Below are 72,089 nucleotides of genomic sequence, written 5' to 3'. Positions count from 1 at the left end.
ATTTTGAGCGTCTCAATATATTATGCGCTTGAATCGGACATCCGAGTTAAAAGTTATGACCATTTGAATTTTTTGAGAGCATCTGTTGTTCAATTTCAAGTGTCTCGATATATCATGGGCACCAATCATACACCCGAGTCAAAAGTTACGGTCGTTTGAATTTTCCGAGAGCTTTCGTGTCAAATTTCAAGTGTCTCGATATATTATGCGCTTGAATCGGACATTTGAGTGAAAAGTTATGACTATTTGAATTTCTCGAGAGCATCCGTTGTGCAATTTCGAGCGTCTCGATATATCATGTTCCTTAATCATACACCCATGTCAAAAGTTATGACTGTTGGAATTTCCCGAGAGCTTTCGTGTTCAATTTCGAGTGTCTCGATATATTATGTGCTTGAACCGAACATCCTAGTGAAAAGTTATGACCATTTGGATTTCTTGGGAGCTTCCGTTTTTCATTTATGAGCATCTTGATTCATCATGGGCCTCACACGTACACCCGAGTTAAAAGTTACGACCGTTTGAATTTGCCGAGAGCTTTCGTGTTCAATTTCGAGTGTCTCGATATATTATGTGCTTGAACCGGACATCCTAGTGAAAAGTTATGACCATTTGGATTTCTTGGGAGCTTCCGTTTTTCATTTATGAGCATCTTGATTCATCATGGGCCTCACACGTACACCCGAGTTAAAAGTTACGACCGTTTGAATTTGCCGAGAGCTTTCGTGTTTAATTTCGAGCTTCCCGATATATTATGCGCTTGAATTGGACATCCGAATGAAAAGTAATGACCATTTGAATTTCTCAAGCTTCCCGATATTGAGCATCTCAATATATCATGGGCCTCAATCGTACACCCATGTTAATAGTTATCGCTGTTTGAATTGATCCAGAGCTTTCGTTGTTCAATTTCGAGTGTCTCAATATATTATGTGCGTCAATCATATAACCGAGTCAAAAGTTATGGCCGTTTGAATTTGCCGAGAGCTTTCGTGTTCAATTTCGAGTGAAAAGTTATAGTTGCTATGAACCCTCATGGCACAAGGGCTGACTTAGGATCGTCTAGGATTAAACCTTGTTGGAAAATTCAGAAAATTGATTAAGAAAGGGATGGGAAATTGGCAAGATTCAAGGGTTGGGCAGTGGCTAATTTCCTGGGACTTAATAAGGTGAATCTTGGCATAAAATGGATGAATGGGATGGTAAAAATGTAGGTTAAGTGGTGACTGGATAGAAATATAGAAATGACTATAACTCAAGCTATAGGGCTCAAAATGAGGTGATTCCAAAACTAGGTGAAAGCTTCGTTTTTATTTTCATTTTAGGCTTAAAAATCACTTAATTTGATCGAGTAAAACGAGAGTTATGGTCATGAGATAATTCTGGGCAGAATTGGATTTTCTGGAAATTGGGGTTTGAAAGAACAAGGTTGAAGATGAATGGTGGAAGGAAAGAATCACTCTTTCTAGCGAGGGCAACAACAAAGGATGTGAAAGACCTTTGATATAGCCAGGGTGTTCTTGAATCACTCAAGAACTTAGGAGAATCACTCTCACTAAGATGAAAGAGATAAACTCTAATTTTTTTTGAATAAAACTCAACTTCTATTTATTGATAAAATAGTTCAGCTTATATAAAAGATTTACATCAGATTTTAGTAATGACCCACTAACCTAGAATTAAAAGACCTTAATGCCAATAACCTAGGGAATTAAAAGAACTTAATGGCTGAGTGTAACTGAAATTGTGGCAACCAAAAGTCACCCCCAACAGCCATCAAGTCAGCCCCATTTGGTCTCCCAAAAGGCTGATGCCTAGGTTGCCAATTGAGCCCTTATTACAACTTGAACTGAACCTAACTAAAGCCCTTTTAGTTGATTAAGCCAAAACATATTTTTGGTCAGCCAACTTTACAAGGATTGGGTCATTATTTAGACAAACTAAATACTCTAAAATTGAGACAAAGTGGTGCCATTTAGTCCTCCTCCATTTGGGCCATGATACAACTCACAACCTTGGACTATTCTCCTTGAAACTTGGGCTTGTATTCAAATAGTATGGACAACACTTGTTGAAGAACTTCCTTGGCTTTCCTTGCTCTAGCCCTTGTCATAGGTCCTCCAAGTCCATAAAGTGGATCCTTGCCCTTGCTCTTGGTCATGTCCTTATCATATCACCATTAGAATTTCTCGGGAGCATCCGTTGTTCATTTTCGAGCATCTCAATATATCATGGGCGTCAATCATACAACCGAGTCAAAACTTACGGTCGTTTGAATTTGCGGAGAGCATTCGTGTTCAATTTTGACTGTCTCGATATAATATGCGCTTGAATCGGACATCCGAGAGAAAAGTTATGACCATTTGAATTTTTTGAGAACTTCTGTTGTTCATTTTGGAGTGTCTCGATACATCATGGGCCTCGCACATACACCCGAGTCAAAAGTTATGGCCGTTTGAATTTGCCTAGAGCTTTCGTGTCCAATTTCGACTGTCACGATATATTATGTGCCTGAATCGGACATCCGAGTGAAAAGTTATGACCTTTTGAATTTCTGGGGAGCTTCGGTTGTTCATTTTCGAGCGTCTTGATAAGTCATGGGCCTCAATCGTACAACCGAGTCAAAAGTTAGGGTCGTTTGAATTTGCCGAGAGCTTTCGTGTTATATTTCGAGCGTCTCGATATATTATGCGCCTAAATCGGACATCCGAGTGAAAAGTTATGTCCTTTTGAATTTCTTGAGAACTTCTGTTGTTCATTTTTTAAAGTCTCGATATATCATGGGCCTCAATTGTACACATGAGTCAATAGTTATGGCCGTTTTAATTGGACCAGAGCTTCCATGTTCAATTTCTAGCGTCTTGATATATTATGTTCCTGAATTAGGCATTTGAGTAAAAAGTTATGACCTTTTGAATATCAAGGGAGCTTCTGTTGTTCATTTTCGAGCGTCTCGATATATCATGGGCCTCAATCGTACACCCGAGTCAAAAGTTACGCCTGTTTGAATTTTCCAAGAGCTTTCGTGTTAAATTTCGAGCGTCTCGATATATTATGCCCTAGAATCATACATCTGAGTGAAAAGTTATGACCATTTGAATTTTTCGAGCATCTGTTGTTTAATTTCGAGCATCTCGATATATCATGGGTCTCAATCGTACACCCATGTCAATAGTTATGGCCGCTTGAATTGGACCCGAGCTTCCGTGTTCAATTTCAAGGGTTTCGATATATTATGTGCCTGAATCGAAAATCCGAGTGAAAATTTATGACCTTTTGAATTTCTTGAGAGCTTTCGTTGTTTATTTACGAGCGTCTCGATATATCATGGGTCTCTATCATAAAACCGACTCAAAAGTTACGGCCGTTTGAATTTGCCTAGAGCTTTCGTATTCAATTTCAAATGTCTCGATATATTATGCGCTTGAATCGGACATCCGAGTGAAATCTATGACCTTTTGAATTTCTTGGGAGCTTCCGTTATTCATTTTTGAGCATCTCGATACATCAAGGGCCTCACACATACACCCGAGTCAAAAGTTACGCCAATTTCAATATGCCGAGAGCTTTCGTGTTAAATTTTGAGCATCTGGATATATTATGCGCTTGAATCGAACAACTGAGTGAAATGTTATGATCATTTGAATTTCTCGAGCATCCGTTGTTTAATTTCGAGCATCTCGATATATCATGGGCCTCAATCGTACACCCATGTCAATAGTTATGGACGTTTGAATTGGACCAGAGCTTCCGTGTTCAATTTCGAGCGTTTCGATATATTATGTGCCTGAATCGAAAATCTGAGTGAAAATTTATGACCTTTTGAATTTCTTGACAGCTTTCGTTGTTCATTTTCGAGCGTCTCGATTTATCATGGGTCTTAATCATACAACCAAGTCAAAAGTTACGATCGTTTGAATTTTCCTAGAGCTTTCATATTCAATTTCGACTGTCTCGATATATTATGCGCCTGAATCAAACATCTAAGCGAAAAGTTATGACCTTTTGAATTTCTTAGGAGCTTCCGTTGTTCATTTTTTAGAATCCTGATATATCATGGGCCTCAAGTGTACACCCAAGTCAATAGTTATGGTTGTTTTAATGGGACAAGAGCTTCCATGTTCAATTTCTAGCGTCTCGATATATTATGTGCCTAAATCGAACATTCGAGTTAAAAGTTATGACCTTCTGAATTTCATGGGAGCTTTCGTTGTTCATTTTTTAGCATCTCGATACATCAAGGGCCTCACACATACACCCGAGTTAAAAGTTACGCCCATTTCAATATGCCGAGAGCTTTCGTGTTAAATTTCGAGCATCTGGATATATTATGCGCTTGAATCGAACAACTGAGTGAAATGTTATGATCATTTGAATTTCTCGAGCATCCGTTGTTTAATTTCGAGCATCTCGATATATCATGGGCCTCAATCGTACACCCATGTCAATAGTTATGGACGTTTGAATTGGACCAGAGCTTCCGTGTTCAATTTCGAGCGTTTCGATATATTATGTGCCTGAATCGAAAATCTGAGTGAAAATTTATGACCTTTTGAATTTCTAGACAGCTTTCGTTGTTCATTTTCGAGCGTCTCGATTTATCATGGGTCTTAATCATACAACCGAGTCAAAAGTTACGATCGTTTGAATTTTCCTAGAGCTTTCATATTCAATTTCGACTGTCTCGATATATTATGCGCCTGAATCAAACATCTGAGTGAAAAGTTATGACCTTTTGAATTTCTTAGGAGCTTCCGTTGTTCATTTTTTAGAATCCTGATATATCATGGGCCTCAAGTGTACACCCAAGTCAATAGTTATGGTTGTTTTAATGGGACAAGAGCTTCCATGTTCAATTTCTAGCGTCTCGATATATTATGTGCCTAAATCGGACATCCGAGTTAAAAGTTATGACCTTCTGAATTTCATGGGAGCTTCCGTTGTTCATTTTTTAGCGTCTCGATATATCGTGGGCCTCAATCGTACACCCTAGTCAAAAGTTACGCTCCTTTGAATTTGCCGAGAGCTTTCGTGTTAAATTTCGAGCGTCTCGATATATTATGCCCTTGAATCGTACATTTGAGTGAAAAGTTATGATCATTTGAATTTCTTGAGCATCCGTTGTTTAATTTTGAGCATCTCGATATATCATTGGTCTCAATCGTACACCCATGTCAATAGTTATGGACGTTTGAATTGGACCCGAGCTTCCGTGTTCAATTTCAAGCGTTTCGATATATTATGTGCCAGAATCGAAAATCTGAGTGAAAATTTATGACCTTTTGAATTTCTTGAGAGCTTTCGTTGTTCATTTTCGAGCATCTCGATATATCATGGGTCTCAATCATACAACTGAGTCAAAAGTTACGGCCGTTTGAATTTGTTGAGAGCTTTCATTTTCAATTTCGACTGTGTTAATATATTATGTGCCTGAATCGAACATCCGAGTGAAAAGTTATGACCTTTTGAATTTCTTAGGAGTTTCCGTTGTTCATTTTCAAGTGTCTCGATATATCATGGGCCTCAATCATACAACCGAGTCAAAAGTTATGGCCTTTTGATTTTGTTTAGAGTTTTCGTGTTCAATTTCGACTGTCTGGATATATTATTTGCTTGAATCAGACATTTGAGTGAAAGTTATGACTTTTTCAATTTCTTGGGAGCTTCCATTGTTCATTTTTTAGTGTCTCGATATATCATGGGCCTCAATTATACAACCGAATCAAAAGTTATGGCCGTTTGAATTTGCCTACAACTTTCATGTTCTATTTCGAGCGTCTCAATATATTATGTGCCTAAATCGGAAATCCGAGTTAAAAGTTATGACCATTTGAATTTCTTGCGAGCTTCCGTTGTTCATTTTCGAATGTCTCGATATATCATGGGTCTCAATCATACAACTGAGTCAAAACTTACGGCCATTTGAATTTTCCTAGAGCTTTCGTATTCAATTTCAAATGTCTCGATATATTATGCGCCTGAATCGGACATCTGAGTGAAAAGTTATGACCTTTTGAATTTCTTGGGAGCTTCCGTTGTTCATTTTCGAGCATCTCTATAAATCATGGGCCTCACACATTGATCGAGTTCGTACCCGAATCAAATAAACATTAAAAATGCAGTATCTAGGAAGTCATCCTAGGTCGTCTCCCAACGAGCAATGGTCAACCAAGCATTCATAACAGATAGTAATAAAACAGTAACGAATTGCGGGTGGGGGGGGGGGGTTGTTTGTTTTTGTAAATTAAACAACGAGCAAATTTTAATAAAAAAAATATCATAATTAAAACACGTTGCTTCCCCTTGATTCACAAGCAAATCTCTTATCCTAGGTTACGAGAATTTATCCTTTATCAGTTCAACCACTTAATCCAACCCTAAATTAAATTACTAAGCGAAATTTAACATAAGACATTCATTATGTGATTAAGCAACACATACACCAATTAATCATGAACGATCATTAAGCATGAACGTAAATTAAGCGCAAAGACAATTAATCAAGCACTAAGCATGCATGGATTAATAGCAACAAATGCAGAGTAATTGGTGAAGAGGAAAAACTGATCAGAATTTAATAGTAATAATAGAACCTCAAAGAGAGTTGTGCTTGATCTCAAGAGAAAACAACGCTGGAGACTTAGCCTTCCATTAATCAGTAGAGAACGAAATTGTAGATTGAAGCAAGAAACGAAATTTTATTGCTAAAATGAAAAGTGACTAAAACGAAAAAGAGAGTAGCACTCTAAAACTAAAACGAAAAAGGGAGAGAAGAGGAGAGAAGAAAAGAGAGAAGAGAAGAGAGGGAGAGAGAGAGCTTAAACTAGAACCTTGGAGCTGTTATATAGTTTTCAGCCCCAAAGCTTTACAAATTTGTTTTAAATCCAAGCCCATAAATAAAATAAAATCTAGATAAGATAAGATCTAGATGAAATAATATCTAGATGAGATCAAATCTAGATAACATTAGATAAGATAAGATCTAGATGAGATCAAATCTAGATAACATAAGATAAGATAAGATCTAGATGAGATCAAATCTAGATAACATAAGATAAGATAAAATCTAGATGAAATAATATCTAGATGAGATCAAATCTAGATAAGATAAGATCTAGATGAAAAAATATCTAGATGAGATCAAATCTAAATAATATCTAGATGAGATAAAATTTAGATAAGATAAGATTTGGTAGAATAAAATAGTATGCTCCCTTCAAGTCCAAGCCCAATTCTGGATTCAAGCTCAATTTCGGATTTAAGCCCAATTGCTTATAATTCTCCTGAAATTAAATTAAAAACACAAAATTAGTCCAATAGACCTAATTGATAAAACTGCATAATTAAATTGACAATTAAGGCTAATTAGTAATTAAAATGGTGACAAAAAGGGTTAAGAAATAGGAGAAAATGATGGCACAGCAAATCCCCTCACACTTAGCCTTTTGCACTCCTGTGCAAAATCAAAAAGCAAAGCAAGGGACAAATCCAGAGACATTAAAGAGGAACAAACAAACACAACAACAATTTCTGTCTCCTTCTTTACTTTTATTGCACTTGTCCAATTTTATTGATTGCTTTGATTGTTCTTGATCTTTTGATTGTGCTACATTGAGGACAATGTGTTGTTTAAGTGTGAGAGGGGGAGAAGATTGTTCTTTAATTTTGTTGGGTATTCTAGTTTAATTTTGTTGGATACTGATCATGCACTGCTGGAAGGTACCAGGGGCATTGCACAGGCCGAAAGGCATCCTCCTATAGGCAAAAGTGCCGAAGGGGCAGGTGAATGTGGTATTTTCTTGATCCTCAGGAGCAATAGTGATTTTCATATAACCAGAAAAACCATCAAGAAAATAGTAGTGAGATTTACCTGCCAGGCATTCAAGCATCTGGTCAATGAATGGCAGGGGAAAATGGTCCTTTTTGGTAACCTGGTTCAGCCTCCTATAGTCGATGCAAACTCTCCAACTGTTCTACACCCGAGTAGGAATCAGCTCCTCCTTCTCATTTTTTATCACGGTGAGGCCGGTTTTCTTTGGGACTACCTAGACGGGACTCACCCATTGGCTGTCGGAGATAGGATAAATGATTCCAGCTTGCAAAATCTTGGTTACCTCCTTCTTCACTACATCAAGAATTACCTGGTTGAGTCTTCTCTGTGGGTGTCTTACTGGTTTAGCCCCATCCTCTAAATTTATCCGATGCATACATGTGGATGGGCTAATACCAGAAATGTCCGCTAGGGTCCAGCCTATAGCCTTCTTATGCTTCTTGAGAACTGATAACAACTTCTCCTCTTGCTCATCAGCAAGGAAGGCAGATATAATTACTGGAAAACTTTTGCTCTCATCTAAGTAAGCATATTTTAAATTTGATGGCAGAGGCTTCAATTCTGGTGTGGGCGGCTGGATAATGGTAGAAAGAGATGGTTTCTCAGCCTGTACCTCATAAAGAAAGTCAGAGGTATGTGTACTTCCTAAAACATGGTTAGTTCTATCTGACTCTAGAAAATCAATCTCAAGAGGTAAAACATCACTAGACATGTAATCAATATAAATTTCAGATTCACTCTCAGCATCAAATTCAGACATATGATCAAGTACAAATTCAGATTCAATGCATGAAGAGTGACAGACATGCAGATTAGAATGAAGATCAGTCATGTATTCATCAACAATATGGTCAATTATTTCAACACGAAATACAGAAAGATCTTCAGATGGGTGTTTCATAGCATCAAGAATATTAAAATGAACAGTTATATCACTAAACTCCATAGATAGTGTGCCTGCATATACATCTATCTTAGTTCTAGCAATTTTCATAAAAGGTCTGCCAAGAATGATGGGAACTGATCCTTTAGAAAATCCTTCCTCCATATTCAAAATATAAAAATCAATAGGGAAAATCAGTTCACCAACTTTAACTAGGACATCCTCTATGAAACCAACAGGATAGGCAACACTTCTATTAGCTAAATGAATTACCACATCAGTTGTTTACAAAGGACCTAGAGATAGAGAATTAAAAATAGACAGAGGCATAACACTAACAGAAGCTCCTAAATCTAGCATGGCATTGTCAAACTTATTGTTCCCTATAATACAAGGTATGCTGAATGTACTTGGATCTTTACATTTTTCAGGGATTTGGGGAACAGATTTACCAATCAATGCGGAGACATTTCTGCCCATGCTAATTCTTTCACTTCCTTTAAGCTTCCGGTTATGAGTGCACAACTCTTTCAAGAATTTAGCATATCTTGAAATTTGCTTTATTGCATCCAAAAGAGGTATGTTTACCTCTACTTTTCTAAATGTTTCCAATATCTCCTTCTCTGTCTCTTCCATTTTTTTGTTGGAAATTGCTCTTGGAGGGAATGGAGGAGGGATATGCTGCTTCTCTTTAGATTCACCTGCATAGAAATTGTTAGGTAACTTACTCTTTAAATTTTTGTCATCATCTTTTTCTGGAGTAGAGTGAAGTTGGGCAGGTTCATTTGCGGATGAGGAAGATGTTGCTGGTTGAGGTCCTTGACACTGCTTTCCCGACCTCAATGCAATGGCACTCACATTTTTGGGATTCTGGACGGATTGCAAAGGTAATCTATCAGAATTCTGGGACTGTTGTTGATTTAACTGTGTAGCCAATTGTCCCATCTGATTAGTTAAGCTCTGAATAGAGGCTCTAGTCTCTTGTTGAAACTGCATGTTTTGCATAGTCATTTGCCTCACAAGTTCTTCAAGGGAAGGTTGCGGAGGGGCCTTAACTGTTTGTTGTTTCTGGGGCTGTTGTTGTTGCTGGATTGGTGGAGGAACGTATGGTCTGCTTGGGCTAGCAGCATTTTGAAAATAAGGCTGTTGTTGTTGCTGTTGTGAAGGATTCGACCATCTAAGGTTGGGATGATTCCTCCAACCGGGATTGTACCTGTTGCTGGAGAGGTCATAATTGTTCTGTTGTGGTTGATTTTGCTGCTGAGGTTGAGGAGGTCTATTGTAGATGTTTGCAGCATATGCTTTAGGCTGTTCAATTGCTCCAGATTGCTGCACAAAAGGGCAAAGGTTTGTGTGGTGGTCGGCAGAGGAGCATAAACCATAGAGTCTGGCGACAGGTGCAGATTTTTTATTCATGGCCAATTGGGTTACCAGGTTAACCAAGGCATCTAGTTTACCTTCAAGCTTCTTAGTCTCGGCTGATGAAGATGAATTCATGGCTACTTCATGCACTCCTCTAATGAAAATAGCATCACTTCTGGCACTAAATTGCTGGGAGTTTGAAGCCATCTTCTCAATTAAATTTCTGGCTTCAGTAGGGGTCATGTCTCCAAGGGCTCCACCACTGGCAGCATCTATCATACTTCTCTCCATGTTACTGAGTCCTTCATAAAAATATTGGAGGAGAAGCTGCTCAGAAATCTGGTGGTGAGGGCAACTGGCACATAGTTTTTTAAATCTCTCCCAGTATTCATATAAGCTCTCTCCACTGAGTTGTCTAATGCCTGAAATATCCTTTCTGATGACCGTGGTCTTGGAAGCAGGGAAAATTTTTTCTAAGAATAGTCTCTTGAGGTCATCCCAGCTCGTGATGGACCTTGGAGCAAGGTAATATAGCAAGTCCTTTGCCACTCCCTCTAAAGAATGAGGAAAAGCCTTCAGAAATATGTGATCCTCCTGGACATCTGGGGGTTTCATGGTGGAGCAGACAATATGGAATTCTTTCAGATGTTTGTGCGGGTCTTCACCTGCAAGGCCATGAAACTTTGGAAGCAAATGGATCAGTCCAGTTTTAAGAACATATGGGACATCCTCATCAGGGTATTGGATGCACAAGCTTTCGTAGGTGAAATCAGGTGCAGCCATTTCCCTTAGAGTCCTCTCACGGGGTGGAGGTTGTGCCATGTTCTCAGAATGTTCAAAATCAGAATGTTGAAAACTATAATGCTCAAAATCACCAATAACAGAATGCTCAGGATGCTCAAAAGGTACAAAATGATGTCTAACTAATCTATGAAATGTCCTATCTATCTCAGGATCAAAGGGTTGTAAGTCAAATGGATTGCCTCTAGTCATACACTATATTTAGCATGCACAACTAGTTGCCTTCTTATGCAAGTATCAGTGTAGGTTTGAACTACAACTACCCTCAAATGATATCCAAATGACTTGAAATTTTGTGAGCAACCTTATAAAATGATGAGAAGATAGCACAAAAAATTTCAAACGAAAATTCAAAGTCTAACTATAGAAGCTAAAAATGATAAGTTAAGAAAAATAAGAGAATAATACTTGGAAAATAAAAAACTTTTGACAGAATCACAATTTTTGGAAGAAGGAGACCTCAGCCGGCCTATGGTAGGCTCCACGGCATGGGAAGTATTTTTCTACCCTAAATACATATATAATAATAGCGATTCTGATAACCGGAGCAAAAGTTATGGTCGTTTGAAGTTTTGACAAAAAATCAAAATTTGCTACTTTTTTGGAACTTTCAAATCTGACCAAACTAAGGGCTCCAGCTATTTTTCCCACAAAATATGGATCAAAAGAAGTGACCATTAAAAATTCAGCCAAAAATAACAACTATAGCTACCAAAACAAAAAATCCCAATTAATTCGGCAAGTGTGGTCTCTAAAATCCGTCGCTAAGGGATTTCCACTATTATCATGTTTTCCAGTTCAACAAAAGTGGTCGCTAAATCCGTCGCAAAGCACTATTCACAGCAAAACACAAAACTGAAACAGGGGAAGCGCCGAACAAAAAAACTAAAACAAAACACCACACTAAACAAAATAACAAGACACTAAACAACACTTAACGCAACACAAACACAACACTAACACAACACACGAAAGCATAAAACAACTAAACATAAAACACGAATCACTAGCTATTATGAACCTTTGGACATTGCTCCTCGGCAACGGCACCAAATTTGATTGAGGCCGTACCCGAATCAAATAAACATTAAAAATTTAATATCTAAGAAGTGATCCTAGGTCGTCTCCCAATGAGCAATGGTCAACCAAACGTTCATAACAGATAGTAATAAAATAGTAACGAGTTGGGGGGTGTTTGTTTTTGTAAATTAAATAACGAGCAAATTTTAATAAAAAAAATATCAAAATTAAAACACGTTGCTTCCCCTTGATTCATAAGCAAGTCTCTTATCCTAGGTTACGAGAATTTATCCTTTATCAGTTCAACCACTTAATCCAACCCTAAATTAAATTACTAAGCGAAATTTAACATAAGGCATTCATTATGTGATTAAGCAACACATACACCAATTAATCATGAACGATCATTAAGCATGAACGTAAATTAAGCGCAGAGACAATTAATCAAGCACTAAGCATGCATGGATTAATAGCAACAAATGCAGAGTAATTGGTGAAGAGGAAAAACTAATCAGAATTTAATAGAACCCCAAAGAGAGCTGTGCTTGATCCTCAAGAGAAAACAACGTTGGAGACTTAGCCTTCCATTAATCAGTAGAGAACGAAATTGTTGATTGAAGCAAGAAACGAAATTTTATTGCTAAAACGAAAAGTGACTAAAACGAAAAAGAGAGTAGCACTCTAAAACTAAAACGAAAAAGGGAGAGAAGAGGAGAGAAGAAAAGAGAGAAGAGAAGAGAGGGAGAGAGAGAGAGCTTAAACTAGAACCTTGGTGCTGTTATATAGTTTTCAGCCCCAAAGCTTTACAAATTTGTTTTAAATCCAAGCCCATAAATAAAATAATATCTAGATAAGATAAGATAAGATCTAGATGAAATAATATCTAGATGAGATCAAATCTAGTTAAGATAAGATCTAAATGAAATAATATCTAGATGAGATTAAATCTAGATAAGATCTAGATGAAATAATATCTAGATGAGATCAAATCTAGATAAGATAAGATCTAGATGAAATAATATCTAGATGAGATCAAATCTAAATAATATCTAGATGAGATAAAATCTAGATAACATAAGATTTGGTAGAATAAAATAGTCTGCTCTCTTCAAGTATAAGCCCAATTCTGGATTCAAGCTCAATTCCGGATTCAAGCCCAATTGCTAATAATTCTCTTGAAATTAAATTAAAAACACAAAATTAGTCCGGTAGACCCAATTGATAAAACTGCATAATTAAATTGACAATTAAGGCTAATCAGTAATTAAAATGGTGACAAAAAGGGTTAAGAAATAGGAGAAAATGATGACACATCACACATACACCTGAGTCAAAAGTTACGGCCATTTCAATATGCCGAGAGCTTTTGTGTTAAATTTTGAGCATCTCGATATTTTATGCGCTAGAATCGGACATCTGAGTGAAAAGTTATGATCATTTGAATTTCATGAGCATCCGTTGTTTAATTTTGAGCATCTCGATATATCATGGGCGTCAATCGTACACCCATGTCAATAGTTATGGACGTTTGAATTGGACCAGAGCTTCCGGGTTCAATTTTGAGCGATTCGATATATTATGTGCCTGAATCGAAAATCTGAGTGAAAATTTATGACCTTTTGAATTTCTTGACAGCTTTCGTTGTTCATTTTCGAGTGTCTCGATATATCATGGGTCTTAATCATACAACCGTGTCAAAAGTTACGATCGTTTGAATTTGCGTAGAGCTTTTGTATTCAATTTTAACTGTCTCAATATATTATGTGCCTGAATCAGACATCCGAGTGAAAAGTTATGACCTTTTGAATTTCTTGGGAGCTTCCGTTGTTCATTTTTTAGTATCTCGATATATCACGGGCCTCAAGTGTACACCCGAGTCAATAGTTATGGCCGTTTTAATTGGACAAGAGCTTTCATGTTCAATTTATAGTGTCTCGATATATTATGTGCCTGAATCGGACATCCGAGTTAAAAGTTATGACCTTTTGAATTTCACGGGAGCTTCCGTTGTTCATTTTCGAGCATCTCGATATATCATGGGCCTCAATCGTACACCCAAGTCAAAAGTTACGCTCGTTTGAATTTGTCGAGAGCTTTCGTGTTAAATTTCGAGCGTCTCGATCTATTATGCCCTTGAATAGTACATCTAAGTGAAAATTTATGATCATTTGAATTTCTCGAGCATCTGTTGTTCAATTTCGACCATTTCGATATATCATGGGCCTCAATCGTACACCCATGTCAATAGTTATGGACGTTTGAATTGGACCCGAGCTTCCGTGTTCAATTTCAAGCGTTTCGATATATTATGTGCCTGAATCGAAAATCCGAGTGAAAATTTATGAGCTTTTGAATTTTTTGAGAGCTTTCGTTGTTCATTTTTTAGCGTCTCGATATATCATGGGTCTCAATCATACTACCGAGTCAAAAAGTTATGGCCATTTGAATTTGTTGAGAGCTTTCGTTTTCAATTTCGACTGTCTCAATATATTATGTGCCTGAATCGAACATCCGAGTGAAAAGTTATGACCTTTTGAATTTCTCAAGAGTTTCCATTGTTCATTTTTTAGTGTCTCGATATAGCATGGGCCTCAATCATACAATCGAGTCAAAAGTTACGGCCTTTTGATTTTGTTGAGAGTTTTCGTGTTCAATTTTGACTGTCTGGATATATTATTTGCTTGAATCGGACATTTGAGTGAAAAGTTATGACCTTTTGAATTTCTTGGGAGCTTCCGTTGTTCATTAACGAGCGTCTCGATATATCATGGGTCTCAATCATATAACCGAATCAAAAGTTATGGCCGTTTGAATTTGCCGACAGCTTTCATGTTCAATTTCGAGCGTCTCGATATATTATGCGCCTGAATCGGACATCCGAGTTAAAAGTTATGACCATTTGAATTTCTTGCGAGCTTCCGTTGTTCATTTTCGAGCGTCTCGATATATCATGGGTCTCAATCATACAATCGAGTCAAAAGTTACGGCCGTTTGAATTTGCCTAGAGCTTTTATATTCAATTTCAAATGTCTCCATATATTATGAGCCTGAATCGGACATCTGAGAGAAAAGTTATGACCATTTGAATTTCTTGCGAGCTTCCGCTGTTCATTTTTTAGCATCTCGATACATCATGGGCCTCCCACATACACCCGAGTCAAAACTTACGGCCATTTCAATTTGCCGAGAGCTTTCATGTTAAATTTCGAGCTTCAACATATATTATGCGCTTGAATCGGACATCTGAGTGAAAAGTTATATCATTTGAATTTCTTGGGAACTTCCATTGTTCATTTTTTAGCATCTCGATATATCATGGGCCTCAATCGTACACCCATGTCAATAGTTATGGATGTTTGAATTGGACCAGAGCTTCCGTGTTCAATTTCGAGCATTTCGATATATTATGTGCCTGAATCGACAATCCGAGTGAAAATTTATGACCTTTTGAATTTCATCAGAGCTTTTGTTGTTCATTTTCGAGCGTCTGAATATATCATGGGTCTCAATCATACAACCGAGTGAAAAGTTACAATCGTTTGAATTTGCGTAGAGCTTTCGTGTTCAATTTCGACTTTCGAGATATATTATGTGCCTGAATCGGACATCTGAGTGAAAAGTTATGACCTTTTGAATTTCTGAGGAGCTTCCGTTGTTCATTTTCGAGCATCTCGATATATCATGGTCCTCAATCGTACAACCGAGTCAAAATTTATAGCCGTTCGAATTTGCTGAGAGCTTTCGTGTTAAATTTTGAGCGTCTCGATATATTATGCACCTGAATCGGACATCCGAATGAAAAGTTATGACCATTTGAATATCTCGAGAGTTGTCGTTGTTCATTTACTAGCGTTTTGATACATCATGGGCCTCACACATACACCCACGTCAATAGTTATGGACGTTTGAATAGGACCAGAGCTTCCGTGTTCAATTTCGAGCGTTTCGATATATTATGTGCCTGAATCGAAAATCCGAGTGAAAATTTATGACCTTTTGAATTTCTTGATAGCTTTCGTTGTTCATTTTAGAGCGTCTCGATATATGATGGGTCTGAATCATACAATCGAGTCAAAAGTTACGATCGTTTGAATTTGCTTAGAGCTTTCGTATTCAATTTCGACTGTCTCGATATATTATGCGCTTGAATCGGACATCCGAGTGAAAAATTAAGACCTTTTGAATTTCTTGGGAGCTTCCATTGTTCATTTTTTAGCATCTCGATATATCACGAGCCTCAAGTGTACACCCGAGTCAATAGTTATAACCGTTTTAATTGGACAAGAGCTTCCATGTTCAATTTCTAGCATCTCGGTATATTATGTGCCTGAATCAGACATCCAAGTTTAAAGTTATGACCTTTTAAATTTCACAATAGCTTCCATTGTTCATTTTCAAGCGTCTCGATATATCATGGGCCTCAATCGTACACCCGAGTCAAAAGTTACGCCCGTTTGAATTTGCCGAGAGCTTTCGTGTTATATTTTGAGCGTCTCGATATATTATGCCCTTGAATCGTACATCTGAGTGAAAAGTTATGACCTTTTGAATTTCTTGGGAACTTCCGTTGTTCATTTTTTAGCTTCTTGATATATCACGGGCCTCAATTGTACACCTGAGTCAATAGTTATGGTTGTTTTAATTGGACCAGAGCTTCCATGTTCAATTTTTAGCGTCTCGATATATTATGTGCCTAAATCGGACATCCAAGTTAAAAGTTATGACCTTTTAAATTTCACGGGAGCTTCCGTTGTTCATTTTCGAGCGTCTCGATATATCATGGGCATTAATCATACACCCAACTCAAAAATTATGGCCGTTTGAATTTGTCGAGAGCTTTCATTTTTAATTTTGACTGTCTCAATATATTATGTGACTGAATCGAACATCCGAGTGAAAAGTTATGACCTTTTGAATTTCTCAGGAGTTTCCATTGTTCATTTTCAAGCGTCTCGATATATCATGGGCTTTAACCATACAACCAAGCCAAAAGTTATGGCTGTTAGAATTTGTTGAGAGTTTCGTGTTCAATTTCGACTGTCTCGATATATTATGCGCTTGCATCGGACATTTGATTGAAAAGTTATGAACTTTTGAATTTCTTGGGAGCTTCCATTGTTCATTTTCGAACGTCTCGATATATCATGGGCTTGAATCATACACCCAACTCAAAAGTTATGGCCGTTGGAGTTTTCCAAGAGCTTTCGTGTTCAATTTTGAGCGTTTCAATATATTATGTGCCTGAATCGGACATCCGAGTGAAAAGTTATGACCATTTGAATTTCTTGTGAGCTTCCATTGTTCATTTTTTAGCATCTCGATGTATTGTTGGCCTCAATTGTACAACCAAGTCAAAAGTTATGCCTGCTTGAATTTTGCAAGAGCTTTCGTGTTCAATTTCGAGCGTCTCGATATATTATGCGCCTGAATCGGACATTCGAGTGAAAAGTTATGACCATTTGAATTTCTCTAGAGCTTCCATTGTTCATTTACGAGTGTCTCGATACATCATGGGCCTCACACATACACCCGAGTCAAAAGTTACGGCCGTTTGAATTTACCGAGAGCTTTCGTGTTTAATTTCGAGCTTTTCGATATATTATGCGCTTGAATTAGACATCCGAATGAAAAGTTATGACCATTTGAATTTCTCGAGAGCATTCGTTGCTCAATTTTGAGCGTCTCGATATATCATGGGCCTCAATTATACACCCGACTCAAAAGTTATGGCCGTTGGAATTTCTCGAGAGCTTTCGTTGTTCATTTTCGAGCGTCTCGATACATCATGGGCCTCAAACATACAACCGAGTCAAAAGTTACGGCCGTTTGAATTCGTCGAGAGCTTTTGTGTAAATTTCGAGCGTCTCGATATATTAGGCCTTGAATCGAAGATCCGAGTGAAAAGTTATGACCATTTAAATTTCTCGAGAGCATGCGTTGTTCAATTACGAGCGTCTCGATATATCATTGGCCTCAATCATACACCCATGTCAATGGTTATGGTCGTTTGAATTGGACCAGAGCTTTCGTGTTCAATTTCAAGCGTCTCGATATATTATGTGCCTGAATCGGACATCCGAGTGAAAAGTTATGACATTTTTAATTTCTCGGGAGCTTTCGTTGTCCATTTTCGAGCGTCTCGATATATCATGGTGTAGAAGCAAAGCTTCAAGAATTATTTTGGTGATGCCAAGGAATTATAAAGATCATTCAAGAATGAAGAAAGCAAGATTTCAAGCAAAGGCAAAGGTCTCAAGAAAAGAATTAAGATAGGTTTTAAGATAGACTATTAGAAAAGATTTTGAAAAGCACAAATGATTGGCCAAGAGAGTTTTTATCTTAAGAATAATTTTTTCAAGCTTGTTACTCTCTGGTAATCGATTACCAGAAGGATGTAATCGATTACCAGAAGCCCAACATTTCTGAAAATGATTTTTCAAAGGTGTAATCGATTACCATGACTTTGTATTATATTTCTTTGGTTGATGTGTCTGCTCAATATGTTATGGTTGCTTATGCAGAAACATTACATCAAACATATAGTGAAGGAAGGAGCTCTTCACTTTTTTTGTATTGTAGTACCCTTTCTTGAGTGCTTTGATTTTGGAGGATATTTAATCTCCATTTATCTGTACCTGTTCTGTCCTTAGTCCTTTATTTTTGTTTTAATTATTTAAAAAAAACTTCAAGTTAAGCAGTATTTACATATCTATTTGATTCTTTTCAGTACATAAATATGAGAAATCAGAGGGTATCACTTCTCCTGAAAAAAAGGTTTACAACCCCTAATTGGGTTAAGGTCAGTCTGTTATATACCCTTTTTTAAAACATATAAGACTGATGATCGGTTGTCTTTGAAAGAGCTTGAATTTGGATTAATTTACACAATTATAACAACTATAAGTCTATGATTCCAACAAAAAAGAAACTAAAAAAGAAAAACCTGTGAGTCTATGTCATGGCGTTTCTATTTCTTACTTTGCCTTTGCCACCTCAAAAAGTAGTAAATTCCAGCTTTACAAGAATAAAGTGTTCCTAATTCGCCTTTTCAGTTTTATGCATCCATTTAGATATCACCTTCGCTATCTTAAACGTCCCATTACTTCAGAGATTGGTAGATTGCATTGCATGCATCCTATTCCTTTTGGAATTAGATTCCGCACGCGACATTACTTTGCATGATTCTCTTCCTACGAAACTGATAGTAATATTGCATCTAACATGCCCTTTTTGGTTTATATTCAAATGAATAACACTTACTTTATAAAGAAAACATTTGATAAAAAGTTTTAAAAGAATATAATTATAATAATTTATTCAACAAGCATGTAAGAGGATTTAGAATTCTTAAAAACCACGAGCGTTGCTACTCAAAATTTATAATTGGAAGATATATCTGTTGATCTATTTCTTCAAGAGGTTGGTATATCTGTATATTTAAATCAGTCATTCTTTTCTGTGTCTTTTCCGTTGCATTGAATTGTTTAAGCATTGTGATTGAGTATTAGTCTTATTAAATGTTGCTTATCTGGAATATAATTCTATCATATTTGATTAAAATATATGGTAATTGATTGAAGCAGCAACAACAATAAAAGCCTTATCCCACTAAGTGGGGGTTGACTATATTAATCATGTGACACCATTGTTAAAAACCAAATTTTAATTGAAGCAAATTGGAGGAAAATTTTAATTTCCATTATTTTATTTCTAGCTTGAAATTATAGTTAACCAAGTGAAGTAGATTTTGCCTCAAGATAGACGTAAGCACTGCAGGATTGATAGTAATGGAAGTAGTGCTTCATCAAGGAGAAATCCCTCGCGGGAGGAGAAACTGGGTAGGTCAAATACTCAAAGGGCAAGGAGGCAGCTTTTGGAAACGCATCTTGCAAAATTGTTTAAGCAGAAAGTTGAAATTTTCACAAAAGTAGAATATACACACGTATGTCTGATTATTATATTGGTGATTTAAATTTAAATGATTTTTTTAGAGCTGTGATATTATTTTCCTTACGAATGGCAGGAGTCTGTTGTTACAACTATAGTTAAATTGGGCCTTAAAAGTTTACAAGAATTTGTCTTCTTTAGATGATAAATAACTACAACCATTTGTATTCTTACAGTGGGATTCCTCAATTCAAAGAAGACTTTGACTGCTTAAACCATCTCTATTAGAGAATGATATGCAAATTAACAAGTAATTTTCTTCTATTCATTAAAAGTGACCACTCCATCAATTGTATCTGCATGTTATAGATTTTGTACTCAAACAAAATAGGGAATCTTAAGCATTTGTAGTTTGCAAAAGAGCAAAATAAAGAAAACACGTAACCCTCTCTCTTTCAATTCTGAGTCATTGATTTTCAACGAGGCATTCTTCTTAGTTCTCAAATACCGTGGTTGTTCACTTGCTTTGTACGTATTATACATGTTCCACGCCAAACAACAGTAAGCATAATTTATATTATTTTTTCTATAGTCAATTTGAATTTGGCTCTAGTTGTTTAAAATATATTAATTTGCCTTAGTTTTTTTATTTTAGTTTTAATCGTAAAGCTTCCTCATGGTGGCTTATTGATGTGATTAAGAATAATAAATTCTTTGTGTTCTATTGTACCTACGAATTATAGTAATGTAGGAAGAGGTATCAACACACCTGTTGACTAAGAGCATATTAATAGTTAGAGCCAAAGTATGGTGTTTGATTAGGTAATAATGTAGTGTATACAAGTCTTAAAGTTCTAAACAAAGTGAAAGTTTTGCATCTCCCACCATACCTATTAACTATTATTGTTAAATTGGTTTTAATATTAACTTGAAATGATTGTGTTCAAAGAGAGCATGGTTTAGGTTTATTGAATAATTGATTCAGTAGCAAAGTGTCATGCATCAAGCTATTCTTGTCAAAAGGTCCTGTAAATTTCTATATAAAGTTTTGATTATTGTGAAAAATCCAAATCTGCGAAAAAGATGACAACTCTCTGTATTGTTAAATTAAAAGGGTCCTTGAAGTAATTTTTTATTTTTATAAAAAGGTCTTCTCAACTAAAAAACTATTCAGTGCCTGTTTGGATACAAGTCATAAGCTCTTTTGAGAGCTTCTCTACTGGAAATATCTAAATTTGGAAAAAGATAAAAAGAAAATTGAAAATGTGTTGTCAATTAGGATTAATTACCTTCAATGACTAACAAAAACTCATTGGATTGTTAAATTAAAAAATTCCTATGAAGGTCTTCATCTAAGAAGGTCTTCAATATTCAATTAGGACTATTGTTAAATTAAAAAGGTACATTATGTTCTTGTTAATTTAATTGAATTCAATAAGTGTATGCATTATTATTCCATACATCTGATAGACATATAATTCATTGTTTTTATTTTATTTTATTTTATTAACTTACCTTGAATAACTCACTTTTTCATTTATTGTGTGGCTACTAATAGGTGCATTATGCCTACTCCCATGGTTGGTGATGAACGCAATGAACATGTACCTCCAACAACTAATCAACTTGATGGTGACAAGAAGACAAATCAAGAAGAAAAGGAGAATGTTATTAAGAAAAAGAGGAAGAAAACATCAAGTGTGTGGAAGGATTTTGATGAAGTTGAAATAGTTGGAGCAGGAAAGAAGGAAATATGTAAGTATTGGAAAGTTAGATTATCTATTGGTGGGCCAAGGGATAACACAAGTCATCTAAGAAGGCATTCAGAAAAATGCAATGAAAGGAGGTTGCACGTGGCTAAAGAAAAGAACCAATTTGTCATTCCTTTTAAGCCTTATAATCCATCAAACCCATTCCTAATTCCCGGGGTTAAATACTCCAATGAGAGGATGAGAGAAATAATTGCTACTAATGTGATAGTTCATGAATACCTTTTTGGCATTGTTGAGGCTGAAGTTTGGATGTGGGCTTTACAATATGGAAATCCCGACTTTCAAAAAGTAAGCCATGAAACAATGAGAAGCAATTGTTTAGAAATATATAATGCAAAAAAGAATCTATTAAAGGCTTTGTTGAAAACTATCAACAAAATTAGCTTAACAACTGATATGTGGAAATAAAGTCACCAAGCGGTTGGGTATATGGTTGTCACCTATCATTTCATTGATGTGGAGTGGAAACTTCAATAGAGGGTTTTAAGTTTTGTGAAGGTGCCTGCTTCGAGGCGTGGAATTTGTTGGACAAGTGGCCTCAATAACTTAAGAACGGGGGTGAATTAAGTCTTACAATTCCCACTAACAAACTTTTAAACCCCTTCTAATAATAGGCTCAGAATGCAGAAGAAGAACAAGCAATCAATTTAATAATGTTCTTTAAACATGCAAGACAAAATTTATTGCAATAAAATAAATGAGATAAGGGAAGAGAGAAATACAAACTCGATTTATACTGGTTCGGCCACTTCTCTTGCCTATGTCCAGTTCTCAAGCAACCCCACTTGAGATTTTTCACTATCTTTGTAAAAATCCTTTTTACAACTTCTGAACACCCAAGGAATCCCTTTCCCTTGTGTTCAGGAAATTCACAATTCAAGAGGCAACTAGTCTCTTGATTACAATTGACTTTATGAGAAGAACAGAAAGATTTCTCTCCTTTAGAATGAATAATACAATTTGAAGTTTTTGGATGAACTCTCAATAGATTTGCAAGTGTTTGCCCAAGAGTTGTTGAGAGAGAATTTGACAATGAAGTTCTCTTAGAATATCTCTCTCTTGCTTTTTGAAGTCAGACACACACATATAAATGCCCTTCGTGCCTTTTCAAAATGGTTTGAATAGATGTGTCTTTTCAAAAAGCTTTTTATGAAATTTTTCATTGGTAATCGATTACCAGAAATCAATTACAGGTTTCTGGTAATCGATTACACAGTTATATTTTGAAGGGTCATGACTTTTGAATTTGAATTTCAAGAGTTTTGTTGCTGGTAATCCATTACAAACATCTGGTAATTGATTACAGGTTTAAAATTCAAATTCAAAACCCTTTTTAACAACTATTTTTCAAAATTGTCTTCTGGTAATTAATTACACTGTCTGGCAATTGATTATCAGAGCCTTGAATGTCTTGGAAACACTTTGTTTTGAGGCAAGGCTTGATCTTGAGTTAATCTTGAAGCAAGGCTTTGTTTGTTGAAGCAACCTTGTAGTAATCTTGAAGCAATGGTTAACCTTTGAAGCAGCCATGTTTGATTTTTCTTTGGCATCATCAATATCATGTATTCATACATTCACAGGATTAATGTAGCAGATGCCATTTTTAAGTGCTTGAAGACGTGGGAGATTGAAGAAAAGGTGTTTTCGGTGTCAGTTGCCAATGCTTCTTACAATGACTCATGTTTGAAGAATTTGAAAGAGAACTTATCACTTAGCACAAAATTAGTTATGAATGAAGATTTGATTCATGTTAGATGTCGTGCACACATATTGAACTTGTTGGTACGAGATGAGCTTGGTAAGAAAAAAAAATTTCATTCAAAATGTTCCTGGAAGTGTGAAGTATATTAACCATAATGATGCAAGATTGAAGGCCTTCGGTGATGTTGTTGAACAAAAGCGTCTAAAAGAAAGAAAGCTCATCCTTGATTGTCCAACTAGGTGGAATTCTATTGAAATTCAAAATTGCCTTTTAGGCTTATGGAGAACAAGATCCTATTTATATTTATGCACCTTCAAATGAAGATTGGGAAAAAGTGTTGAAAGTTTGTAAACTTTTAGAAATATTTAACTTAGCTACACATATAATATCTGGCAGTGAGTATCCAACTGCTAATTTGTATCTTGCAGAAGTTTGGAGGGTCAAGCAAGTAATTGACAATGCATGATGAATATTTTTCATGAGATATAGCAGCCCCAATGAAACTATAATTTGACAAATATTGGGGACAATGTAATTTGTTGATGTCCATTGCTAGTGTTTTAGATCCTAGGTGCAAGTTTTGTATGATAGGCGTTTGCTTCCCTTTGTTGTCCAAGCTTGAAGAAATTGCTAAGGAAAATGTGAAATTATGAAGTGATCTTCAACAATTATATGATGAGTATGTGGCTTTAAGCAATGAAGAGTCATCCTCAAATGAAAGGAATGTTGGTGGCATAAACTCTTTAACTGTCCATGTGCCTAATACATCTGCTATGACTAGGTTTGATCAATTAATGAGCCTTATGCATGAAAAGGAAATAATTCCACCAATGAAATCAGAACTAGATGCTTATCTTGAGAAGAAAAATACTTATATTCCTAATAATGGAAACTCCTCTTTTATTGCCTTGGAGTGGTGGAGGAATAACAACTTCAAATATAAGATTTTATCAAAGATGGCAAGAGATACACTAGTTGTTCCAGTATCAATCGTTGCATCAGAATCTACATTTAGGGCTGGAGGTAGAGTAATTGATGAGTATCGTTCTAGATTGAATGAAGAATCTATTGAAGCTCTCATATGCGGTGGGGATTGGATTTGCTATAATTACAATTTGAAGAGAAAAACAAAGGTACACAAATTTTATTTTTGATTGACTCTTTTGTAATATATTTATTTTTCTAATAACAATTTTCTTTATTATGAAGGTGGATGATCAACCGCTTGAAGAAATCACCTTGAAAATATCATAAAATGATTATGACTTATTTGGAAATATAAGTAAGATGTTGAGACATTTTCTGTTTAAAAAATATTTCTTTAACTTTTCTAAAATGATTTAAAGTGTTTTGATAATATGTTGAAGATTTGATAATATGTTGTCTCGTTGCTTCATGTTTGGGAGATGATTTGGGAATTAATTTTTTCTTCTTCTTTGTATTTAACTTGCCTTGGTTCTTATTTCTTATTTATTTTAGTATTTGACATTCAGATTTTCGAATGGAACTTATAGTATTTTACTTAGCTTGCTTATTTTGTTTATAATTTTTTTTGAATACTTAAAGTGTTCCGATTATAATTCTTACTTGAATCATTGTGATTAGTGAATTTTAATCACATATTAGAGTGCTCTAATTAATTTTAACTAATTTTTGTCATGAACAAATTAAAAGAAAAGTATGTGTATTTCTTTATATTAAATTTAAAAAAGTATTATACAAATTCTCAAAGTTACCCTAAAAAAACTTATGACAAGTAAATAGGTCAAACCAAACTTTATATTTTTAATTCAGGCCAAGATCATACCTAGTTAAGCTTGGCTTGACATGACCTATTTCTAACCCTAGGTGCAGTGGCATAAAGAGAAAAGGAGGCAAAGGGGTCTCGTGGGCACTGCATAAAGAAGAAAGAGAAAAGGAAAGTAAAAAAATTGTTGGACCGCTCAAATTAACTAAAAACTTGAAGATTAGTTACCACTAGAGACATAAAATCAAAGAGTTCTTAAAACCTATATGTCACTAAAGGGCCATTTAAAAGTGGTTAAGAAACCAAATCGGGTTCTACCACTAAAGATGTCCTTCCAAAGAATGTTTGATTTGTTTCCAAATTTAATGTTGATTTTATCAAACTTTGTACAAAGATTGTTTGATTTGTTTTCAAATTTACCCATTGAATTGTTCTCTAGATCTCCCCTAGTCTCTCTCTCTCTGAGTTATGTACTTGTGTTCCATGGTGTGGTGAACTATTGAGTTACATGCATGATCATAAAATTGTTATCTCAAACTTCCCTAAAGAATATCAAAGCGACGTATGAGAGTGTCTCCAAATTCGTTGATCATGAAGTGCTTTCAGCTCATTCGTCTGCAATTGATTTACAATCAATTTCGAAAATGACATTATATATCCAAATGCAGAAATGATACCAACTCAGCGCTGAAAGCAATGCTATTTCCTCTCCAAATACACCATAGTAAAGCAACAAATTTTCATCTATATAACTTAATAACTGACAACAGAATAAAACCCAAGGGGTTGGTCAAGTGGAGCAAGATAGGATCTCCCATCAAACAGGTCACAGGTTTGACGTCCCATTCATCTCCTAGTAGTGAGATAAATACAAGTACCTCTGCGAGCGCTCATTGAGTTCAAAGACTTTTCATGCCTTGTAATATGACACCATTCTCTCCCCCTAAATTTCTTTTATACCAAACTGATAACAGAATACGGTAGCCTGCATTGAAGTTATAAATTATCTCTAGGTCCATAAGTATCAAACAAAAAGACATCAAAACAGTGCGTCCAAAAAGACATCAGAACATCAATTATTTACTTATATGAACCAATAAGCAATTTACTAAATAGTTTTACTGCAGAGGAACTTAACCTCAACTTCCATCACAACAATGACAAAAAAGAAAAAAAAACAAGTGAAAAAGTGATAAAACAAAGGTTATTTTATCACAAAATATTGCAGATCTGATAAAAGTGCACATCCCTTTTATATATCAGAAGGAGGAGGAAAGATGCGTGACACAGGAGATATTACATATTGTTGGATATAATTCTTAGAATTGTTTGGGTCAGGAATCCAATGAATCTCACTCATGTTTGGTGTCTCAACAAAGGCCATAGTGAACCCTCCTACCTTCACTAGTTTCCCTCTCTTCCCTGCCCTCAGTATAAGGTTCCCATGCTGGTACGAAAATATGCCATTGGTAAGACAAATTATGTCACCTGAATCAAAAGCATCGCACTCGTCGCCCCAGAACTGGAAATGAATAGCTGCAGTCGCATCTGCCACAAGAGCCAGGCATATCTTGTTTTGCCCTTCTACTGTGGTCTTGCCTTTGTCCAAAATGATAAATTTGGTGTCTATATTGTTCTGAGCTGCAGGCACAATGTCTTTGAGAAGAATCATGTTTTCACTTGTTGTTTCCTTCAACAACCTACAGTTTGTCAGATAATACAACATAACTTTTGGTAAAGAATGCAAAAATCATTAATTTGAGGAGCTTCTAGAAACCGAATTAAAAATGCAGGACATGTATTTGTAGAAATTAAAATGTGATGCGATAGAAAGTTATACATCCACTGCGACGAGTGCATTTACTTGTCATAAGTTTTTTTAGGGGTAACTTTGAGAATTTGTATAATACTTTTTTAAATTTAATATAAAGAAATACACATATTTTTCTTTTAATTTGTTCGTGACAAAAATCAGTTAAAATTAATTAGAGCGCTCTAATATGTGATTAAAATTCACTAATCACAATGATTCAAGTAAGAATTATAATCGGAACACTTTAAGTATTCAAAAAAAAATTATAAACAAAATAAGCAAGCTAAGTAAAATACTATAAGTTCCATTCGAAAATCTTAATGTCAAATACTAAAATAAATAAGAAATAAGAACCAAGGCAAGTTAAATACAAAGAAGAAAAAAAAAATAATTCTCAACTCATCTCCCAAACATGAAGCAACGAGACAACATATTATCAAATCTTCAATGTAATTTCTTGAAGTTGTTCATCCACCATCTTTCTCTGAATGCAATGAAAGGGACCGATAGCATGGGTATTTTGTGATTCACATGTCAAATTGGGCAAATCCGTGTACAAGTCTTGGTTGATGGAGGAAGTTCAGATAATTTTTTACAACCCCAAATTGCTGAATTTCTTAAACTCCCGGTGGAACCAGGTCCTTGTTTCAAAGTTTTGGGCCAATCTATGACTGTTGAGGGAGTGGTCCCTAATTTGTCCATCACATTACAAGGATATGAGTTGAGAGTACCTGTATTCTTATTGCCTATGGCAGGATTCATGGCTGGCTACTTTAGGCCCACATGTGGCAGACTATGCAGCTTTGACACTAAAATTTATCTACAATGGAAAATTTGTGACATTACAAGGAGAGAGGCACATCACCTAAAATGGCTCAATTCAATCATTACAGAAGGATGTGAATATTGATGCTATTGCTGATTCATTTACTGTTCAGCTATTTCAGTTCCACACTGAGGATGATGTTTTGAAAGATTTACCACCACATATAGCCCCAGAGATTGCCCTATTGCTGCACACTTACAGTTCAATGTTCCAAACTCCAACATCATTACCACCTGCTAGAAGTCAAAATCATGTTATTCCACTTTTGGAGGGTACGCAGCAAGTCAAAGTCAAACCGTGAAGATATCCTCATAGCCAGAAAGAACAAATTGAGAAGATGGTGCATGAAATGCTAGACCAAGAACATTTGACACATCTGGAAAATGTGCTACGAGTCCTTAAACAACATGTATTGTTTGTGAAGTTGTCAAAGTGTTCATTTGGAGTATTGGAAATTGAATACTTGGGACACATAGTTTCCAGAACAAGGAGTATCTATGGGTAGTAGTATGGTTCAGGCAATCCATGAGTGGCCACCACCCACAAATGTGACACAACAGTTTCACTAGCCAGATTTGAAGCATGATGTGCAACAATTTGTTCGATCTTGTGCAATTTGTCAACAAGCAAAAACTTTACATACCAAAGCTGCTGAGCTGCTGCAGCCACTGCCTACACCATCACATATATGAGAGGATATAGCAATGGATTTATCACTGGCCTACCAAATTCGTATGGCTTCAATACTATTCTGGTAATAATAGACCGTTTATCAAAATATGGTCATTTCATAGCACTCAAAGGGGATTACACGAGCAGGTTTGTAGCTGAGTTATTCATGACTCATGTGGTTAAATTACATGGAATGCCTAAGTCAATAGTGTCTGACAGGGATAAGGTTTTTACTAGCAATTTCTGGAAGAACTTATTTCAATTGCAGGGTACCACATTGGCCATGTCCTCAACCTACCATCCTCAATCCGATGGCCAATCAGAAGTAGTGAACAAGTGCTTGGAGATGTTTCTCAGGTATTTCACTTTTCACAATCCAAAAGCTTGGTACAAGGCTTTAAATTGGGCAGAGTTTTGGTACAACACATCATTTCACACCAGCATTGGTATGACACCATTTAAAGCATTATATGGGAGAGATCCACCAGCTCTGACTCGATACAATCCACAGGCATCAGACCCTGTTACTCTGCAGGAACAATTGATCATCAGGGATAGAACTTTACAGCAATTGAAACAACATTTGGAAAAAGCTCAAGTATACATGAAGAACCAAGCTGACAAGAAGAGAACTGATGTGTCCTTCACAATTGGAGATTTAGTTATAGTGAAGCTCCAACCATATAAGCAACACTCTGTCACTTTGAGAAGAAATCAGAAGTTGGGAATGATATATTTTGGGCCATTTCCTGTTGTGGCCAAAATAGGTAATGTGGCTTACAAGTTACCCCTACCTGATGCGGCCAAAATACATCTAGTTTTTCACATCTCTCAGCTGAAGCCTGAAGCCTTTCAAAGGAATTCCACAAGAAAAGTGCATGCCTTTGCCTCTAACCACAACCGATACAGGTCCAGTAATTGCCCCAATTGACATTCTGCAAACTAGGTCCATTAAGAAAGGCTCAAATTTTATACCACAGGTGCTTGTGCAATGGGACAACACGACTCCACTTGAAGTCGCATGGGAGGATGTTAATGAGATGTTAGACAACTTCCCTAACTTCAACCTTGAGGACAAGGTTGCCATAAATGGGGATGGTATTACAATGAAGAAAAATAGGAAAGGCGCATTCTCAGCCAAGTCAGCTAAAGGGGACCCACATGGAGACAAAGGGAATAATGTTGTTAGCAGTGGTCCGAAAATGATGGGGCAAAGGAAAGGAATGAGGAATCGCATGACTAGCACCAAGCAAACCCCACTTTATAGGTTACCTTAATTTCCTATATTTTAACCTCTTAATTTCAAATAAAAGATAAAAGAAACCGCATGTAATCTGAACAAAAAATAATTCAAAACTCTGAAAAATCACTAATTAGACAATTTAAATTCAAAGCTAAGATATTAATTAAACTAAATTAATGTAGTTTAAATAATAAAACTTAAATAAATAAAGTCATTCAATTCATCATTGAGTAATAATAAGACTAAAATAACAAGAACAGAATGAATGAATGTTTATTAAACTCAGGATCAAGCAAGTTTTACTTGAATGAAGTCATAACAAGTATAACTAAATCACATAAATTTTCTTTCTGTCGAGCAAAAATTATAATGTCAACAGCGTTCCACAAGTATGGAAAAGAATAAGTAAAGAAAGAAACCAACAAGGAGTGAATAGGCAATTTAGTCCCTGAGATTGTAACCACTTTGCATATTAGTCCCTGACTTAAATTTTAATTCATAATAGTCCTTAACTTTACCTCCGTTATGCAAATAAGTCTCTGCTGTTAAAATCTAATTTCCTCCGTTAGTCAAATGTCTATTTGGCAAACGTAAGCATCCAAAGTGGCAGGTTTGAGTCCAAGTCAGCAATATTATGTGGCAAGGCAAGGACTGAATTGAAAAATTAGGTTAAGAAGAAATCAAAAATGAAGTAAACCCATTTTCCCTTTCACTGTCTTACTGCTGTAGGGTTTTTTAACTGTTTGCCTCTTCCCTCCCCTGCATTCTCGTGATTGAGGGTTCGCGCTTTTTGTCAGGTTGGTGGTTTCATTCAATTCGTTTGCATTGTTTTGGTGGTTTGATTTGGGGTTTTATATGTTCGAGGGGTTTCATCTGCATTGTCTTCGCGCTTCGTAGGGAGGTTTATGATCCTTTATTATTTTCGTTTATGATGCTCTGTTTTTATAGATGACAATGTTTTTGGTTTTTGATTGTGTCTTCGCGCTTTTTGACAATGTCAATGTCTTCACGCTTTTTGAGGTAGGTTTTTTTATTTCCTAATATCTGACCATGTTTGCGGTTTCTGATTGTGTAGAATGAATGACAATATAACTTTAGTATTGCACCATGGAGGAAGATTCACTCCACGTGCCAGTGATGAAAAGGTTGAATATATAGGCGGAGAATTTGACGTTTGGGATATATCTGCAGATTGCCTGAATGCATTTATCTTATATGATCTGGTGAAAGCTTGTAAGAAGTATAGTAATATAGGAGAATGTTTTTGGTTGATTGATAAGGACTTAGATTTTAATCATGGGTTAAGGAGTTGTACAACTGATGGAGATATATTACACTTAGTTAGGGATGCTTTTGAAAATGAGAATGAGATAAATGTTTATTTTCATCATGAAGTAGATCCAATTTTAGAAGAAGTCCCACAGATGTTGTACTTGGAATGTGATCCAATTCGAAAAGCTGTTGAGAATGAGGATGATTTAGATGATGTACCTGTTGCTGGCCATGAGGAAGGTAAGTTTTAATTCATCTGTACTTGGTCCGACATGGTTACCATAATTAATTAATATGATTACTTTTTACTTTATCACCATTGATGCAGATGTTGGTGCTGGAGAGCAGAGAGATGCTGGTGAGCAGATGGATGCTGGTAAGCAGAGGGATGGTGGTGAGCAGAGGGATACTGATGCTGGTGAGCAAAGAGATGGTAGTGAGCAGAGGGATACTGATGCTGGTGAGCAAAGAGATGGTAGTGAGCAGAGGGATGCTGAAGCTGGTGAGGAGAGAGATGTTGATGGTGAAGAGAGAGATGTTGCTGATAGTGAGGAGGAAAAGGAAGTTGACAGTGATGAGACAGATGTTGAGTGGTTTATAAATTTCTCTTGTATGTTGAATGAAGTTGAAGCTGAAGTTGAGACAGATGGTTATCATTCAGAAGAGCTTAATATCCCCATTAGTAGTGATGATGAAGATGAGGATGTTGAAGTTTATCCTCAATATAGTCAAAGTAGTGGAGTTGGTGAACAGAAGTTGGAATTAGGGATGGAGTTTGGTACTCTAGATGAATTTAAATCTGCCTTGAGGGAGTATAGCATATTGATGGGCAGGGAGTTCAAGTGGAAGAAGAATGATAAACAGAGGGCTAGAGCAAAATGCAAGAAGGCATTTTGTGATTGAGAAATCTACTGTGCAAAGAATGAAGTTAGAAACTCTTTTCAGATAAAGACATTTAAGCATAACCATAATTGCTGCAGAGAAGTGAACAACAAACAAGCAAATAGACAGTGGGTGGTCAGTAAACTTGAGGGCAAACTCAGAATGCAGCCAACCCTTAAATGTGTTGAAGCTTTGGAATATTTCAAGCAAGAGTTTGGAGTGCACATTGAAGTTACAAAGATGTGGAGAGCCATGAAAGAAGCAAAGCAATTAGTGGAAGGGAATGAGAGGAAACAATATGCCAAAGTATTTGATTATGCACATGAATTGTTGAGGAGCAATCCTGGATCAACAGTTAAGATCAACACAGTGCCAAGTCCAGAAGGTCCACCACAATTTCAGAGGCTATATATTTGTCTTGCTGGCTGTAAGAAGGGGTTTGTTGCTGGATGTAGACCATTCATAGGTCTAGATGGATGTTTCCTAAAGAGTGCATTTGGAGGAAACTTGCTCTCTGCTGTTGGGCTTGATGGCAATAACCACATCTATGTTATTGCTTATGCTGTTGTGGACATTGAGAACAAAGACAATTGAAAATGGTTTTTAACTTTGTTGCATGAAGATCTTGGGGATTACATACAGAATGGGTGGAATTTCATGTCAGACATGCAAAAGGTATGACTTGGTGTGATTTGCAATTGTTATCATAAGTTAGGTATTTAATTGAAGTTAATGACATAAGTTAGGGTCTAGTCCAGAAGTATTTACTACTTTGCTGCAATTTTTCAGGGACTTATTCCAACTTTACAGGAAGTCATGTCTGGTGCACCTCATAGATTTTGTGTCTTGCATCTTTGGAAAAATTTTACAAAGCAATGGAAAAGCAAGGAACTTAAAGGAATTGTGTGGCAATGTGCAAAATCCACTACTGTTGCTGAGTTTGAAGGCCATATGGCCCATTTGAAGACAATCAACTGCCAGGCTTGGGAGTATTTGAATAAATGGCCCAAACAAGCATGGACAAAAGCCCACTTCAGTACAATACCCAAGGTGGACAATATATGCAACAACACTTGTGAGGTATTCAATTCCAGAATTCTGCAGTATAGTTGCAAGCCTATTATCACAATGCTTGAAGAAATTAGAAGTTATATCATGAGAACCATGGCTGCCCGCAAGGTTAAACTTTTTGGAAAACCTGGACCATTATGTCCAGTGCAGTATAAAAGACTAGAAAAAGAATTTCATTTTGCTAATCAATGGACTCCCATTTGGTGTGGTGATAACATGGGCCTGAGATATGAGGTCCACATGTGGGGGAATAAGGTTGAGGTCAATTTAGGTGAATGGACATGCACTTGTGGAGTATGGCAACTAACAGGTTGTGTTCTTTATAGTTTTTTTTTTCATTCATAACCTACATGTGTGCTGATTTTACAACTTTGATGTAGGGATGCCATGCCGACATGTCATTGCAACAATAACTCACAAAGGAGGGAAGCCTGAGGACATGTGTCATGAGTGGCTGTCAATAGAAGCTTATAATAAGACATACCAGCATTTTATTGAACCAGTCCAAGGACCACAATATTGGGCCCAGACACAGTATACACACCCTGTTCCACCACATAAAAGGGTCCAAAGAGGAAGGCCAAAGAAAAATAGAAGGAGATCTGTAGATGAGGACAATGTCACAGAACATAAGCTAAAGAGGAAATTGGCTGAGTTTACATGTGAAAGGTGTGGCCAAACCAATCATAACATTAGAAGCTGTAAAAATATTGGAGTTCCTGTTAGGCCAAAGAAATATGTTGCACCATCAACTTCAAATGAGGATGACCACCTATTATCTCAAGATGAACAAGCTTTGAATGAGGCTGAAGAAGCTGCTGCTCATGTTCAACAAGATCCGATGGAGATTAATTTATCTCAGCCTCATTTGTCACAAGATAGTGACATGGAGTTGATGGTAAATATTTGTCACAACAAAGTAGTTTTATCTCAACCTAATTTGTTGCAGCACTCCATTTTTATATATTACAATTATTCATGTTTGACATTTACATGTAGGTCCTTGCAACTATTGTTCCACCAATAGCAAGGAATAAGTTAACCATAACAAGAGCCAAACAAAGGAAGGTTGCTGATAAAGATGATGCAGAAAACTGAAGAAGCATTTTTTGTTGCATTTTGAAGGTTGCTGAAGGTTGCTGAAGACCCATTTTTTGTTGCGCATTTTGAAGGTTGCTGAGTTTGAAGGTTGCTGATGAAGAAAACTGAAGAAACATTTTTTGTTGCATTTTGATATTAGGATGTGTAGTTGTATATTTTGAAAGCTTCACTGGCATGTGAAATGATGTAAACATTATGGCCTACTGAACAATTGCTTCTAACTACCATGCTTTGGGATGTCAAATATTATGTGAAATTGATCTAAAGTCATGTTTCTTCTCTTTCTTTTATAAATTATACACTGTGTTGGATTTGGAGTTGGAGTAGTACAATCCATCCCAACATACATTATGAGCTGCTTCTTATTACCTAATTCTCTTTCTTTTATTAAATTATATTTAATAAACTGCAAATTTCAGCAACAAATTTCACCAACAAATTATATTTAATTGAAATGGATAATTGACAGTAGCAACAAAAGCTGCTATTACACTACAAAAGCTACTTCCTATTACAAATTCTTCAGCAAAACAACAATTGACAGTAGCAACAAAAGCTGCTATTACACTACAAAAGCTACTTCCTACTACAAATTCTTCAGCAAAACAACAATTACAATATCAAAAGCTGCTATTACACATTTTACCTAAAATACATTCCCCCTAAAACTAACATTACAATTAAAAATGAAAAACCTAACAACACAATGTTTGTTAAATTTCTCATTTTCTTCTGCAAAGCTTCAATTTGTAGCCTCAAATCAGTCACTACCATTGTTTCTCTTGAGACAGAAGACGAATTAGAAAGTTGGTTTTCTTCTTCAACCCATTGAAAAAATTGACAGTTATCTGGGTCTGTTTGGGGTAATGCACAAGTATAGAATAACCTTCCTGGGTTCCTTCTTGTTCTTGCAGTTCGAATAGCTGCACGTCTTCCATGGTGGCATTGCCGTATGAAACTACCAGAAAATGCACAACAACTGCCACTTGCAGACATGGACAAATCAAGTGAACAAGCAGCAGGGAATGAGCCTCAGAGTAGAAGAAGAAGAAGCAACTCAGCGTGGGAAGAAGAAGAAGAAGAAGAAGAAGAAGAAGCAACCAGCAGCTTCGTAAACCCTAATTTTTTTGGGGAAGAAGAAGCAACCTTGCATGTGAGAGACAATTTATAGATGCAGACCTCAGTGCCACGTTGGACAATCTACGTGGCACTGAATTGCCACCTATACACCTCACTAACGCCGTCACCTGAGAATTTAACGACAGGGACTATTTTGCAAAACTTATGTAAAGTTAGGGACTATTATGAATTAAAATTTAAGTCAGGGACTAATATGCAAAGTGGTTACAATCTCAGGGACTAAATTGCCTATTCACTCAACCAACAAGTATGGAAAAGAATAAGTAAAGAAAGAAACCAACGATCAAGTAGTAATTAACGCACTAAGCATGACACCAAAAATCTAAATCATTGTTTTTCCATTTAGAACTATAGCTAAATAAGCTAACAGCAGCATTACAAGTAAAACAACTCAATAACCGAACAAAAATCCCCACAATTACTACTGAAAATCATTTAATTAATGTCTTGATATTAATACGTTTTATACATTGATTTTCAGTAGACAAGCCTAAGCTGATTCATTTAATTGGTGGGAATTCCCAGCAATGCAAAGGAAAGTGCTTTGTGGTGGGGTCTTCCCGATTCCCGATCCCAATATACAAAAATTGTACTACATTTTGCACTGCTCCATTCCATTGTATGATTTCACTCATTTAACTGTTGGGTGCTTTTAGGGTTCTGCTCTCTCTGCCCCATAAAAGGATATACTAGTGGGCACTATGCTATGTGTGTAGCATGTACAATTACCATGACCCACTCACTCAGCCTTTAAACTTTCATATAAATATATGTACCTACCTATCCTATGAGCTTCTAAACATTTTTCTCCTCATGCCAAAGGCAAACGCATCACTTACTTTTTATGGGAAAACCACTCCCAACCTATATTTACTTCCCCTAAGGTGACAAGTGAAGTGATAATAATGCTTAAACTATGTTTAGTATGAAAGTTCAATGCAGCAGGTTTAAAGGCATCATTTGGTAAACCGAAAGCTATCTTCTTCAAAGCAAGCTTAAAGGGATTATTTAGATGGAATTTTTTTAGTATAACTTTATTCAATGATGCCATACTCATATCCATATGATCTATTTTTGAAAACAGAAATCTATTGTTTAATAATGTGAGATCCTGTCCCAGCAATGAATACAAATATATATGTGATCATTATATTAAAGCAAATACAGTTTACGGCCCAAGAAAAAATAAATAGATATAACGCCCACACAAAGTGTCATTCAGCAAAAACAAGTGTAAAATTATCCTAAAATTAGCAACCAAATTAGTAGTTCTAAAGAGAATTGTGATATTTAGGCTTTTGTACCAAGTAAAGTAAATTATGAAATACCTTCTTTCTATTTTATTTTCATTTTCTTTAGCCTGAAAGCCTCAAATAAAATTAATAGGAAGTAAAGTTCATAAGGAGCTTGACACTACTAACCTCCAGGAAATTCAGGACTATCAAAGCAAAATAACTAAGAGACCAGATTAGATTGCATTTATTGAATATAAAGTAAAATCTTATGTAATTTTGGAAGTTTGGTGAGTCGAGCTGCAACGGAATCAACATTAAAAAAAACCCTCTATACATAATTTCAAAATAATAAAATAATGGCAGATCTTGCTCTTCCAAAACAGCCTAAGACAACACCATTAAACAAAAATTTCAAAAGAGTATAGATCCCCACGGTAACGAAAGAAGAAGTACGAAATCAAACTAAATAGGATTACGCCAAACTGAGATCTTGCAAAGAAGGAAACGCACATACGAAATTAAGGCTTCACCAACACAACATGAGAGCACGTAAAGCACGGAATTCGGATTTGAGGAAGCAAAGACAAACCTAAATCGCATCCAGAAAGAGCATTCAGGTGAAACTCGATTTGATCTACCGTTGCGGCGACAGATTCAAAGTGGCTCAATATAGAGACAAAGCGATTTCGCTTCCGCTTCCGCTTCGTTCCTTCCTCCTTCCTATCAATGGAAATGGAAATTGGAGTTTAAATTCGCAGATAGAGAGAGAGAGAGGACAGAGAAAGGACTGCGTTTTTGTTTTTGTTTGCGGGAGTGACGCGTCTCAATTAAATAATTTTAATAAGTTGAATTCTGGCATTTGGAACCTAGAAACATAACTTTGGATAGAATCTCATTGCTCTGTACTAATTTGTTATTTATTTTTTACTTGATTAGATTTTTGTATTTTAAAACTCAATTAAATAATTTTGTAACTAAGAAGCCGTCAAACGAATGAAAGATATGAAAAATATTTGTCTTCAATAAAATATAAAGGAAACTAGTATTATTTTTTCTTTTACTATTGTTTTATAATATTTTTAGAAATAATTATTTTAATATAAAATAATTATTTTAATATATATTTATTTTATGGGATTTTATCTAAACTATATATTTGTAAGTAGAAATTTTTTAAAGGTTGTCTGCATCAATGAATTGTAGGTGCAAGCTTTATAGGATATGACCAACACCAAGTAATCATAGGTAATACCGAGCATTTGTAAGTAAAAATTATTTTGAGTTTTATCTACACTAAATAAGAGTAGATACAAATCTTGAATTTTACTTATGACAAACAATTATAGGTATAAGTATTTTTTTATTTTACTTATGACAAACAATTATAGGTATAAGTATTTTTTTACTTTTACCTACTGTAATTTATGTCTGTAGCATAGTTGTCAGGCGGAGCGGAGCGGCACCCATCCGCAACGTACATGTGTGTAGCAGGGCGGTTTCGGGTCGTGGCTGGAGCAGCCGTTATCACGGCGGAGCGGCGCGAGTTGCGGAGCAGTTTTTCACGCCGTTACTTCGAAGCACGGTGGTTCTGAGTGGGTTCGATGGTTCTGTTCTGTGTTGCTTCTTCTGCTTTGTTCTTCCCAGAGAGAGAGGGAGAGAGAGAGAGGGCACTATGTTGCTTCTTCTGCTTTGTTCTGTGTTGCTAAGAAACCCTCGATCTCAGATCTCGCACCCGCGCCCTCCACCAACTCTTTATCTCCACTTCTCCCAAAATTGTCCTGCCTTAATTATCTATCATGTGTATACAGTATATTCACGTTCTAATATACCATTAGGGGATTCAGCAAAACAAAACATATATACCACTAGGGCTGGCTTATGTAGAGGCAAAAAATATTAATATATAATAATAATGTTAATAATTAAATAATATAGAAATAATATTAAATAAATATAATAATATCATAGTTTTATAATATTAAAAACTTATATATATATATATATATATATATATATATATATATATATATATATTTATATTTTTGTTTTAAAGTTTAACATTTCTAGTTAAATTGTAACTGAACAATATTAATATACAATAATAATGTTAATAATTAAATAATATAGAAATAATATGAAATAAATATAATAATATCATAATTTTATAATATTAAAAACTTATATATATATATATATATATATATATATATATATATATTTGAACATATATATATTATTAATTATTTATATTTTTGTTTTAAAGTTTAACATATCTAGTTAAATTGTAGACGAACAATATTAATATATAATAATAATGTTAATAATTAAATAATATAGAAATAATATTAAAAACTTTTATATATATATATATATATATATATATATATATATATATTATTAATTATTCATATATTTATATTTTTGGTTTTAAAGTTTAACATATCTAGTTAAATTGTAGTCGAGCAATATTAATATATAATAATAATGTTGATAATTAAATAATATAGACATAATATTAAATAAATATAATAATATCATAATTTTATGATATTAAAAACTTATATATATATATATATATATTTATATTTTTTTGAACATATATATATATATATATATATATATTATTAATTATTTAACATATATAAAAAAAACATTAGAATAGCGGTCATCCCGCTATCCGCTATCCCACTTTTGGGGTCAGCCGCTCCGCTCCGCAGGTATTGACAACTATGGTCTGTAGGTAAAAACCTCCCTAGAAATATATCATTTGCATGCATAAAAAATAATGCACATGATTTGGAAAATTGTGGTAAAAAATAATAGAAGAAAAGCAGATACATGATTGAAAAAATAAGTTGTTCGGAAGTGAGCAGAATCACGATCCCTCTCATACACATTTAATTTATCTATACCCCAATATATTTGCATTGGTAGTATATACCATATGCTTCGTCTCACATCACAATTCACATTCAAGATGATGTAGATGTGCAGAAAAGGATTGATGCTTTTCAAAAGAAATAAAGCATATGGTTGGTCAAAAAGTGAACACCGACATTTTTGTCGTCATCATAGAATCACGAACCCAAAAATAAAGTAAAATAAATGAATAAAACATAGTATGAAATGTTGGAAAGGAGCATATTATAGGAAGTATTTGAGAGAAATGGAGGAGAGAATATTTGAAAGAAGGTTAGCTTTTATTCCTTGAGAAATACTTTTGTTTTGGTTTCCTTGGGTTCACTTACAAATGATAACCTTTTTCCCTTTTATAGGCTCCAATGGAAAGTTCTAGATACATTAAGAAAGATTTCACACACTTCAAGGAAAAGTTCTACACACTTCTCTCAGTTACTTAGTTCTACACACTTGACATAGAAAGAGTCTCCTTCCTATGCACTTATCAACTCTGTACAAGTTGTTAGTGTGCGCTACCTTTGCACATGTTGCAAGCAGAAGCTCACAGACTGTAATAATTGCTCCTATAAGTATGACACATTGACTATTCTATATCAACTGATATCTAAGTGGGTGAAATTGCAAGCCACTATAGGAAAGCAACTATCTTTTCTCTGGTTATCTTTTGGTATTCAATAAAAAATTAGGATTATTCAATTCAAGGATGCTTTTGTACTCTTAAGTGACTAATGACTAATGTGGTTCAAACCTTTTTTTTCACTTGTAAGTGTACAATATGTATTATGTAGTCAAATGCATGGGCCAGATTTAGAACTTACACTTTGTAATATATGTTTTCTGTCTTTTGTTTGCTTTTGAGAAGATTTACACAAAGTGTGGGAGACGAGCAATGTCTATCATGATGATGGGATCTGCAACAACATTTATAGACTATGATGAGTGCTGGAAATTATTGCAGGTAACAAGAAACAAATCTCTTTATTTATGGGATTTATTCAACAAAAATTGTCTCCTTCATGACTCATTGGTTTCTCTCATTGCTTCAAGTCCTAACTCATCTGCTAAAGATGCTGGTACAATATATTACCTACATATGTTTTGGATAGGACAACTTTGTTTCTATGAGAACTTTTCATATGCTTTGGTTTCTATAATTTTTTATATTTTCTTTTTCAGGCACTATTAAAGTTATATATGCAAAGCTATCAAAATCTGGTTTTATCCTCTTGTCGTTTTTGCTGCTCATCATGCTTTCCTATTTGACATGAGTCTGAAGTGTTAGCTAAGGGTTGCAAATGACTACTTCCCTGCATCAAATTTTTCCAGCTCTTGGTGTATGGGATTAATTCAAAGTGGTGAACTTGTTGCTTTGCAAGTTGATGTTAGAAAATATTAGGCATGGAAGCCAGGTTCAACTAGGTGTGTATTTATTGACATCTATTTTAGATACGGTCTTAAGTTAGTGTTGGTTCCTGTCTTCTTGATACGAAGATGCTATTGGATATTGTATGAAATTGATTTAAGTGGGTAAGGAAGGAGATGGATATTAGTCATGCAAGGATGAAAAGGATATTAAAATAGATATTAAGCATTCTAAATAGATATTAAATAAAAATCATATGTCCAAACGCTAATAAATCTGGAAATAGATATAATTATTATTTATGTATTCATATTTTTGTAGGACTCAAGAGGAAGCTAATACAAAGTGGAAAGTGATGTGGTTCGCTGTTATCTGGACCATTTGGTTACAAAAAGAAATAAAATTATCTTTAACAATGCAGTCATGGATAAGGATAAAGTGTGGGAATTGGTTAAGCTAAGGTCGTGGCTCTGGTTGGCATGTAAGGGAAACAATTTCCTTACTCTTTGTATGACTGCTATACATTGCCAATGCTTTGTTTGACAGCGATGTGTTAAGTGAAATTGAAAAGGGATAAGTGTTGAGGCTTTGACGTCTGATATATGCTAGAAGGTCTGAAACAGAATTGACATAATTTGGAGGAACATCAGGTAGCTGTAAACAGTTCGACGTTGGGGAGGTTCTGCTTCTCTGGTTTTCTACGAGTTAAGCAGGTCGGTGATTTTGAGAGACTACATAGATATTAAAACAACACTGTTGCAATAAAGGAATAGCTGTGCGAAGGGATTGATTGGCGGAATACATTCAAACCAGGTATACATTGATGTTAAAGGCTGATTAGCCAGGTTACAGTAGATATGTTTTGCCGGGGAAACTTGTTATTGCAAATTGTGCTGGGTTTAATTTCTTATATGTAGTTTGAAGAGAAGTATCCTTAGGGATTTATGCTTGAAGCTGAATATCTTCTTAGTAAGATGTTTTTGGGTAGGGTACCCCTTATAACCCATCAATCATGTTTTTTGCTTGGCTGATAATAAAAAAATCATATAAAAAACCTGCCAACAGCAAGACCAATCTTCCTATTGAACAAACTAACTAAAAGAAAGCACAAAATAAATAAAATATATGCAGGTATTACAAGTATTAATCCTATTATTGGCTCAACATAGTTGCTGTTAACAAGTAAGACTTGGGTTATTACTGCACCAGGCAATGACTTCCAAATATTTTGGACTTGTATTCTATCACCCATTCTGCATGAGAGAGAATATCAACAGCATACCATGACTGCCTCTCTCAAATATTCAAACTCCACACACCAATTAAACAGAAGATTATCCTAGATTGGAGTCTAAAAGACTAAAACACAAATTCAACCATGTAGAGAATGTCTCCTCCAACTCATTCATACCACTGTTTGGTTGGAAGGGGGAGGGATTTTTATCGCTTAAAGTTCAGAAGTTAGGATGGGAGAGGAGGAAAAACAAGGAGGCAAACCATAATCCCTCCCTTCCAAGTTTTGCCTCCTCACCTTTCCATTCAATCAAAAGCAAGATCGGGATATGCAGTCTGCCTCCCTCTGCACAGTCCTCACTCCATCAATCAAAAGACGAAATATGCACATCTAAACGGTAACAAGCAGAAAAGGTCATCTTCCCACCATTTTCTAGCTCTGGATCAGTAGAATAGCTTTTAAAAAGAAGCCACAACACAGCACTACTATAACCATTGCAGAAGACATCAACATAGCAACAACAAGGGACCATATTTATGAGGCAAACAGAAGCCCCAATCAATTGAAGCATTCTTACATGTATTATTGGCATTTCTAATATATTCATCTGAACAATCATCATATCATATCAGTTTTACCCGTCTTTCTAACAAAAAATCCAAAATGGTAATCTAATTTATTACCACCTACAAATTCTTTCAATTAATGTCTGTCGCAACATGATTAGGGTAACAAAAACACTAAACAAAACATAAATCTTTCGGAAAAAGCAAAATAAGAATAATAAAAAAAAAAGGAAGGAAAATTGATGTGTACCTGTTGAGTAAAGGATTGGTGCGGGACCTTGTAATCCTTGTGGAGGGTGTAGAGCCCCAGAAACGACGCCGCTGCAGCCCCGGTGAAGAACGACGCCAATCTCACTCTCATCACATACCCATTTCCCCCCTTTCTCTCTCAGTCTCTATTACACTTCACAAATACTACTCCTTTCAACGATGTTGCTCAAAACACGCCGTCTCAGCCATGGACACCAGCGACGTCGTTTTACCTCACTACATTAGCAATTTGCTTTTTTTTAAAAATGTAATTTTAGTTTTGTTTAAAAAATGCTTTTTAGAAAAAGAAAAAATAACAGTTTTTTAAGGGAAAAAAATTAGAAAATTCATAAAATAGTTTTAAAAAAACTACTTTTTTTTTAAAAAAATTAAACGAGCTCTTTTACTCCTTTATCGGTTTGGTATTTAGGATGTAATCCATGGATTATTGCGTCATGCGAGTCCTAAAAATATAATTCAATTATGTCTTATTAGTGTAAAAAAATAAAGTCAACAAACTTAATTATTATATATGTATAAAATGATTACATACTATTTGTGTATGTATTGTTCATTCTTAAAAATATATATTCCTTTAATAAAAACTTTATATATAATTATGTTTTTTAAAAAATTTTAATGAAAATTATCAAATTTAAAAACATTCCTAAAAAATAGATATCACAAAGAGTATGAGAAATTGTTCCTTCTTAGCATTGGCCATTCTTTTCTTTCCATAAACATGAATTTAAAGGTTTTTTTATTAATTTTTTCATAAAATTTGGAAAGATTTTTCTTGGTAAGTGGAGAAAAAAAAAACAAAATAAAATAAAAATAAAAAAGAACAACTAAGATCTAAGTAAAAACAACACACGGCTTCATCAAGATGAAGAAAAGGTGATAGACCAAATAATGGGCGAAAAGGCCACCATATCCCTTGTGAAGCTAGTAGTCTATTATAGCAATGTTAATATTATCCCTAGTCATTTGCAAACCAAGACCACCTATCTCTTGGGTAATGTCACTTGTTGCCAACCAACAAGATGAATTAAGGAACATATACTTTGTATGTAATTATATGTAGAAATCTATGAGAATATTGAAGAAGTGAGAGCAAATTTACCAACTTTGTTTAGGAATAGATTTTTACTAGAAGTTAATCTCGTTAGCATCTTAAATGTAAAGTACAACAACTTTATGAATTCTATATCTAAACTTAAATTTATGCAATATAAAAATAAAAGGTTTTACTTCTTTTAAAATTAATTATGCTCTTTATAAAATTAATTTTATTCACCCCTGTTTTCCAACTAAATACACACAAAAGACAAAACCAAAAAATTAATACATTTGTGTGTTTTTTTCTTTTTTATCATGATTTATGATTTTTTCTGTTTTCAAGGAGGAAACTTTAACCATAGGAGGACAAAATAAATTTGGTTTCCATTATTTCATTTATTTAAGATTTATTTTCACGTTTCTATTTTTTAATTCTAATTTATAAATATTAATATCTAAAAATTAGAATTTTACATATATATATATAACTGACAAAAAGATATAAAAAAATTAAATTCATAAAAACATTAAACTTGACAATAAAAAATAAGGTTGAAATTTAAAAAAAAATAATTCAATTTGATGTTGTTATTATTTAAAAGTTAAATTAGGTTGTATGTTTTTGAAATAGTTTGATTTGATATTTTCCTTTTAAAAAATTCAATTACATCTTTTATTTTTTAAAATGAGTTTAATTTTATTTTATTTAGAATTAGTTTTGGTGGTTGACTAGTAGGAATAAAAATACGTTACATAGTTTGATAAGACTCATGCTAAACCAAACTTTTTGAAAAAATTGACCAAATTAAAACTTTTATCAAAGTTTATTTAGTTAAACATGTCATGTGATTTGCCATTAAATAAATCTCTTGGGCCCAACAAACCAACCTATTTAAAAAATATTAATAAAATATGTGTTATTGGTATTATTATATTAAATTTATTATAATACATTAAAATCATACATTTATATCTCTTTTTAAACATTAAGCATATTCTAAAACTTATAATTAAGTTTATTGAAAAATAAATGTTTGTCTTCTTTAAATGGTTCAGCATAAAATACTGTATCTTTAGATAAGTTATCATGAATGTTATATAAAATCTTAAAATATTTTATATCATATAAATAAGTTAGATTTGATTGTATAACAAACATATTTTTACTTTATTTTAGTATTAAAAATGATCACATACTAATCCCTTAAGAGTATGTTTGGATGGAGAAATTTAATAGGATAATTTAATTTTTTAAAGGATTTTAATTACTTTTCAATTAAATAAGATGTCTGGATAAAAATTTGAAAATAAAATGAAATTTAAGTATTTTGATCAGGGATTTTAGTTAACTTAAATATTAGCATTTCAAATTCTTTCATTTTATGAAAGAATTTCAAATTATGTTGTCCTGTAGGGCACGTGAGAGTTATTGGCGGCCTCCAACCTGCAATCGCAAGAGCGTTGAAATGATCGTTTTGGGGAAGAGAGAGAGCGTTGTGACGAGGCTCCAAGAGGAGAGGGACGGTTTTGGGGAAAAGGTCGTGGGGGCCGAAGTGGTGGGAGAGGAAGTGGGAGAGAGGGCTGAAGTGAGGGTTTTTATGGGAGGTGATGAGGATTTGGATGTCGGGGGCGTCGCGGAGTTCTTGAAGGAACTGGGGACAATGGCCGCAGGGGGCAACAGAGACGGCGAAGGAGTCGAGGCGGGTCTCGACGTTGTTGGCCATGTTGGTGAGGAGGAACTGTTCGGCGTGGATGGTGTGGTGGAAGGGGAGGCCGGGGAACTCCATGTTCACGCCCACGAAGATGCGACCGGAGGTGCCGAGTCTGACGGCGGCGACGGGAAAGTTGGAGATGGAAGGACGGGCGAGGGACTGAGCAGAGGAAACGAGGGAAGGGAGGAGTTTGGAGATTGATTGGGATTCGGCCTCCGATGCGGAGATTACGAATCTGGGTTTCGAATGCGGGTATTTTTAAAATGAAGAAATCTAATTTTTTATCCAAACACAAAATTTTAGAAATGAAGAAATTTAAATTGAAACATTTGAAATTCTCAGAATTTAAAATTCTTTAGAATTTTAAATTTCCTCATCCAAACACACCCTAAATAAACTTGTAGACTCGATAAATGTCTCTTAAAAAAATATTTTATGTTTGACTAGAATTAAACCATATACTTTTAATAAAAGTTAAGCTCAAATTTAGTTCGACTTAGTCTATTTTCACTTTTATATGTCAGATTTTTCGATAACAAATACTTATCAACAAAATTGATTAATCATATCTTAAAAAATTTCTTGAGCAAGAAAAATTCAAACAAATTGAACTCATTTTTTAAAAAATAAAATTACATTGATGTATAAAAAAATACATTATCTAATTAAATTAAACCTTTAAATTAATAAAAGATCAAATTAACCCCCAAAAATAAATTAAGGGAAAAAAAGTAATTTAATAAAAAAATCATTAATGAAATTTATTTACTAAAAACCAAAACGCATGAAAGGTGACGAGTTGGAGTTGCTCATTTAAACCAAAACAAAAAGGGCAGCAAACACTTATCGTCATTTGAACTCGAAAGCGTGTGTGATTCGTTGTGGAAGAAGGGCTGGGGTTTTGTGTTAGATTTTTGTGTGTGTGTGTGTGTGTCTTATTATGAAGAAGAACGGAGAAAATGTTCAACGTTGATCCTTCATTTCCTAATGTCCCTACCCTCACCACTGAACAGATTCAAAAGGTACCAACTTTTTTTCTTCACTCATTTCTCTATTTCATTAATGTTATCATTTTACTTGGTTTTAACCTTCTTGATTATCTTGGGTCTACGTTTGTGTTGGGGTTTCATAAAAATGTCACCTTTCAATGTTGTCCCCTTTCCTTGTCCAATTCATGTTTAGTTAATGGCACAGAATGTGCATGTGGCTCCACTCTTTGTTTTTCCTTGTGCCCTAAGTTATTCATCTGGTTTTCAGCTTTTGTTAATTTTTTTGCTTTTCTTGAATTGAATGAAAGGGAAAACGTTAATTGCATGTGTTTCTTGCATAAAAAAATGATGGTTCTGTGTCTATGTAATCTAGTGATACCGAAATCATTTCATGCCATTTATATTCCTCTTTCATAACATTGTTGCATGAAATTTTACAAAGGAATGCGGGGTGTGGGGAGGTGTATTAGATGAATGCATTTTGGTGTCAAAAGTTAGATGAGTGCATGATGCATGTGCGTAAAAATGTTTGTTTTGGACCTTTAATCGAAGCAATGATTACTAAAGTATTTATGCCAGTTTATCTCTTATAGACAAGTTTTTATGCTTGGTGGAGTACTTGGAGGAGAATAAGGAGCTGATCTTGGCAATATTGGAGCATCAAAACCTGGGAAAGTTCACTGAGATTGCACAGTTAGTAACCAAAGTTATTTTAATTCGCTTATGTTTTTGTTGCTTTATGGTTGCTTCTCGGTAGTACCAAGTGATGTCAATTGCACTTTGTTTTTCCTTTTCACTTCTTCATTCTCTTGCAAACCATTTAGTCCTCTATGGCAATTACCATGGAAACCTTGTTAAATAGCCGCAATAGCACCACTATAATGCTATTGCACAGATGAATTTCTTGGACCCACGATTGTGACTCCATCGGCTATTGCGGCTGCTATCATTGTTGTGGTTGCGGCATCATCCTGCATCCTCTTGTTATCTCTAGCGAGTCTCCAGCCAATTGAACTTTTGATTTAATATTATGCCAATTTTTATGTATTTTTTTATTTGCATACAACTTAATTTTATATGCATATATAATTGATATATACCATATATTTCAACTGTTACGCAACTTCTTCTATATGCCTGCGATGCTATCTCCTATATGATATAGAGGGTTATTGGCTTTCCACCATTTTCCGCTATCCGCACTTGATAACACTGCTTCACATAAACATAAATCCCTGTGTAGTTGTTCTCTAACTAAAATTATATTTCACTTTGTATGGTCATTAGTACTACATGCAATAGTGAACCTGTGTTTCAGTTGACAAATTGCAAAGTTATGTGCCTTTGATTACATAAAAATTGGCATAATATTAAATCAAAAGTTCAAAAAAATAATAATGCAAAGTAAGACTTTGTTGAGGCTTTGTTGAGGATATGGCTGCCTAGTTTTTACGGAGGCTTCCTTTTATCATCTTTCTAATACAGTGGTTCTCCTTGTGTTTATGTATTAGTTGGTCTCGATAAAATTTCTTTTGCCATTCAAAAAAAAATAATTTAAAAACAAGGTTTTAAATTGTGATTGCTGGAAATTGTGGGTACATGTGGCCACAATTGCGGTCAAGCTCCAAAACCTTGATGTTGTGACGGACATATGTTGTATTTTCATGTCTGATAAGTTAATTGATATGCATACCTTGCTCACACATGTGTTTATGTTTACTTGTTCACTTGCTTGTTATCATCACACATTTTTTATTCGGAGTCTTTTAGCCTGTGTCTATGTATAATGCATAAAGAGATCTCTAATGACCTGAATTGCTCCCATGGAATTTTCCAGCACACTTAATGTACAAAACTCGTCTCCAAGACTTTACTTCAAAGTCAGGCATTCAATTTCCTGTCTATCATACCATTAATGAGGGACATATTCCAAAGTTTAGATCGACGGTGTGGGTTGCAGAGATGCGTTACACTTCCCCATCCACATTTTCCCAAAAAAAAGTTGTTGAACAGGATGTAGCTAGACTTGCTTTGGAGGGTATCCTCCATAGGACCAGAGATGAAGGACTCTCTCTTGTCGATCAGGTGTGAACAAAATTTGTTTTCTCAATTCTTCAGTAGGTGCAATTTCGGTTTGATTGACCATTTAGGAATTGTTAAGTAGTTTTGAGGTATTTTTTGTTAATAATAATTTTCTACAGGATAGACACTAAACTCTGCTTATATGTTAGGCTTGTTTTATGCTTACTTTGCTTCTGGTTGGCAAACATCCTAATGCTTTGTAGTAATTAGAAGAATTTGTTTCATTTTTGTGAAAATGTCTGCTATCTTCCCTTAGATGTAATGTAGTTTCTCTTGTTCTTTCTAATGAAATATTGTTGTCTATTAAATATTTTTTTTTTGTCTAGTGACATGAGATATTTTTCATAACTTGTCATTTTCAGTTAGTGTACATGTATGTTAAGAATAATCTTTTTTATTCGAATAGATTTTCTATAATAAATTAATTTGTGCTTCTGCATGTTATACTTTTATTGGATATATCTCTCTTTGTATTGATGGAGAATCTTAGTTGAAGATTATCCTGTAACATGTCACTGAGGCTCTTGGTTTTCAGCGGGTAAGGTAACAGTATCTGATAGCCATGCAACTTTGATCCAAACGAAGTGTCATTACAACAAATAATTTATGTTGCCAATGGAATTAGAGTTTAGATCCTCATCTTTGTTTATGGTTTGAAACTAGTCCGGTATAGTTTAAAGTAATAATTCTTAAATTTTTGTCGTGGAAAATCAATTTAATTTTAAGTGCCTAATTATTGTTGAAATAATTAATTTCCTACTTATAAAAAATAAATAACTGGTGAAATAGCTTTAATACTTAATTATTAATTTAAGATTTGTCATTGCTTCATTTTGGTTTGGTTTGGTATTATCATTCAATATTACCTTTATGTAAAATGTTGATTCTTTGTTGTCATTGTCTTCCAGATTTCTCCAATTTTCAAGTCTATCATGAATGAGTATGCTCATAAACTGCATGTAGAACAACCTACATACAACAATGATAAGCAACTGCTAGGAGGGGTGCTTCCTGCTTTTATAACTTCTTTGGTTTTCAATGGTACAAGTTACACTGGTGGTCCAGCTGGAACAAAAAAGGATGTTGAGCAGTCAGCCGCAAAGGCTGCAATTCTTTCAATTATGAGTATCCTTTCGTGTATGCTTTATTACATATTTCCAGTAGATTTTAGGTGGCAATGTGCTTACCTACTAAATGACTATTTAATCCAGGTGATTCTAGCTCGGGAACTGCACTTGCCGAGGTTATTAGGTCAAAGTCTATATTTTACTATGCAGTGTTATCCGATATACAAGATTTTAATCATGTTTCAAACATGTGGAAATGCCCGTGGTATGCGTGAAATACTGAAAGAAAAATCTAGTCCAAGTTACTTGTTAAGCTCATTTATATTTTTCTTTGTTGTTTATCGTGGGTTTTAATTTTGCTCATGGTTTGTCTATGATGAGAATGAGTATCTACTAAAGAAAGTATGTGTTGTGCTAACTGTTATTTTATGACAGGGCAACTGGTGCTGTGTACCCTTCTCGAAGATAGTGAGTCTTCTTACTTGCACTCAAATAATGCTTTTAGTGTTTACTTTTAATTTTCGTGGATATGTTAACAAATTTGTCATTGTATGCTTCGATTTGCAGCTCTTTGATTCTTAGTTTTAAGAATTTATCCTTATTAAATTAAACTATCCTTGCCTAAGACCAATAAGTGTGATTTTCAATTGATCTGATTTTTACTAATTCCAAAAATATAATATAAACATGTATTGCAGAATGCCAGTTTGCCGTTTTCCAAATAATATTTGCCGCAAGTAAATACAAATTTGATATACGTCTGATTTAAATTTACATGAGTCAACTATGTTGCATTTAATATGTCATATGATCTACGTATTAATATATTGCCATGCATTCGTAATTCCAATTACTGTTTAATTGACAGGGAAGAAGGAAGGGCATGTTAGATTATCCTGTCTCACAGGATGCGGATGAAAACATACAAGATTATTTATCGGGTTTGTGGGAGAATGTTTTTTAAAGCATTGACAGAGTAATCTTGTGCCCTGGGCAAAATGTGATTTTAAGTTGCCGGTGCTATGTCCAGTTTCTGTAGTAGTTTATTTCTCCCAACTGTTACAATTCAGTGTGCTTTCATTAATGTGGGCCTCTTGTTGTGGTATTCTTGCTGCATACATTGCATCTGATAAACTGCAATGTTTTTATGAATGCTTGAAAGATTAATCAGCATGGTTAACCATTTCAGTTTGCAAACTTTTTTTTTATCCTTTCGAATTTAGTAATTCAAATGTCTCTCAGTCTAACAAGATTCGAGGATGGCCAAGCTATATGACGGTTGCGTATTACGACAGTAATGAGTTAACGTTGAAGTATTTGTACGTGCTTTGATTCGAAGGTAGAGATAGGTTAAGTTCTTGTCATTTTTATCTTGCCACCATATTTGGTTGAGGTTTGTTGCTGGAAGAAAAAAACTAATAAAGTGTTGTCCATAGTTTAATTGATGAGCACTTCAATCGATGTTTTGCATTAGCACTCAGGCAGAATTCTAAACCCTTAAGTCCTTTCTTGTAAAATTTTGAGATCACGTCCCACTTCCTATCTACCTTTTTTTTCAATCTTTGATCCTTAAGCACAAAATTTGGAATTGTGAATTGGAGTTCCTTAATGTTAGGTGGAGATAACACAATATTCTACAAGGAACACAACCCCCACAACAACATGGTGATGATCTCCATCTAATGTGTGGCGAGAGACTGCACTATACGATTTCACTCTTTATGGTTAAAGATACAAAGATGGAGAATATAATTAGCCAGTCTAAACTCGAAAGCTTTCTAAGGGGGTTTTAAATTAGTTCGTTGTTTTATTTAGGTAAAATTCTAAAAAATCCATTTTTTTTATGCAAAATGGAGGGATAAAATCTTGGTCCCTATTTAGTAAGATATGAAAGGTTATTCTACATGTGTCATAAATGCATTTAAGGCACCAACTACGATACTCCAATAAAAATAACAAACACATGATATGTTTAGACTAATAAGAAGGATAATAAATTTGGGATTATATAGTAATTTCATCAAATACACTTGACAGCAAAAGTCAAATTTATAGACTGAAAACAGGTATCAAATTCATGGGCTAAATTGAAATATTTATAATTTTTCACATATGTACTTGTCACGTAGACTCTATATGTTATGTATGTGTCACATAAACACTTGAGATAACATGTATGATGTAGTATCTATGATTTTTGACTTCTCGGTGACTCTTACACTACGATATTTCACACGATAACACTTCACTCAACATTCTTGTTAGTCAAAACTTTTCATCGATGAGAACCCTTCGTAGATAATTCTTTCCGATATCTCGAAAATTAGTTCTACCTACATCCCACAAACTAACACAATTTTTTAGCGTGTTTTGTCCTCACTCACGCTTTTTGAAAAACTTTTCAGAAGGTCACTCATCTCACGCTTTTTGAAAAATATCTCATGTCACTAGACAAAAAAAAATAATTTGATAGACAACAATATTTCATTAGAAAGAACAAGAGAAACTACATTACATCTAAGGGAAGATAGCAGACATTTTCACAAAAATGAAACAAATTCTTCTAATTACTACAAAGCATTAGGATGTTTGCCAACTAGAAGCAAAGTAAGCATAAAACAAGCCTAACATATAAGCAGAGTTTAGTGTCTATCCTGTAGAAAATTATTATTAACAAAAATTACCTCAAAACTACTTAACAATTCCTAAATGGTCAATCAAACCGAAATTGCACCTACTGAAGAATTGAGAAAACAAATTTTGTTCACACCTGATCGACAAGAAAGAGTCCTTCATCTCTGGTCCTATGGAGGATACCCTCCAAAGCAAGTCTAGCTACATCCTGTTCAGCAGCTTTTTTTTTGGGAAAATGTGGACGGGGAAGTGTAACGCATCTCTGCAACCCACACCGTTGATCTAAACTTTGGAATATGATCCTGTCCCTCATTAATGGTATGATAGACAGGAAATTGAATGCCTGACTTTGAAGTAAAGTCTTGGAGACGAGTTTTGTACATTAAGTGTGCTGGAAAATCCCATGGGAGCAATTCAGGTCATTAGAGATCTCTTTATGCATTATACATAGACACAGGCTAAAAGACTCCGAATAAAAAATGTGTGATGATAACAAGCAAGTGAACAAGTAAACATAAGCACATGTGTGTGCAAGGTATGCATATCAATTAACTTATCAGACATGAAAATACAACATATGTCCGTCACAACATCAAGGTTTTGGAGCTTGACCGCAACTGCGGCCACATGTACCCACAATTTCCAGCAATCACAATTTAAAACCTTATTTTTAAATTATTATTTTTTTGAATGGCAAAAGAAATTTTATTGAGACCAACTAATACAAAAACACAAGGAGAACCACTGTATTAGAAAGATGATAAAAGGAAGCCTCCGTAAAAACTAGGCAGCCATATCCTCAACAAAGCCTCACCAAAACTCAAAAGCAAAGGCTATGAACTTAAACGTTCACCACTTCCTAATGAAGCACAAAGCCATAAGCAAAATTAAAACCCACGATAAACAACAAAACATATTCGAGTATCAAAATTAATAAAGTCATGCCAGAAAAATTCATTTTTGCAAAATAAATCAATGTAAAGTGTCAGATATAGAAAACATCTAAAGAGTTTTAGGCCAAACTCATTTTGAGTCAAAACTATAAAAAAAATTCAAAATCAATTATAGGAAACCTCAATTCGCCCCCAAAGACAGTAGAACTAAGAAGAATAACAAGAATACGATTGGTTTCGATATTATTATGTTGAAAAAATGAAGGACTTATGAGGAGGGTTAGAGTGAACAGGAGCAGGAACAGGAGGTGGAGGAGGCTCAGAAGAAGACGAAGCCATGGGTAGCAGAAGAAGAAGGAGAATGAGGAGTTTCTCGGCAAAATAGGGTTTCTTTTCAAACAAATTCCCCGAGGGATTCTGTTTTTCAAAGGGTTCAGCGGTTTAGAAATTTTTGTCCTCAGACAATCTCTTTGTAAACTTACTCTGGAGGGGTTCTTGTACTGGCGGAACGAAAAAGCGGTTACCAACCAACAGATTTCGCTGCTGGCAGGATACACATACCCTAGTTGCACTGATTCTGCCAGTGGGCCTAGCGTTTTTGCTCTGGTGTGTTCCGGAGGAGAGGGCAGAGGGAGCAGGGATTCAGCGCAGTGTAGCAAGGGTTCATACATATTTGTTTAATCTTTTTGACCAATAACAAAGGAAAGAAAATACAATCATGCACTTGTTGTGTCTTGTGGCTGGATCAGTGGCACATGCTCTGTCGAAGTGCCCTCTTTCCTTCTCATCATCTTTAAAACCAAAAGTACTTTGTCCTAATTTCGAGCTGTAAGTTTTGTTAAAAATATTTTGGCTTCTCGAGGGGCTTGTTTGGCCATACTTAGTCAAAAGTGAAGGACAATACACACAAGAGCCAAACAAATTATCCGCCATTATATATAATGAGTGTCATATTTTGAAACTAAATCTTGAATCTCGAATGTCAGTGGCATTTCATTAAACAAGTTTCCCCACACATGACCTTCCCCCTTAAACTTGTTCTTCACCTTCTAACGAATCTTCACATAGCTAAGGCTGAATATAATAGTGTGCTTAATTCTCTAAAGCAAAATCCTCAGGATCCTTCCCTTCTTGCTCTAGATAACCGCACTAGAGGGCAGACCATTATGCTTAGAAAAGCGGAGTCTATGAAATTTGCTCAGCTCAACAAAAACAGATATCTCCTGCAGGCTGATAAATGCTCCAAATTCTTTCATGCTTTATTCAAGCGCAACAGACACAGTCGGTTTATTGCTGCCATAAGGCTAGAAGGATGGGCATAACACTTCCTCCCAAGATGAAATTGCCCTTGCTTTTGTGAATCACTTTAGGAATTTGTTTAGTGCTCGTGAGCTGACCCAAACTCCTTCCATTTCGATCTGCAACAAGGGTCCTAAGGTTCCCACCGATTGCTTTGCAGCCTTACTTTGTCCTGCTTCTAAGCAAGAGGTTTGGAACATTATTTCTGTGATGGATAACAATAAAGCTCCTGGGCCAGATGGTTTCAATGCTTATTCTTCAAGAAGGCTTGGAATATCATTGGTGATGATATCTTTGCGACGGTTAATGAATTCTTTACAACTGGAAAAATTTTAAAGCAGATCAACCATGCTATTATTGTGCTTATTCCTAAGCATGATCAGGCCTCCCAGGTTAACCATTTTAGACCCATATCTTGCTGTAATTTGTTATACAAGATTGTGTCTAAAATTCTGGTCAACCGCATAGCCCTAATGCTTGAGACTATTATTGGGGAAACTCAAACTACCTTCATTAAGAACAGAAAGATGATGGACAACATCTTCCTAGTTCAAGAGATTTTGCGCAAATAAGCCCGAAAAAGATCCTCTCCGAGATGCCTCCTGAAAATTGACTTGCATAAAGCTTATGATTCCATTTCCCGGGAATTCTTGGATTGGATGCTTAAGTCCATTGGCTTCCCAGCCCAGTTCTGTACTTGGATCATGGAATGTGTTTCTTCCACTTCCTTTATTGTGGCAATCAATGGATCCATTTATGGCCACTTCAAAGGGTAGCGGGGTCTTAGACAAGGGGATCCTCTCTCCCCTTATCTGTTTGTGCTTTGTTTGGAGTACTTTTCTAGAGATATGAGCAGCCTCAAGGATGATGCCAATTTTAAATTTCATCCCAATTGTGCAGGTATTCAACTATCTCATTTGGCTTTTGTAGATGATATTATGCTTCTATCTAGAGGAGATGTCCCTTCTGTGTCAACTATGTTTGCCAAGCTTCAGCACTTCTGTAGGGTTTCACGGCTTTCCATCAGCTCTGATAAATCTGCCATATAATTAACTGGTATTAGGCCTCATGAGCTTTCTCATATTCAACAGCTTACTGGATTTAGCTTGGGTGGCTTCCCTTTTAGATACTTGGGTATTCCCCTTTTATCATCTAGATTAAATGTATGCCACTATGCTCCCTTGCTTTCCAAGATTACTGGCCTGATTCAGGGATGGAGCATGAAGTCTTTATCTTATGCAGGTAAGCTAGAGTTGATCAGAGTAGTTATTCAAGGAATTGTGAATTTCGGGATGAGGATTTTTCCTTTGCCTCAATCTGTTCTGGACCGGATCAACGCTTCGTGCCGTAATTTTCTGTGGGGCAAAGCGGATATTGGCAAAAACAAGCCCTTGGTTGCTTGGTCAGTAGTTTGTTCTTCAAAAAAAGAAGGGGGTTTAGGCCTTTTTAATCTCAAGGACTGGAACCTTCCGCTTCTTTCCCATATCCTGTGGGACTTTCATTGTAAGAAAAATTCTCTATGGGTTTGGTAGGTTCACCATTACTATTTCAGAGGGAGCGATGTGTGGAATTACAATACTTCTTCATTAGATTCAGTTTTGATAACGAAAATCATTCAAATAAGGGACTTTATTATCTCCAAAGAGCTAAGTACAGAAGAGGCCAAAAAGAGGATTCAATCTTGGAGTATCAATGAAAAATTTCTTGTTGGCAAAGTCTACGAATACATTAGAGGTGTCAAGCCTACTATTAGTTGGTGTTCTGTTATATGGAACCCAGCAATCCTCCCTAAGATGTCTTTCATTCTATGGCTTGCTAAAAGGAACCGGCTGCTTACTCTTGACAAAGCTGCTTTTTTGAACAAGGGTTCCCTCTGCCCTTTATGTTCAAATGAGGCTGAGTCAAATGCTCATTTGTTCTTTTCTTGCAGGAAATCTCTCCAAGTTTGGGCTCACATTCGTGATTTGGCTCCTTTCCGCAGGCGTTTCACTTCTTTGCAGCGCATTACTGACTCTTTAATTAGGGGTAGATCCACATCAGGTGTTCAAGGAAAATTTCGTTGTCTGGCTATAGCAATTACAGTCTACTGCATCTGGCTGTCTAGGAACAAGTTGATTTTTGAAGATTATCAATTTTCTGTAATAGAGGTTATTAGCAAGATTAAGTTTCTTATGTATAGACAAGCGCACCTGTTGCATTTGTTTTAGCATCTTGATATAGGTCTTCTTATATTAGGAAGACTTTTGATTTCTCTAGCTACGGGGTATGCCCCATTTATTGTTGTATCATTTTGGGTTTAATATAATTTACATTTTTCCCAAAAAAAAGATATGAAGTGAGGGAAGCTGAAGTGCTCTCTTTCCTTCTCATCATCTTTAAAACCAAAAGTACTTTGTCCTAATTTCGGGCTGCAAGTTTTGTTAAAAATATTTTGGCTTCTCGAGGGGCTTGTTTGGTCATACTCAGTCAAAAGTGAAGGACAATATACACAAGAGCCAAGCAAATTATCCGTCATTATATATAATGAGCATCATATTTTGAAACTAAATCTTGAATCTTGAATGTCAGTGGCATTTCATTAAACAAGTTGCCCCACACATGACCTTCCCCCTTAAACTTGTTCTTCACCTTCTAACGAATCTTCACATAGCTTGTTTTCCTGAATAATCATGTACAATTGTCAAATCCATATAAGAAAAAAACAACAATGTTATTTAATACTAATGTCCTTATACAATAAGAGATAGAAAATAAATAGTAGTAACTCTTTTTTTTTTAATGTCGCTATATGTTTCGACAGATTTTTTTAACATATGAAAAGAAAAAGTTGAAGTTTATTAAAAATTAGAACAAAATTTTGTAGATTTCATTCTTTTGCTTAATGAATATTATTCATGATTTTATAGCTTTCAGTTAATTTTAACTAATAGTAATAGGTACGTAAGAAGGAAAAAAAAAAGACATCTCCAATGGAGATTTGTCTATTGATTAAAAGCAACTAAGTATAAAATAAAATATTAAATCTCCAAAAAAAACCCAAAAAATTATATATTTAAAAGTAAGAAAGAGAATATTTAATATTTAAGTTACTCAAAATATGTTTGAGATGCTCTAAAAAAAAGTTTTCTGATATACTAATCTCTAGTATATCGGATAATAAAAAAATACTAGGACATCTCCAATGTAAATCTTCACACTCATATTTTGAGTAATTTAAATATTACATTTTCTCTTTTCTTATTTTTAAATATACAATTTTCTATTTTAACAGATGAAAATGTACCATACTTTCACCATTTTTAAATTTTGTATAAAAAATCTAATAATTTAATTATATTGTGCAACAATATTTGATTTTAAAAATCTTTTACTCATATATTTGTGCATTTGTTTTATTATATTTTCTAAATTATTTTTTATCATAATTTTTTTTCTCTATTACTTATCTTTTCTAGCTTTTAATATACAACAAACAACAAATTTGTTACGAGTAGAGATCTTGTGTGACTCCCGAAGCATCTACTTGCTAAATAAAATGACCATAATAAATAGATGGAAAATAAAATACAAATTATGATGAAGTATAGGATGAATACTTCTAAGTGATCTTTGGTGGACCACTTTCACCGCAAAACTCTTTACGTTTCCTCCCGGAGTCTCTCAGTCTCACGGCACCACTATCTGCCACGCACCGTTGTCATCAGTGATTTCTCTGGCGCCGACACCATAATCAAATTCACCAATCAACACAAAATGCATCTCAAGCTTTTCCAATCAGCTTTGTTATAACCAAATCGTCATAAAAATCAAGAAGCGGGAATAAAAACATGGATTCAATGATGAAATGATCACAAATCTAAAAAAAAAAGATATGAAACACACATCCTCTTCCTCTTCGTGTGGTTTTACGAAGTCGAGGGAAATTGGAAATTTGGCGGAGTAGTGTGTGCCGAGTGAGGGATGACCGTGGAGAGAGAAACTATAAGGTATGGAGGGTGTAGCGTATTAAGATGAAGACAAAATTATTCCAACAGTTACTAATTACGGTCCATCGCAGACCTCATGAGAGCCTTTTTCACGCTAGAAGTTGTCACAAATTAAACTTAAGACCTATACTTTAGTTGAAGAGATGATAAGAGATAATGAAATGGCTGAGAATAGGTAAGAAAAGTATAATAAATTTCTACTTTTAAAAATATTTTTCAGTTTGTTCCCTCCGCCCAAACAATAAAAATCACCTTCCTCTTTCTTCTAATTTTTCTGCAACCAAACCGAGATTTAGATATTTTTTATTACATTAAAAATACACGGTGAAATAGAAATCGTAACAAAGTGATTTTTCATAGCCCCAATCTTTATTCAATCATCAATACTAGTGAGAGAGAGGGAAAAAAAGAATAGAATATAAATAAAATAAGCTACGAAAGATAAATAGAAATAAAATATATCAGTGGAAAAATTTGTAAAAATATATCAAAAAATCATTACTCAAACGGTAGAGGGAAGAAAAAAAACTTTATATTTTCACTCTTTTTTAATAAAATCGTTTGACAATATTTATTGTGATAAAAAAAAATTAACTCATATAAGTAATTATTGAAATACAAATGTTGGGTAAAGTCCTACATGAGGTAGGAATAAAAAGGTTAAACACCATAAGTGAGGATAAAACCCAAAAAATCTGAATCTTAAGGTTGTGTATCAAAGTGTAGTGTCAAATTCATTTGTAGTTGTTTTTGGGCCATTAGTGTTAATCTCTCCTGTATTTATTCCCCTTAGAGGCACAATAATTGATATTAGAGTCGGGCTCTGTGTTAATCTGTCCTTTTGAAAGAGGTGATAATTCATGCAACCTTATCCTATCTTTTGCAAGTCTCTCCGAGAACTCTCTCAGAGTGTATGTTCTGTTTGATTTAGTCACTTGACCTTTTAGGAGTGACGACAATGGAGTTGTTTGACGTTTAATCAATCCATTGAAATTCTAGGGTTTGTCCCCCCCCTTTTTTTGTTTAAAAACATCGACGGGTGAGAATTTTTGATCTGCCCCTATGCTCACTTGAGGCACATGCACGATGCCCCTCATTGCCTTAGTGTAAGGCTTTGAGGTACCAATCGTTATCTTTCGTCATGACCTTGTAGCTGGGAACCTATTGGGTGAGAACTTCTAATATGCCCCTAGGTTTGCTTGATGTTTTTGTATGGTGCCTTTCATTGCCCCAGTGTAGGGCTTTGAGGTATCCATTTTATCTTTCGTCATGACCTTGTAGCTGGGAACCCATTGGGTGAGAACTTCTAATATGCCCTTAGGTTCGCTTGAGGTTTTTGTATGGTGCCTTTCATTGCCCCAGTGTAGGGCTTTGAGGTATCCATTTTTATCTTTCGTCATGACCTTGTAGCTGGAAACCCATTGGGTGAGAACTTCTAATATGCCCTTAGGTTCGCTTGAGGTTTATGCATGGTGCCTTTCATTGCCCCAGTGTAGGGCTATGAGGTAACCATCATTGTCTTGTTTTCACAACCTCGTAGTGAGGAAGAATGAAAGAAGCAGTTGATTCTTGCAAAAAGAATTTTCCAAGGACGAGAAATAGTTGAAGGATTTTTTCAGTTGATGGATTAAGTCAAATGACTCCTATGTAGAAGCAAGATGTTTTGATGTTTTGATGATGCCAAAGGATCAAGTGCTTCTAAGACAAGAATCCAAGAATCCAAGAAAATCAAGGTATATGATCAAGTTGATCTCTAGAATCTTAGGAAGAAGTTTCCAAATTGAAAAAGCAAAAGGTTTGGCCAAAGAATTCTATCTAAATCATTTTAAATTGAGATTTACTCTCTGGTAATCGATTACCAGCAGCTGAAAATGTTTATAACAGTCACTAGAAATTTGAATTCAAAATTTATAATGTGTAATTGATTACACATGGATGGTAATTGATTACCAGCAGTTTATTGAACGTTTTAATTCAAATTTTAAAGCCTGTAATCGATTACACAAGAGGGGATTTTCAGAAAATAATTTCCAAGAGTCACATCTATTCAAATGGTTTATGAATGGCCATCAAAGGTGACTTGAAAACACGAATTTAAAGAGAGTTTTCATTGCCCAAAAAGTTTTATCCTCTCAAAAGATTAAGAGTTTTTCTAAACTGAAAATGTCTTTATCCTCTCAAAAAGATTCCTTGGTCAACCACTTGCATATTCAATAAGGAATTTTGATTGATCTTCATTGTACAATCTATCTCTTTTAAGAGAGATTTCTTCTTCTCTTCTTCTTATTTCTGAAAAGGGATTAAGAGACCGTGGGTCTCTTGTTGTAAAGGATTCCTGAACACAAGGGAAGGGTTGTCCCTGTGTGGTTCAAACTTTGTAAAAGGAATTTTACAAAGAGAGTGGAAAATCTCAAGTGGGTTGCTTGAGGACTGGACGTAGGCACGGGAAGTGGCCGAACCAATATAAATCAAGTTTGCATGCCTCTCTTCCCTTAAACTTCTTTTATTTATTGCTATTTATCTTTTGCTTTAAAGAAGTTTATTTTGAATTGTCTTTTGAGTAATTCATGTTAAGGGTGTATTGTTAATCCAAAAAGAGAGAGTGAAAGTCTTCGTATCTTAATTCAACCCCCCCTTCTTAAGATAACTGAGGCCATTTGTCCCACATCCTATTCTTGATAACTCACTTCTCTCTAAAAAGACAAACTTCCCGGAATGATAAAATGAGGTCACATGAATGTCTTGAAAACACAGTTAATCAAATGCTTTATTTTTTTGTTTTTGAACTTTTTATTTTTATTTTGAAACTTATTTGTTTTGAACTTTACTCGTTGTTTTATGGCACCCCCACCAACGTGCAAGACGAGTAATTTCTGATAGAATGGTCTTGGAAGTCAGCACTCAGGAGCGCATGTCGCTCGAGCAAACAAACCAATGGCTTGCACCCACATTCCAGTGGAAGCAAAGATGTAATTACGAGAGGATGAGGGACAAAGATGTCAGATTTATCCATTTTATTTAGTATTGTAACTATGGTTTCAACCAGCGCACATCAATTAGACTTTGCACCTTATGCTTCAGGGTCATACAGTGCTCAATGGAATGCCCCATGGCTCCTCCATGATATGCACATGTTGCGTTCAAGTCGTATCCTCGGAAAAATGGAGGTTGAGGAAACCTATCAGGGGTTATGGCTACCATTGAATTATCGAGTAGATATGAGAGCAAGTTTAGCATATGACATCGAAATTTGGGGTGAATCCTACAGGCTTTTTGCTGCAAAATTCTTTTTTGGTTGGTGTTTTGGTTCGTGCTAAAGGTGGTGTTTAGCATTGGTTGTGTGGTAGACAGGCTTTGTGGTTGATTTAGGGATGGCCTTTGTGGATAATTGGGTGGTGGGGAAGGAGAAGGTTTGTTATTGGCTGAGTAACGACATTGTTGGGTTGGTGGGAAACTTGGCTGTATAGGAATGGCAGTCACAGCATGGGTTTCTCCCTCATTCTCACCCTCTTTACTTGCCCCAGTTTTTTTCATGAAAGCATGATGATTAAATTTGCCTCTTTTCACACCTACTTTGATCCTTTCGTCGGTGAAAACTAAATCAGCAAAGCTTGAAGGTGTGTAGCCCACCATCTTTTCATAGTAGAAAACTGGTAATGTGTCTACTATCATTGTTATCATTTTTTTCTCCGTCATTGAGGTGCCACTTGAGCTGCCAGGTCTCTCCACCTTTGGGCGTATTCTTTGAAAGATCTGTGCCCCTTTTTGCACATGTTCTGTAGTTGCATCCTATCCGGAACCATATCAAAATTGTACTGATACTGCCTAACGAAGGCAACCATTAGGTCCTTCCAAGAATGGACTCGGGAAGGTTCCAAGTTAGTGTACCAGGTAACAGCTACCCCAGTAAGACTTTCTTAGAAGGAATGTATCAGCAATTCCTCATCTTTTACGTATGCCCCCATCTTCCAACAATACATCTTTAGATGGTTCTTGGGGCAAGTAGTCCCCTTGTACTTGTCAAAGTCCAGCACCTTGAATTTGGGAGGGGTAATGATATTGGGTACTAGGAACAACTCTTCTAGGTTAGCAGAGGCATAATCTTCACCTCCTTCAATGGCCCTGAGCCTTTCCTTTAGATGATCCAACTTTCCCATTTCTGCCATAGCATGAGGGTTTTTACTTGTTGTGGAATGCAAGAGGTGTAGCTGGGGGTGATATTGAGGGCCCTCCAAAGGGTTTTGTAGGGGTATACCACCAACTGCTTGCCCTTTAGTGGCATATCCGAGGCAAGGCTCGAAGTCGGCTAGATTGTGGTGGCGAATTTCATGTGACTCCCCCACGTTTTAAGAGACATGTGCATGATAGTTTAGGGTTGTTGGCTCTCAATGGGTATAGGAGTGGAGTTATTGACATTCTCATTGGGAGTGTATGCCACATTGGGTGGCGTATAGTTGGGAGGCAAGCCATATGGTAAGAAGGCGTGCTCGTTTTGAATTTGCACATCGTGGGGTCATCCATACTTCCCAAATCTTTGCCTACCATATCTGAGGTTGGACGATTCATTTGCTTGAGGCCAGATGGGGGCATCGAGTTCACCTTAGCGACAGCGCTGGTAGCGGCAACTGCAACTGCATTGGCTTCCATTATCTTCCTCATGCTCATCATGGCCTCCATGATCGGGGCCGTTTGCTCTTTCATGGCCTCCATATCGGCCTTCATCTTCTCTTGTACCTCCTCTGCTTTACCCATTATTCTAGCTCTAGCACGAGTTCAGTAAGGGCACTGTAAAGCATGTTTTTTTTTTCTTTTTTTATAACAATGATTAAGTTCTTTTTTTTTCAAGGAAAGAATGCAATGAGCAATGCAACCAATGAACAACATGGATGTATGCGAATGAAGCATAGTTGAAGTATTGCAAATTTTTACGCAGGACATGGGGTTGAATCGATTTAGATTTTCAACATGGTCCATGACATCTTTGTCAAGGTGAAACTGGAAGTAACAAGGATATCAACAATCCTAAACGTGTTTGGCAGTAGACGAAGCAATGATGTAACGCGATCCATCTCTTGCCCCAATTTTTTGCAAGATGGTTACTTCCATACTTCAACTTGACTTGATGAGCCTTTTCATAAAAGCATGAGCTTGGTTCAACCCCATAACCCAGGGAATGGCAATTTTGATCGCCAATACTTCAACAACATTTCATAGGGATGAAAGACTCGGGAATACGCATGCTATGCATGGAAAATGTAATTATGAGATTGAGATGCCCGAAGAGACATCCTTTCTTAGTTAACCACGCATTAGGTACCATGCTCAATCATTTTGTTTTGTTATTTTTTTTTTTTTATTTTAGAAATGGGTTTATGATCCCAACATGGTTGGCTCATGGTACCTAACACATGCAACAAAGAATGCATCATGAATTTCCATGCTTCCTTTTTTTTGTTATTGTTTTGTAGAGGAAAACACAAGGATCATGTATAAGCAAACATGTAGAACGAAAAGTATGTTGAATGCATATGCATGATGATGCAATGACTTATGCAAAATGTGAGGCTGGAATGTGATAACGGACAAATGCAGGAACGATATGTTCATTATGATGCCAAAGAGATGTTTATGCGATGCATGATATGAATGCATTTACGGACACGAGAGCCCGGAATATTATCTCTCCTTACTTGCGCAATTGAGGGTGCAGTGCCCCTTGTGTGCAGTTAAGAAGACGATATGGATCTTCCGACTTCCCACGACAAAAGACAAGACCAACATACAACGCATGTGTGATGGCATGATGTAGATGCGCAAAAGCGCAACAGGGGGATTTACACAGCATGGCAATATCCTCAAATAATCATACAACAAAGGCGTACATGACATTTAGGTTATATGCATGACAGTGTTTAAAAGGCATGCAGCGTGTTTGCTTCGTGCCCCTATTTTAGGGACCTATAGGATAATATCTAGGGGTCTCTAATAACTACTCCCAACGATCCATATCTCACATGGCTGTTTTCTAGAGGTATCATCACTCAAGATAATAATATTGCGGCGGTATCGAATACCAGTGACAACACATTATAAAGAGAGAAAGCTCTAGACGAGGTTTCACTATTATCAAGCAAGTCGGAGACCTAGCATGACCATAGATTCACCTCCACTCCTTAGATTCCCATGAACCCGGGTATAGGGCCCCTTTTTACTCAAACCCGTGGGTGCTTAGAATGCAGTGTAAAAGTGTGGAAAAGACAACATTTATTATATTTACACAGTTCAAGAAAAAACGCACACACAAAGTTTCACAATTCCACACTTTCCTAAAATAGGCCTAACTCACAAAAACTGTCCCTAGTGGAGTCACCAACTGTCACAACCTACCCTTTTGCGGGCGAGCGAGGCGAGGCTCACGGGTGCGTCTTCCAAAGGAGGAAAATGCGCGGAGTCGCCACCAACGTTTATTTGTGGAAAATGTCTGAAAAATCGAAGAAAACTGGTCATGAAGAATATTCCAGATTCGGGAGTTGTATTTACGTTTGAGGAAGGTATTAGCACCTCTCACGTTTGTCCCAAAGGACAACAACCTTAAATTAGGATTGTGTGACATTGCGTATCTAAACTTTTATTTCTTTTTTATTTTTGAGGTCGACAAAAGTGGGGCTCTTGCTCCTACGTACCCTCCATCGAAGAGGAAATCAGACCTACGTAGTTCTTTCTAAAGGGCGAATCAAGCGATTCTTTTTACTTGGAAGGAGGTCCTTTTAAGGCGTTGGACCTTAAAATGACCCATTTTTACTTGGTGAGAAAAACTGAGGTATCGAACCTTAAAATCCTTTTTAGTGATTTTTTTTGCGGACGAGCTTGACTTTGCGAGTTGATTTTAGCCTTAGTTTCACTTTAGTTATTAGTCAATTCAATTAAGAAAGAGAAATCCCAAAGAGAAACGTTCAATTGATTTTTTTGGTTTATTTTACTAAAAGATATTTTTTGATTATTATATTATTATTTTACCTCTTTTTGGTTTCCAACGTGGTTACGACATGACCGAACGATCGGATTTCATTTTAACAGAAATTAACGGATATTACAAATCAAATGATCGGTGGAAATTTATTTTATTTTTTATTAGGTGAGAAAACGAATTAAATAAACAGTTAAAGCACGTTAAAAACGGAAGAAAAGAAAACTGAAAGTAAACGAAATTAAAGTGAAAGTACACAAAACAAGAAATGAATTGAAAGTCTCGGATTCGAAAACTTACCCGTTGAAGAACGAAGAACGGATGAAGAATGGTGAAGAACGATGAAGAATTTCCACATAATTGCTTACGGAGGCGTTACGGAAGCACTTCGACTCGATTTTTCTTCACGAAAACGTGTTTTTTTGCCCAAAATAGCCGAAATGCATAGCCAATGGGTCTTGAACATTTTGAAACAGCTTCCCCCTCCCCTATTTATAGGAAAAAAGGGAGGTGCTTGCCGCTCAGAGACTTAATGAAGAAGATTTCTAAGTGCACCCGAATTACTAAGTTCACCCCCCTTTTCGTATTTTACGAAAAAGTTACGGAAGCCTTACGGAAATGTTTCGGATTTGATTTTTATCTTTTTCACTTCCCTTTCACCAATGTTAAGTGGAATATGCTTACCTAAGGTTTTTGGAAATTTTACGGAAGCATTACGGAAGCCACGGAAGCCCCGGAAACCATTTTTCAAAAACGTGGTGGAGCTTGCCGCCTAGTTGCTTCCTCCTTAAGCAACCCAACTTCCAAGGGCCTAGACTCGAATTGCTATTTACACCCCTATCTTGATAAGTTCATCCAATCTTCTTTCGTAGTTTACGGAAAAGTTACGGAAGCCTTACGGAAGCATATATGACTTAACTTTCATCTTTTTTTCTCTTCCCTTTCACCAATGTTAAGTGGAATATGCATACCCAAGGTTTTCGGAAATTTTACGGAAGCGACGAAAGCCCCGGAAACCATTTTTCAAAAACGTGGAGAAGCTTGCTGCCCAGTTGCTTCCTCCTTAAGCAACCCAACTTCCAAAATGTTCTGGAAGGGCCTAGATTCGAATAGCTATTTACACCCCTATCTTGATAAGTTCACCCCCCTTCTTTGCTGATTCTTTTTCCGTAACGTTACGGAACCTTACGGATTACGTAACGATACTTGTTTTCTTTTCGTAATGTCACGAAACTTTACGGATTACGCAACCATCCCCTCTTCGGCTTCTGGAATGTTACGGAACTTTACGGATTGCGCAATAATGTTTCCTTTCGACTCTCGACATGTCGCGGAACTTCACGGATTGCTTAACGATGGGTGTCAAGTTCCTTGAAGCAGTCAAACAAAGGTTGCATGTCATCAAACAATGGTCCCCGGACGAAATTAGGGTATGACAATGTGTAATCGATTACACCTTTATGGTAATTGATTACTAGTGACTGTTTTCGAAAAATTCATTTCCAAAAGTCACAATTCTTCAAGTGACTTGTTTCTGAAGATTCTTTCTAAAGTCATAACTTTTTAAGTAATTAGTTTTAAAGGAATTGCCAAGAGTTACAAGTTTTGACTTGAGTCATCAAGAAATTATAAATATGTGACCTTGGCATGAAACATTTGATTATTCATCTCAATCATCTCTTTCAATCAATCTATCTTTCAACATCTTCTTTCATTTCTATCAGAACTTTTTGGTTTCATCTTCTCTTCATCTTTCTAAAAGTTTTTGTTCAAAAGTTTCTCTTCCAAGAAAAGTTCTTTGTTAAAAAACTTGTGCTATTCACTTTTTCATTCTCTTCTCCTTTTGCCAAAAAGAATTCGCCAAGGACTAATTGCCTGAATTCTTTTTGTGTCTCTCTTCTCCCTTTTCCAAAAAGAACGAAGGACTAACCGCCTGAATTCTTTTGTGTCTCCCTTCTTCCTTGTCAAAGAATTTGAAACGACACAGTCTGAGAATTCTTTTGATTCTTCCCTTTCCCATAAACAAAAGATTTCAAAGGACTAACCGCCTGAGAATTCTTTTGTTTCCCCCTTCACAAAGTTTCAAAGGACTAACCGCCTGAGAACTTTGTCTTAACACATTGGAGGGTACATCCTTTGAGGTACAAGTAGAGGGTACATCTACTTGGGTTATTGTGACTGAGAACAAGAGAGGGTACATCTCTTGTGGATTAGTTCTAGTGGAGGGTACATCCACTAGGTTGTTCAAAGAGAACAAGGGAGGGTACATCCCTTGTGGATCTTTGCTTGTAATAGGATTTTTACAAGGTTGAAAAGAAATCTCAAGGACCACAGGTCGCCTGGGGACTGGATATAGGCACGGGTTGTTGCCGAACCAGTATAAATCTCTTGTGTTTGTCTTCTTCTTCCCCACTCTTTTAATTTCTGCTGTGTACTTTAATTATTGCTTTTACATTTGGTAACATTAAGAAGGATAGATTTTTTAATTAGTAAAGGTTCGTTAACAATTAATTCACCCCCCTTCTTAATTATTTCGAGGCCATTTGATCCAACATTATCTAAAAAAAGACCAAGGTAAAGGCATCTTAGGGGAGGCCCAGGAACTAATAAAAGGAAATTACTGGCCCCTTAACCGGGAGTTCAAGTCTCGGTTAAGCATTTAAGGGCAGAGGACCTTAAATTCTCTTAAGGTGTGGATATGGAGCCCACTGAAAGTGAGGACGCGTAGCCCTCTAAAGGCAAGGGCGTGCAGCCCTCTGAAGTTCAGGACGTGTCGCCCTTTGAAGGCGAGGATGTGTAGTCCTCTGAAGTGGAGGACATGTAGTCCTCTGAAGGCGAGGACGTGCAACCCTCTGAAGGCGAGGACGTGTAGCCCTCTGAAGGCGAGAACGTGTAGCCCTCTGAAGGCGAGGACGTGCAGTCCTCTGAAGGCAAGTACGTGTAGTCCTCTGAAGGCGAGGACGTGTAGTCCTCTAAAGGTGAGGGCGTGTAGCCCTACGAAGGCGAAGGCAAGGACGTGTTGTCCTCTGAAGGCGAGGACGTGTAGTCCTCTGAAGGTGAGGACATGTAGTCCTCAGAAGGTGAGGGCGTGTAGCCCTACGAAGGCGAGGGCGTGTAGCCGTCTAATGGCGAGGACGTGTAGTCCTCTAAAGGCGAGGACGTGTAGTCCTCTGAAGGTGAGGACATGTAGTCTTCTAAAGGAGAGGGCTTGCAGCCCTCTGATGGCGAGGACGTATAGTCCTCTGAAGGTGAGGGCGAGCAGCCCTCTGAAGACGAGTAGGGTACTAGTACCCAAGGGTCCACCCTTATGAGAAAGCAAGAGATTGACTCATTGAGAGGGCTGATCATCCCAGTGTAGGGCTCTGAGGTATCCATCTTTGTTTTCACAACCTAGTAGCAAGGAAGAATAAAAGAAGCAGTTGATTCTTGCAAAAAGAATTTTCCAAGGACGAGAAATAGTTGAAGGATTTTTTCAATCGATGGATTAAGTCAAATGACTCCTATTCTTGATAACTCACTTCTCCCTAAAAAGACAAAATTTTTGGAATGATAAAATGAGGTCACATGAATGTCTATATTTTTACTTGAAAACACAGTCAATCAAATGCTTTTTTTTTTCTTTTTGAACTTTTCTGCTTTACTCGTTGTTTATGGCACCCCACCAACGTGCAAGACAAGTAATCTCTGATCGAAAGGTCTTGGAAGTCAACACTCAGGAGCGCAGGTCGCTTTGAGCAAACAAACCAATGGCTTACACTCACATTCTGGTGGAAGTTGAATAAGCAAAGATGTGTTTGTGAAAGGATGAGATAGACAAGGATGTCAAATTCATCCATTTTAGCATTGTAACTGTGGTTTACAATAATGGCATAAACTTGGAAATCCTGATGAGTCATTAGTGACACCTAACAACAGCTTTCAAAATTGCCCCATGTGTGGTGTCGCTTGTCAATGTCAGGACTCATACGCGATTCTCCTCAAATTTCAGCCAGCCCGCATCAATTAGACTTTGCACCTTATGCTTCAGGGTCATACAATGCTTAATGGAATGCCCCGGGGCTCCTCCATGATAAGCACACATTGCGTTCGAGTCGTATCCTTGGAAAAATGGAGGTTGAGGAAACCTAGCAGGGATTATGGCTACCATTGTAGTATCAAGTAGATAATGGAGCAAGTTAGCATAGGACACCAAAATTGGGGTGAATTCTACAGGCTTTTTGCTGCAAAATTCCTTCCTTGGTTGGTGTTTTGGTTCGTGCTAAAGGTGGTGTTTAGCATTGGTTGTGTGGAAGGTGGGTTTTGTGGTTGATTTAGGGATGACCTTTGTGGATAACTGGGTGGTAGGTAAGGAGAAGGGTTGTTATTGGCTAAGTAATGACATTGTTGGGTTGGTGGGAAACTTGGCCGTATAGGAATGGCAGTCACAGCATGGGTTTCTCCCTCATTCTCACCCTCTTCATTTGCTCCAGTTTTCTCATTCGTCCTAGCAGGATGATTAAATTTGCCTCTTTTCAGACCCACTTCGATCCTTTCGTAAGCGAAAACTAAATCAGCAAAGCTTGAAGGTGTGTAGCCCACCATCTTTTCATAGTAGAACACTGGTAATGTGTCTACTATCATTGTTATCATTTCTTTCTCCGTCACTGAGGGAACCACTTGGGCTACCAGATCCCTCCCCCTTTGGGCGTATTCTTTGAAAGATCCGTGCCCCCCTCTTTGCACATGTTTTTGTAGTTGTATCCTATCCGGAGCCATATCAGAATTGTACTGACACTGCCTAGTGAAGGCAACTATTAGGTCCTTCCAAGAATGGACTCAGGAATGTTCCAAGTTAGCGTACCAGGTAACAGCTACCCCAGTAAGAGTTTCTTGGAAGAAATGTATTAGCAGTTCCTCATCGTTTGTGTATGCCCCCATCTTCCGACAATACATCTTTAGATGGTTCTTGGGGCAAGTAGTCCCCTTGTACTTGTCAAAGTCCGGCACCTTGAACTTGGGAGGGGTGATGATATTGGGTACTAGGAACAACTCTTCTAGATTAGCAAAGGCATAATCTTTGCCTCCTTTAATGGCCCTGAGCCTTTCCTCTAGATGATCCAACTTTTCCATTTCCTTCCATAATAGGAGGGATTTTACCTGCTGTGGAATGCAAAGGTTGTGGTTGAGGGCGAAACTGAGGGCCCTCCAAAGTGTTTTGCAGGAGTATACCACCAACTGCTTGCCCTTCAGTGGCATATCTGAGGCAAGGCTCAAAGTCTGCTAGATTGTGGTGGGGAATTTCATGTGTCTCCCCATGGGTTGAGAGACATGTACATGATGATGTTGTCGGCTCTCAATGAGTATGGGAGCGGAGTTATTGACATCCTCATTAGGAGTGTACGCCACATTGGGTGGTGTATAGTTGGGAGGCAAGCCATATGGCGGGAATGGGTGCTCGTTTTGAATTTGCACATCATGGGGCCGTCCGTACTTCCCAAATCTTTGCCCACCATATCTGAGGTTGGATGATTCATTTGGTTGAGATCAGATGGGGACATCGGGTTCACCTTAGCAACAGCGTTGGTAGCGGCAATTGTAACCACATTGGCTTCCATTATCTTCTTCATGCTCATCATGGCCTCCATCATTGTGGCCATTTTCTCTTACATGGCCTTCATGTCGACCTTCATCTGCTCTTGCGCCTCCTCTACTTCACCCATTACTCTAGCTCTAGCACGGGTTTGGTAAGGGTGCCGTAAAGCGTGTTCTTTTCTTTTTTATAACAATGATTAAGTTCATTTTTTTTTCAAGGAAAGAATGCAATGAGCAATGCAACCAATGAAAAACATGGATGTATGCGAATGATGCACAGTTGAAGTATTGCAAATTTTTATGCAAGACATGGGGTTGAATCAATTTAGATTTTCAACATGGTCCATGACATCTTCGTCAAGGTGAAACTGGAAGTAACAAGGACATCAACAGTCCTAAATGTGTTTGGCAGTAGATGAAGCAGCGATGTAACCCGATCCATCTTTTGCCCCAATTTTTTGCAAGATGGTTACTTCCATGCTTCAACTTTACTTGATGAACCCGTTCATAAAAGCACGAGCTTGGTTCAACCCCGTAATCCAAGGAATGACAATTCTGATTGCCAATACTTCGATAACATTTCATAGGGATGAAAGACTCGGGAATACGCATGCTATGCATGGAAAATGTATTTATGAGATTGAGATGCCCGAAGAGACATCATTTCCTAGTTAGCCATGCATTAGGTACCATGTTCAATCATTTTTGTTTTTTAAGAGAAACAGGTTTATGATCCCAACATGGTTGACTCATGGTACCCAACACATGCAACTAAGAATGCAGTGTGAATTTTCATGCTTCCCTTTTTTTGTTTTCATTTTGCAGAGGAAAATGCAAGGATCATGCATGAGCAAACATGAAACAAAAGGTACGCATTTTGTAGAACAAAAAGTATGTTGAACGCATATGCATGATGATGCAATGACTCATGCAAAATGTGATGCTGGAATATGATATGTTCATTATGATGCTATGAAGAGATGCTTATGCGATGCATGATATGAATGCATTTATGGACACGAGAGTCCGAAAAATTATCCCTTCTTACTTGCGCATTCGGGGATGCAGTGCCCCATGTGTGCAGTTAAGAAGGTGATATGGACCTTCCGGCTTCCCGTGACAAAAGACAAGACCAACATACAATGCATGCGTGACGACATGATGCAAATGCGCAAAAGCGCAACAGGGGGATGCACAAAACATGACAATATCCTCAAATAATCATACAACAAAGGCGTA

The 72,089-nt window shown here is 36.1% G+C and overlaps 3 protein-coding genes and 1 non-coding gene across 21 annotated transcripts; 2 read left to right on the top strand and 2 right to left on the bottom strand.

Moving 5' to 3' along the window:
* The first annotated feature begins 10,413 nt into the window (after positions 1 to 10,413).
* On the top strand, positions 10,414 to 10,520 carry LOC114410948. The gene has a single exon (XR_003666339.1). It is a non-coding gene; the product is annotated as a small nucleolar RNA R71 (small nucleolar RNA).
* A 15,035-nt stretch (positions 10,521 to 25,555) lies between these two features.
* LOC114409562 (SOSS complex subunit B homolog) lies at positions 25,556 to 42,807 on the bottom strand. 17 transcript variants are annotated; one of them, XM_028373061.1, is made up of 5 exons: positions 42,593 to 42,749; positions 39,998 to 40,090; positions 37,673 to 38,051; positions 36,850 to 36,980; positions 26,063 to 26,695 (listed from the first exon to the last, which is right to left on the bottom strand). In XM_028373061.1, the coding sequence occupies exon 5, from the start codon at positions 26,675 to 26,677 to the stop codon at positions 26,258 to 26,260; it is 420 nt and encodes a 139-aa protein (XP_028228862.1). In that variant the 5' UTR covers positions 26,678 to 26,695; positions 36,850 to 36,980; positions 37,673 to 38,051; positions 39,998 to 40,090; positions 42,593 to 42,749; the 3' UTR covers positions 26,063 to 26,257. The 17 variants fall into 17 exon arrangements, 11 of the variants coding, with proteins under 11 accessions (XP_028228865.1, XP_028228862.1, XP_028228855.1 ...); XM_028373054.1 differs by having other exon boundaries at positions 26,063 to 26,705; positions 42,593 to 42,748; XM_028373056.1 differs by having other exon boundaries at positions 26,063 to 26,705; positions 37,677 to 38,051; positions 42,593 to 42,748.
* Positions 42,808 to 43,884: 1,077 nt separating this feature from the next.
* LOC114410710 (cytidine deaminase 1-like) lies at positions 43,885 to 45,605 on the bottom strand (the record flags this gene model as incomplete). Its single annotated transcript, XM_028374651.1, has 2 exons — positions 43,885 to 43,901; positions 45,095 to 45,605. Coding segments are annotated over 2 exons (528 nt in total), but the record flags the coding sequence as incomplete, so codon positions are not given.
* Positions 45,606 to 46,228: 623 nt separating this feature from the next.
* LOC114408153 (double-stranded RNA-binding protein 4-like) lies at positions 46,229 to 50,683 on the top strand. 2 transcript variants are annotated; one of them, XR_003665833.1, is made up of 6 exons: positions 46,229 to 46,384; positions 46,945 to 47,044; positions 48,189 to 48,436; positions 49,342 to 49,765; positions 49,936 to 49,968; positions 50,369 to 50,683. XR_003665833.1 is itself a non-coding variant. In XM_028371250.1 (6 exons), exons 3-6 carry the CDS (start codon positions 48,197 to 48,199, stop codon positions 50,416 to 50,418), a joined length of 747 nt encoding a protein of 248 aa, XP_028227051.1. In that variant the 5' UTR covers positions 46,229 to 46,384; positions 46,931 to 47,044; positions 48,189 to 48,196; the 3' UTR covers positions 50,419 to 50,683. The 2 variants fall into 2 exon arrangements, 1 of the variants encoding a protein (XP_028227051.1); XM_028371250.1 differs by having other exon boundaries at positions 46,931 to 47,044.
* The last annotated feature ends 21,406 nt before the right edge of the window (positions 50,684 to 72,089 follow it).

Source organism: Glycine soja, chromosome 4 (assembly GCF_004193775.1).
Source record: "Glycine soja cultivar W05 chromosome 4, ASM419377v2, whole genome shotgun sequence".
Classification (NCBI taxonomy): Eukaryota; Viridiplantae; Streptophyta; class Magnoliopsida; order Fabales; family Fabaceae; genus Glycine; species Glycine soja.
Note: the sequence above shows the minus strand (reverse complement) of the source record. Positions and strands in the feature narration are given on the sequence as shown.

Coding starts and splice junctions, on each gene's coding strand:
- LOC114408153 (XM_028371250.1), top strand. CDS start 48,197: ATGTACAAAACTCGTCTCCAAGACTTTACTTCAAAGTCAGGCATTCAA. Junction 48,437..49,341: donor GACTCTCTCTTGTCGATCAG/GTGTGAACAAAA, acceptor ATTGTCTTCCAG/ATTTCTCCAATTTTCAAGTC. Junction 49,766..49,935: donor AACATGTGGAAATGCCCGTG/GTATGCGTGAAA, acceptor ATTTTATGACAG/GGCAACTGGTGCTGTGTACC.
- LOC114409562 (XM_028373053.1), bottom strand. CDS start 42,703: ATGAGAGTGAGATTGGCGTCGTTCTTCACCGGGGCTGCAGCGGCGTCG. Junction 26,696..42,592: donor ACCAATCCTTTACTCAACAG/GTACACATCAAT, acceptor AGGTTGTTGAAG/GAAACAACAAGTGAAAACAT.